Below are 72089 nucleotides of genomic sequence, written 5' to 3'. Positions count from 1 at the left end.
TATTTGCAAACACAGGATATTAAAATAAACTTTACTAAAATATGTATTTTATTATTCTGAATTCAGGCATATTACACTTGACTTTCTACCATGCTCTCTGAGTCTGTTAGGATTACAGGGTGTAATAATTCCAGCAGCCCATTCTGGCCTGTGGAGAGCAGGTAGCCTTACAATAGTGAAAAACGAAAATGGCTGTAATTCACTATTAGGACAGGCCACACACATCAGGGCTTGTCCTACCTTATGCTTGCAATACCCCCTGCCCTTGGGCCTACCATAGGGGTGACTAATATGACGTTAAGGGAAGGTTTAGGGACTGGTAAGTGGGTGCACTTGCACAGTCAGCATGACAGTACCAGACTGCACGCAGGTTCTGCAATGGCAAACCTTAGACACATTTTACTAGGCCGCTTCTGTGGGTGGCACAACCAGTTCTGCAGGCCCACCAGCAGCATTTGTATTTACAAGCCCTGGCACTCCTGGTGCACTTTACTGGGGTCTGACTGTAAACCAAATAAGCCAAACATGGAATCCAATCACATATAACAATGTACACATAGGGAGCACTTGCACTGTGGCACTTGTTGGCAGTGGCACAGTGCTCTGACCAGCTAACACTAGCAAAAACATATGAGGCACATCAGCAAAAAAGTGGAAGGGAGACTCACGCCAAGGTGCCAGGTCTAACACACGTTTATTGCATACTCACAATTTTTCCTACACCGTAAGGCACCTGCTAAAAAGCTTTCCATCCCAAAACATATCAGAGGTGAAGACAGCATTTGCAGGTATAGCAAAGCAGGCCTCACGTAAAAAGGCAGTGTTTAAAAAGTGGTAAAATATATCTACTCCAAAAATCATTATAAAATCCACAAAAACCATAAAATGTAAAAGGTCTTGATCTGAAAAATCATCACAGGTACAGGGCTTAGGGACCCTAGATTAGAAAAGTCCTTTGGAAACGTAAGACACCAGTAGATACAAATAATCCTGAATCTTATTAAAAGAAAGCAATGGTATGGGTTATTAACATAGGATGAGAAAGGTTGCTTTAGGGGCCCAGAGTTTAATAATATGTATTGCCTTATTGTTGTTATTTTAAGTTTCATATTTTCCCTTTCCAACACCCTCCTTTCTAGGAATTGATTTTTAATAGCTTTCAACTCTCCGGGCTACATCTTTCTTTGATGTGTAAAGAGATCAGGAGATCCTAAATTAGAAAATTGCCTAGAAATTGCAGGGAAATGTTGCCAACTCATCTGAAATCCCCTTTTCAGTCCAAATACTTACTTACAAACCAATGCAGGAAAAATTTGAAAACTGTATCCACATCCCACAGTACTTCGTGGCGTGCTCCGGGAGGTCTTCGCAACCTCATACTTTTCAAAATCCTGCAAACTGAAAGAACTCTAACAACGGATCCATCCACCTGTGAATGATTCGCAGAAACTGCTGATCTGTAACAATTTAAAGTCCTGTAACTTAATCCTTCCTCAAACTCTTCTACTAAACAATTTACCACCTCAACAACAGGAGCCTCCACAGGATCCAAACCCCTTTCCATGCACCAACTAGCCCATATTCTCCTAATACCTTTATACCTACTTCTGGTTCCTGGAGCCCACGATTCCTCCATTAATTCTGAAGCCCTCCTCAAAAGTCCCTGCAGACTTCTGTTTTTCCTAATACCTTCCAAAGAAGTAGGTCCAACACACACTCATGTACCAATGGATGCTCTAATCCATCTCCATTCTTCAAAAGTCCATCTCCTGCATGAATCAAAAATTATACCACACACACCATCTCCAGCACCACTGGAAACAATTTCTATGAAACCCAAAACAGAGTCACCAACACTATTTGACATTTCTCCTCCCTCACTTTCAAAAGTACTCTCTGCAACATAGCAAACGGGGAAAACCATACGCCCTCTTCTCTTTCCAGACCTGGATGAATGCATCTACTGCACTCACCTCTGGATCTGGCATCCAACCGTAATGAGTTGCTAACTGACAGGTCAATCTGCTTGCAAATAAATCCACATCTAAAGGTCCCCAAAACTCACAAATCCTGCAAAAAACTATGCGATCCAACTGACAGTCGCTGTAATTGCTCAGATGACGTGAATTCCAGTCCGATTATATATTTGTCTCTCCTGCCAAATATTCTGCTCTCACTGTTATCTTGTGTTCCAAGCATAAATCCCCAAATTCCTTTGCCAATTCTGCTAAACCACGAGATCTGCTTCCTCCTAACCTGTTGATGTATGCAACTGCAGACATATTGTCCATTTTCATCAATACCGTCTGTCCCTTAAATCGGTTTTGAAACTCTTCAGCGCATACAACCCTGCAACTTCTCACAAAATATTTAATCCTTACTCTATAGAACACAAATGACAGTGTTTCTACTAGTAGTATAACAAAGATCTACAATCTATAAGCTGAAGTATATTGCCTCTGTAAATTAGAAGAATATTGTTTAAAAAAAATTACAATACTTCGCAATAACAACCTATAATGTGCACAATATAAAATACTTAAACAAACCTTTAAAAGCAATACAATTTGTATAAACCGTCACTCTACAAAACATACAGATATTAAAGGTACTTATCTTTGTCAGAGCAACACTTAAATGAGGCAGAGTGTTCTAAGCAAAGAATATTTATGGCCTGTGAAGTCTAGATTGTTCATGATGAACTTTTTTTAAAGGTGCTGCAGTTGAGCGGCATTAAAAGATTAATGCATAATCGTAGCTTTCGGTCTAGAAATGAAATCAGTAGAGCTAGAAAAGTGAAGATTGCATATTCGAGCCTTATGCATGAGCCTCGATTCTGGATTGGATAAAATATTTCATGAGTGCATCTGCTGTTGAGATCATAGTGAGGGGTCGAAGCTGGACTTGATCCATTCTGCAGGGTCACCCCAAACCTTTTGCCTTCATCTTTCCTGCTTTCTGAACATGTTTGTATTGGCTTGTAGGACTCTGTGCACTTTACCACTGCTAACTATTGCTAAAATGCTTGTGCTCACCCCATCAAACATGGTAAAATTAGCTTACACTGAATTGGCATATTTATTTTCCTTGGAATTCCCCATTAAATTGGTACTACTTGTATGTAGGGCCTCTAAATTAAATGGTACCCGCGGGATTGTAGTACTTATTGTGCCAGTCACCTAAAAATCCCTTGAAATCCCTTGAAAATATGTCTCAGGCCTGTCATTGCAGCTGTGTGCCGTTTTAGACTGCCATTTTGACCAGGCAAAATTAACCTTTAGCCAGGTCTAAACCTCCCTTTCTAATACACATAAGTCATCTCTAAGGTAGGCTCTAAACAGCCGATATGGCAGGATGCATTATAATGGGTGCATTGTATTTAGAAATTTGGACATATACTTTTACATTTTACATGTCCTGGTAGTGGAAATTATAAATTGTTTCTAACTACTGTGAGGCCTATCTCTGCTATAGAATAACATTGGGTTATCTTATTACATTTAATAAACCTAACTTTTGATTTGGAACAGGTAGAAATGTCCCGTTTACACTCCATTTAATAGTAATTGAAAATCTCTTTAATGTTAAAGTCAGGTTTTAGATTATATTTTTTTTAAATGCCACTTTTAGATAGACGCAAGAAGAACAATTGATAGACAGAATTCAGAACAATGTCATACATTGCCAGTACAAAGATCTGGGCCTAAATCCATCATTTTTTTGCTCATTATACCATTCCAGTTTGGACCCAGCCACATGCAAATCAGTCTTGACCCTGTGCCCAATGAATGGGAACAGTCCAGCCCGAACTGCCAAGCCAGGTCCTCCTTGGACTGGAAACAAGCATCCTAGGACCGGTTTTGGGGTTTCACCCCTCATCAGCCAGGATAGCTTGACTCCAGCGGCATGGAGAGCAATTGTGTGTTTTTTACTTTTAGATAGATTGCTTTTTCCTGCCCTATACTTCCTGAGGTTTCTAGCAGTTTCCAGCTCCCTGGGCCTGTTAATTGCTCTCACATCAGGAGTGAGTATAGGGCAGACAGTGAACAATAAGACCTGGGTGTAACTGGGTGAGTATCATTCTGTCAGAATGGGATGGGCGGAGCTGTCCCCTGTCCCATTTACATTTCAAAAGAGCTGCCTCAGCACACTTGGAAAGAACTTGACACCAGGCTTTTCTCATACCAGGCATCTCAGTACCTGGGCAGGGAGGAAGAAAATTCAAGAAACATCTGTGGGGGGAAAACATCAGATGTTTCTTCTACTTCAAATCTGGCACTGGGTATAAATAGTTGCCCCCAGATCCACTCTTCAGTACACTCCAGGACCTACAGAAGACTACCGAAGGACTGCTTTCTACTTTATAGTACTGCCTGCTTCCTAAGGCCTGCTTTGTTTCTCACACAACAATCCTGCTGCTTGAGGCCTGCCTTGTTTATCAGAGGACTGACCTGCTACTTGAGGTCTGCCTTGTTCTTTAGAGGACAGCCCTGCTGCTTGAGGCCTGCCTTGCAGCTTGAAGGAGAGATGACAATTTCCTTGAACCCAGGACTACCAGAGTGATTCCCAGAGTAAGTTGGCTGACCTGTTCTGAGCAACAGGGACGCAGCAAGCTCCAAAGGCCTCCCTGCCCTGACATGCTCCAACTGGCTGTGCCTGGACTTGAAAGTGGACCTGCCTGAACCTGCAATTTGACCTGCCTGATCCCAGCTGGCCTCTGCTGGAGTGAATTTCTTATGCCCAAAAGGTGTTCCCCCCAGGTCCTGGAGCCTTGGCTGGCATTAGTTGAGCTCCTCATGTGAAACTCTGAAGTTTTCAACTCTGTGCACCAGAATTTGAGAGGGTAACATTTTCAGCAGGACTCATCTGATCCCTGTATCCAGCCGGAACTCCATTGGTTTTCAGTTCAAACTTGTGACTTTGTCCAGGTCTAGCGCAACAAGATACCTACAGTGCCTTCTGCTTTTGGTGCTATTTTTACTTAAAGCTTTAAAATTGCATATCTCTGGTTCTATGATTGAAGTTTTGTCATTTTGGTCTCATTTTATTTATTACATTTTACTCTATTATTTTTAATTTATTTGGAATTTTTCTTTTGCTGTGTTGTCACTTGATTATTGTTTGTGTAAAGCATAAATGCTTAACACAGGGCCTCTTAGTTAAGCCTGACTGCGTTTGTGCCAAGTTACCACAGAGTTAGGCACTGATTAATTTAATGACTTTTGTGGATGACTCTGACATGGATTGTGGTTGTTGCTTGAGAAGGGTTAACACCCCCTCAACCAATAACCCAATTGCTCAAAGTCAATCATACTAAAATTTTGGTATGTGCGACCTCAGCAGTTCCATTGGATGCCAGCTCTCATATATAGATTGGGAACCACAAGGCACTAAAGAAGTCTGCTACTCATTGAAGTCTTTGACTAGAGACTTCCTATATCTCAAAAGGAAACACTTATGTTAAAGTAAGGCTGTATTTTAACTGTAAAGTATTCTGAAGTTTCTTTGATTAACTGATTGATTTAAACAGTTTTTTGAGAAGGTGCAACCCCTCAATTTTCTATTCCGCTTGGGTTGTGTGGTGACAATCCTGTATGACGGGTGTGTCGCTGCTGTGCAGATTATCCAACACATTGTTTATTTTTACTGCATATCATCATGATGAAATGACTGTCAGAGCAGGGTGTTGCTCAACACCTATTTGTTACACCTAAGAGAAGGATTACATGGCTCAATTACTTGTGAAGGCTAGCTATCCATATCAAGCATGCATGTCACAAAATTGTCATTCTGGGCCTGTTTACGATCTGCCAATAATTTGGCAAAGGAACTAACATTGTTGATATCTGGGGCCGTTTTACACAAAGTGACCTAGGAGTGCAAGGGTTGTGTGTGCCCGCTTTGTGCACCACCTTGTCACTTTGTATTATAGAAGGAGCTGCAGTTGCTTGTGCGTCCTCTTCCTGTATAATGTTAGTGCTGGAACAAAAGTAGCACAAGCACTATCTTCAGAGGGCAGTCCCTCAATTGCATGGGGCGTGGCCCCACACAAATGTGGGAATCTATTTGCCTCTGTGCTCGTACTGTATTATGGGCATGGGTGCAAAGGTAAAGAAGCTGTCAGGAGGCGCACTGACAGTGCACAACAAAAAGGGGGTGCCCTGTGAGGCCGCCCCTGAAGGCAGTCTTCTGGAAGGGACAAAAATCTCCATGGACCCCCAGACAACCCCTGCAGGTTAATGCAATCATTAACTGTACCCTCCTACAGGATATTCAGCCCTCTCTAATGGGCAGCAGGGTGCCGCCTGCATGGTCAAACATGGAGGGGCTGATTAAAGAAGCTGCTCCATATTTCACTGAATGCATTACCCTAAAGGCAGCCCCAAGTTTGAGGCTGCCCTTGAGGCAGTGCATTCATTGTAATTGGGTGCGCTTCTCATGTTTTGCACGTAGAGCTACTGTTTAAAGGTGCATTGTTGTGAAAACAAGAACAGTGCGCCAATACATAATAATGCCCCTGATGTGCTTACAAAGAAAGCTCAGGGTGAAGAATGTGAAGCTGTCCTGTTGTTGTCAGGGCACTTGATTTATTTATGTAACTACTATCATTTGATGAGCTCTGGTAAAATATTTTATATTGTTTTCATTTATATAATGAAAACTGGTAAATATGGGTATTTGAAGTCAACTGAATAAGCAGCTTGCATACGATGTTGTCCTCTTTACTGCTTATGTGTACATTTTCCTTACAAGCTGGTAACATTGCCTATCAACATTTCAACTTCAGCTTGTGAACAAGTAAAATAGCTTCGACTTAAATCTGTCTGATGTCTCAACCTACAGAAACCTTTGGATAGCTATCAATGGTGGAGGTCTTCAAACTGTGTGGTGTGTCAGCCGCCCAAATATCCCCTTCCACACCTTGAGAGATTTAAGGCACGCCTTGTTGGGACTCAGCACAAGATCCACAGTATATAAGTATGATGTGCACACTTCTGCACTTTATCCTTTTTCTGATGTAGTGTATTTTGTAAATGTAGTGTATTTTGTAAAGCGCACAGCGGCCCCAACGGGGCGTCCCAGCGCTGTATAAAGCTGTGGAACCGTTCCTGGCTCTCCCTATGAGATGCCCCTCCTGGGCACCCCCAAGGTGAAGCGAGGCATCCCAGTGTTGTAGGGGACGTTGTGGAGATTAAGCAAGCGATTGCCCGGAGTTGCAGCGTGGGACCCATGATTAGAGTAGGCGCCGAGGCGAGAATTATCGAGTCCGCGGACATTGAGCCCAAGACCCTGCCGCGTCGGGACTTGAACCCTGGTCACGGGCCTGATCTCTGCTTCAGAGTCTGCCGCTCTAACCAGTGAGCCACACTTCTCCACTGATGCACAGTGTTATATGCTGTAAATAGTGAGCCAGAACCCACTAGCTCTCTCTTTATTTGCAGTGACAGATGCCTTTGTTGGAGTCCACCTGTGAAACTGATACCTAGACACCACACTCAGCAGACCACCATGGAACACAAATGTACACCCTATGTGTCTTCACAAACTGACCTGGAGGTAAACGTAAATGGTCTACTTTGGTTCCCTTAAAAAGACAAATGATGTGTGCATGATAACATGACAACAACAGAGATACCGTATCATGTCACAATTATATGTTTTATAAATAACATGTACAAAAACAATGGAGAGAGCAAGGGTTATGTTCACCGAAGTGAACTGGGAGTACTCCTGTACCCCTGGATACAACTGTAGAAAAAAACAAATGAAGGAGTACCACCAGTGAAAGTTCACCAGTCGCTGTAAGGGTGGATGGTTTCTTCCAATTGGGGGAAATCTCCTTTTATTAGAAACCCCTCCCTCATCACCTAGTGATGACATGCTTCATCATCGGGGTCCACCCTAATGACCTAGCGTCATCAGGGTGTGCTTCAACACCTGATTACAGTGGAGCAGGTTGTGAGTGATGGTGCGTGAAAGAAGAAAAAGTAAGTGTGTTAAATATTGTCCTGGTTTGAACTTGAAAAAATAAAGAATTTTTATTGGCAAGCAACTGGACAATGTTAAAATTGTGGCGAGATAGAGTGAGGGCAGTAATGAGCCCGTGTATCTCTTTATGTGTTTGGTCTACATGTTTCAACCTTGAAGGTTATGTTGAACCAGGTTTTCTTCAGGACCTTAAAACCAAGATGGTGGATGGTCTGCGTCCCCTAAAAGACGCACCCAATCCTACCACATGGGACCACCGGATGGCAAAAATGTGCCCGTGGTGTATGCTCGCTCCACAGTGGGTGAGCTCTAAAAATCAAAACACCTGTAAAAGAAAAATACGGACATTTGTCACATATTAAGCGTATTTTACAAGCCTGTAACGTAGTGCTGTGCTTCAACGTAGTGTCAGCATGCTGTCTCACCCTGTTACATGGTGAATTCAATGGTAGCATCATACTTTTAGCGTTACCGGTGTCACGCTCTACTCCAACATACTTCTAGTGGGAGGAGGGAAGTGGTAGTGCACAATGTGGGGCGGTGAAAATTAACCGCAACTTGCACACTGAAGAAGTGCTGTGATTGTTTTCTTATTCACAACTTTCACGCAGTACAATAATTCATCACCGCGTGATTCTGACTCGCATACTGACTAGTTTGTGCGAGGCTATATCGGTTTTAGATAGTGCATGCATTGTCATAGTAAATTGTACAACACAAGACAAAACAAACATGACACAGACGTATGACAGACACAGAATATAAAACCAAGGCTCACTCTCAGTGGAGTGTTCGAGGACTTCATAGGGCAGGGGAGGTTACCCTTGTGAATAAACGTATTCTGTAAGGGAATGGTTTTAAAAGGAGGGCGTTATTGCAAGCGAGGATGGCTTCTGAGTATACAAGCCGAGTCCTGTGTGCGCTCGTGGCGGCGCTCGTTGTAAAGAGAAATGCCCTGAGGGAAGGTCTCTACTTACAGTTTGTCGCCGAGGACTGCTTCTTGCAACCTACTGCCTGCACCGCCCCGTTAGTATTGGGCTGAGTGAAGGCGGGAGTAAATAAACTGAGGACGCTTCCGTGAAGGGCGTGGTTAAGCCGCGATCACGTGCGCGGTAGCCTGGCAACCCGAGACATTAGGACGGTGGCTGCACAGGGTAATGGAGGTGCAATACTAACGAGTGTTCGAATCTCGAGCATGGACGGGCATAGATTTTTCTAAAAATAACAGAACAGAAAACGGACTGATATTAATGTCCAAAAAATAATAGACTGAAGTGGCTACCTTATAATCAATCCTGAATGGAAAGTGTTCCAGGATCATATGGAGTATAAGGGACATGGTGAAGTCTAAATTGAGAGGCACCTAAGTGGGAACTAAGGCATAGTGTAGCTTAGGGCTATGCTCAAGAGGAGTTGAAATAAATGCCAAGGTAGATCCTCATTGGAGGGGTGCCTGGCTATGGGAATTTGTTCATTTTGGACGAATGGTAGACAGCTCGTAGGGGGGTCATAAGTGGGCAATTTGCCGCTAAGAGAAAGATGGCTAGAATTCAAGTACTTAGAATTAAAGTACTGAGGCCCAAGGGATATTATCATTAAGGCCAGTGATGTGAGTGGAAAGTCTATAGACCCAACGTTGTTCTTTTTCGTGTAGAATTTTTTGTGAGTTGGGTCCACTCGGAATCTGTTCGATGACGGTCCATCTCATATCGTTTGGGGTGTGGTTCGCATCCAGGAAATGGTCTGTCAACTTGGTGGCGTTTTTTCTGCAGCGTATTGTGCTGCGATGCTCGCAGATGCGTTGTTTGACCTTCCTGGTCGTCATTCCAATGTAGTTCTTACCGCATGTGCAAGTAATCATGTACACAACGTTAGTACTGTTGCAATTAGTGTGTTTGCGCTGTTCCCACACTCTACCTTCTTCGAGATTCAGTGTTTTCGTGTTTTCAGTCAGATGACAGACACTACAATCACCGCATTTGAAGTGCCCAGTGATCGGTGGCAAGTTCCACAGTTCGGTGATGCTGGGGTTGAGGTTGTTGGTTGCAGTTTTAGGTCTTGTATTCACAAGGCTGTCTTTTAAGCTTGGTGCTTTTTTGTAGGAGAAGAGTGGTTTGTCCCATTTGAGCATGCCTGTATTGAGAATTTTCCAATGTTTGTTAATGCTCTTACTCACTTTATTTGATAGGGTGTTATATGTTGTAACACAGGTGAGGGGAACTGAATCATCTTGGCCAGTATTTTCTTCAAGGAGGGCATCCCGAGGTATATTCCTCGCTCTTTTTTGGCACTTTTCGATTACTCTGTTGGGATAACCTCGTTGTTTCAATTTACAGGTGAGGTCTTGTGCTTGAAGTTTGTAATCTGATAGTTTGCTGCAATTGCGCCGTAATCTCAGGTATTGGCCATAAGGTAAGTTTTCTCTGAGTGGAGGGGGTGGAAACTCTCATACCTTAGTAAATTGTTCTTAGCCGTGGGTTTGAAATGTGTTTTGGTTATCAATTCTTGCCCATCTTTTTTGATTTCTATGTCCAGGAAGATCATATGTTGTTTATCAAAGGTGTGGGTGAATCTGAGGTGCGGATCTCGAGTGTTGATCCAGGTGGTGAAGTCTCTAAGTGTTTCTTCAGGCCCTTGCCAAATTGCTATGATGTCGTCAATATAACGACGCCAAAATTTGATATGATCTCTGTAGGGGTTCCCTTCTGTCAGAATGTGCCTTTCTTCAAAATCATGGACATATAGTCCCGCTATGCTAGGAGCAAAAACACTGCCCATTGATGTGCCACCGATTTGGAGGTACAGGGAACCCTCATATTCAAAATAGTTTCTTTTGAGTGCGAGCGCGGCACACTGTAAGATGAAAGTTTTGGGTGTTTGGTGTTCCCAATTGATGTTTTCCAAGATGGTTTGAAGGACATTCAGGGTGGCATCTTGAGGTATACTCGTATAGAGGCTCTCAATGTCAAAGCTGAGTAGGATGGTTTCATCATCTACTCGTACGTTGTTCAGGAGTGTTAACAGATTTTTCGTATCTTTAAGGTATGTTGGTGTTGATTGCACGATTGGTTTCAAGAAGAAATCACAGAACCTAGAAAGAGGTTCCAAAAGGGAACCAATTCCGGACACGATCGGTCTTCCTGGGGGGGGGATTTTCCCTTTGTGCATCTTGGGCACTGTGTAGAAATACGGGATTTTCCCTTCCGTTTTGCAGTTGTCATTCTGGGCCTGTTTACGATCTGCCAATAATTTGGCAAAGGAACTAACATTGTTGATATCTGGGGCCGTTTTACACAAAGTGACCTAGGAGTGCAAGGGTTGTGTGTGCCCGCTTTGTGCACCACCTTGTCACTTTGTATTATAGAAGGAGCTGCAGTTGCTTGTGCGTCCTCTTCCTGTATAATGTTAGTGCTGGAACAAAAGTAGCACAAGCACTATCTTCAGAGGGCAGTCCCTCAATTGCATGGGGCGTGGCCCCACACAAATGTGGGAATCTATTTGCCTCTGTGCTCGTACTGTATTATGGGCATGGGTGCAAAGGTAAAGAAGCTGTCAGGAGGCGCACTGACAGTGCACAACAAAAAGGGGGTGCCCTGTGAGGCCGCCCCCTGAAGGCAGTCTTCTGGAAGGGACAAAAATCTCCATGGACCCCCAGACAACCCCTGCAGGTTAATGCAATCATTAACTGTACCCTCCTACAGGATATTCAGCCCTCTCTAATGGGCAGCAGGGTGCCGCCTGCATGGTCAAACATGGAGGGGCTGATTAAAGAAGCTGCTCCATATTTCACTGAATGCATTACCCTAAAGGCAGCCCCAAGTTTGAGGCTGCCCTTGAGGCAGTGCATTCATTGTAATTGGGTGCGCTTCTCATGTTTTGCACGTAGAGCTACTGTTTAAAGGTGCATTGTTGTGAAAACAAGAACAGTGCGCCAATACATAATAATGCCCCTGATGTGCTTACAAAGAAAGCTCAGGGTGAAGAATGTGAAGCTGTCCTGTTGTTGTCAGGGCACTTGATTTATTTATGTAACTACTATCATTTGATGAGCTCTGGTAAAATATTTTATATTGTTTTAATTTATATAATGAAAACTGGTAAATATGGGTATTTGAAGTCAACTGAATAAGCAGCTTGCATACGATGTTGTCCTCTTTACTGCTTATGTGTACATTTTCCTTACAAGCTGGTAACATTGCCTATCAACATTTCAACTTCAGCTTGTGAACAAGTAAAATAGCTTCGACTTAAATCTGTCTGATGTCTCAACCTACAGAAACCTTTGGATAGCTATCAATGGTGGAGGTCTTCAAACTGTGTGGTGTGTCAGCCGCCCAAATATCCCCTTCCACACCTTGAGAGAATTAAGGCACGCCTTGTTGGGACTCAGCACAAGATCCACAGTATATAAGTATGATGTGCACACTTCTGCACTTTATCCTTTTTCTGATGTAGTGTATTTTGTAAATGTAGTGTATTTTGTAAAGCGCACAGCGGCCCCAACGGGGCGTCCCAGCGCTGTATAAAGCTGTGGAACCGTTCCTGGCTCTCCCTATGAGATGCCCCTCCTGGGCACCCCCAAGGTGAAGCGAGGCATCCCAGTGTTGTAGGGGACGTTGTGGAGATTAAGCAAGCGATTGCCCGGAGTTGCAGCGTGGGACCCATGATTAGAGTAGGCGCCGAGGCGAGAATTATCGAGTCCGCGGACATTGAGCCCAAGACCCTGCCGCGTCAGGACTTGAACCCTGGTCACGGGCCTGATCTCTGCTTCAGAGTCTGCCGCTCTAACCAGTGAGCCACACTTCTCCACTGATGCACAGTGTTATATGCTGTAAATAGTGAGCCAGAACCCACTAGCTCTCTCTTTATTTGCAGTGACAGATGCCTTTGTTGGAGTCCACCTGTGAAACTGATACCTAGACACCACACTCAGCAGACCACCATGGAACACAAATGTACACCCTATGTGTCTTCACAAACTGACCTGGAGGTAAACGTAAATGGTCTACTTTGGTTCCCTTAAAAAGACAAATGATGTGTGCATGATAACATGACAACAACAGAGATACCGTATCATGTCACAATTATATGTTTTATAAATAACATGTACAAAAACAATGGAGAGAGCAAGGGTTATGTTCACCGAAGTGAACTGGGAGTACTCCTGTACCCCTGGATACAACTGTAGAAAAAAACAAATGAAGGAGTACCACCAGTGAAAATTCACCAGTCGCTGTAAGGGTGGATGGTTTCTTCCAATTGGGGGAAATCTCCTTTTATTAGAAACCCCTCACTCATCACCTAGTGATGACATGCTTCATCATCGGGGTCCACCCTAATGACCTAGCGTCATCGGGGTGTGCTTCAACACCTGATTACAGTGGAGCAGGTTGTGAGTGATGGTGCGTGAAAGAAGAAAAAGTAAGTGTGTTAAATATTGTCCTGGTTTGAACTTGAAAAAATAAAGAATTTTTATTGGCAAGCAACTGGACAATGTTAAAATTGTGGCGAGATAGAGTGAGGGCAGTAATGAGCCCGTGTATCTCTTTATGTGTTTGGTCTACATGTTTCAACCTTGAAGGTTATGTTGAACCAGGTTTTCGTCAGGACCTTAAAACCAAGATGGTGGATGGTCTGCGTCCCTTAAAAGACGCACCCAATCCTACCACATGGGACCACCGGATGGCAAAAATGTGCCCGTGGTGTATGCTCGCTCCACAGTGGGTGAGCTCTAAAAATCAAAACACCTGTAAAAGAAAAATACGGACATTTGTCACATATTAAGCGTATTTTACAAGCCTGTAACGTAGTGCTGTGCTTCAACGTAGTGTCAGCATGCTGTCTCACCCTGTTACATGGTGAATTCAATGGTAGCATCATACTTTTAGCGTTACCGGTGTCACGCTCTACTCCAACATACTTCTAGTGGGAGGAGGGAAGTGGTAGTGCACAATGTGGGGCGGTGAAAATTAACCGCAACTTGCACACTGAAGAAGTGCTGTGATTGTTTTCTTATTCACAACTTTCACGCAGTACAATAATTCATCACCGCGTGATTCTGACTTGCATACTGACTAGTTTGTGCGAGGCTATATCCGTTTTAGATAGTGCATGCATTGTCATAGTAAATTGTACAACACAAGACAAAACAAACATGACACAGACGTATGACAGACACAGAATATAAAACCAAGGCTCACTCTCAGTGGAGTGTTCGAGGACTTCATAGGGCAGGGGAGGTTACCCTCGTGAATAAACGTATTCTGTAAGGGAATGGTTTTAAAAGGAGGGCGTTATTGCAAGCGAGGATGGCTTCTGAGTATACAAGCCGAGTCCTGTGTGCGCTCGTGGCGGCGCTCGTTGTAAAGAGAAATGCCCTGAGGGAAGGTCTCTACTTACAGTTTGTCGCCGAGGACTGCTTCTTGCAACCTACTGCCTGCACCGCCCCGTTAGTATTGGGCTGAGTGAAGGCGGGAGTAAATAAACTGAGGACGCTTCCGTGAAGGGCGTGGTTAAGCCGCGATCACGTGCGCGGTAGCCTGGCAACCCGAGACATTAGGACGGTGGCTGCACAGGGTAATGGAGGTGCAATACTAACGAGTGTTCGAATCTCGAGCATGGACGGGCATAGATTTTTCTAAAAATAACAGAACAGAAAACGGACTGATATTAATGTCCAAAAAATAATAGACTGAAGTGGCTACCTTATAATCAATCCTGAATGGAAAGTGTTCCAGGATCATATGGAGTATAAGGGACATGGTGAAGTCAAAATTGAGAAGCACCTAAGTGGGAACTAAGGCATAGTGTAGCTTAGGGCTATGCTCAAGAGGAGTTGAAATAAATGCCAAGGTAGATCCTCATTGGAGGGGTGCCTGGCTATGGGAATTTGTTCATTTTGGACGAATGGTAGACAGCTCGTAGGGGGGTCATAAGTGGGCAATTTGCCGCTAGGAGAAAGATGGCTAGAATTCAAGTACTTAGAATTAAAGTACTGAGGCCCAAGGGATATTATCATTAAGGCCAGTGATGTGAGTGGAAAGTCTATAGTTCCAACGTTGTTCTTTTTCGTGTAGAATTTTTTGTGAGTTGGGTCCACTCGGAATCTGTTCGATGACGGTCCATCTCATATCGTTTGGGGTGTGGTTCGCATCCAGGAAATGGTCTGTCAACTTGGTGGCGTTTTTTCTGCAGCGTATTGTGCTGCGATGCTCGCAGATGCGTTGTTTGACCTTCCTGGTCGTCATTCCAATGTAGTTCTTACCGCATGTGCAAGTAATCATGTACACAACGTTAGTACTGTTGCAATTAGTGTGTTTGCGCTGTTCCCACACTCTACCTTCTTCGAGATTCAGTGTTTTCGTGTTTTCAGTCAGATGACAGACACTACAATCACCGCATTTGAAGTGCCCAGTGATCGGTGGCAAGTTCCACAGTTCGGTGATGCTGGGGTTGAGGTTGTTGGTTGCAGTTTTAGGTCTTGTATTCACAAGGCTGTCTTTTAAGCTTGGTGCTTTTTTGTAGGAGAAGAGTGGTTTGTCCCATTTGAGCATGCCTGTATTGAGAATTTTCCAATGTTTGTTAATGCTCTTACTCACTTTATTTGATAGGGTGTTATATGTTGTAACACAGGTGAGGGGAACTGAATCATCTTGGCCAGTATTTTCTTCAAGGAGGGCATCCCGAGGTATATTCCTCGCTCTTTTTTGGCACTTTTCGATTACTCTGTTGGGATAACCTCGTTGTTTCAATTTACAGGTGAGGTCTTGTGCTTGAAGTTTGTAATCTGATAGTTTGCTGCAATTGCGCCGTAATCTCAGGTATTGGCCATAAGGTAAGTTTTCTCTGAGTGGAGGGGGTGGAAACTCTCATACCTTAGTAAATTGTTCTTAGCCGTGGGTTTGAAATGTGTTTTGGTTGTCAATTCTTGCCCATCTTTTTTGATTTCTATGTCCAGGAAGATCATATGTTGTTTATCAAAGGTGTGGGTGAATCTGAGGTGTGGATCTCGAGTGTTGATCCAGGTGGTGAAGTCTCTAAGTGTTTCTTCAGGCCCTTGCCAAATTGCTATGATGTCGTCAATATAACGACGCCAAAATTTGATATGATCTCTGTAGGGGTTCCCTTCTGTCAGAATGTGCCTTTCTTCAAAATCATGGACATATAGTCCCGCTATGCTAGGAGCAAAAACACTGCCCATTGATGTGCCACCGATTTGGAGGTACAGGGAACCCTCATATTCAAAATAGTTTCTTTTGAGTGCGAGCGCGGCACACTGTAAGATGAAAGTTTTGGGTGTTTGGTGTTCCCAATTGATGGTTTCCAAGATGGTTTGAAGGACATTCAGGGTGGCATCTTGAGGTATACTCGTATAGAGGCTCTCAATGTCAAAGCTGAGTAGGATGGTTTCATCATCTACTCGTACGTTGTTCAGGAGTGTTAACAGATTTTTCGTATCTTTAAGGTATGTTGGTGTTGATTGCACGATTGGTTTCAAGAAGAAATCACAGAACCTAGAAAGAGGTTCCAAAAGGGAACCAATTCCGGACACGATCGGTCTTCCTGGGGGGGGGATTTTCCCTTTGTGCATCTTGGGCACTGTGTAGAAATACGGGATTTTCCCTTCCGTTTTGCAGTTGTCATTCTGGGCCTGTTTACGATCTGCCAATAATTTGGCAAAGGAACTAACATTGTTGATATCTGGGGCCGTTTTACACAAAGTGACCTAGGAGTGCAAGGGTTGTGTGTGCCCGCTTTGTGCACCACCTTGTCACTTTGTATTATAGAAGGAGCTGCAGTTGCTTGTGCGTCCTCTTCCTGTATAATGTTAGTGCTGGAACAAAAGTAGCACAAGCACTATCTTCAGAGGGCAGTCCCTCAATTGCATGGGGCGTGGCCCCACACAAATGTGGGAATCTATTTGCCTCTGTGCTCGTACTGTATTATGGGCATGGGTGCAAAGGTAAAGAAGCTGTCAGGAGGCGCACTGACAGTGCACAACAAAAAGGGGGTGCCCTGTGAGGCCGCCCCCTGAAGGCAGTCTTCTGGAAGGGACAAAAATCTCCATGGACCCCCAGACAACCCCTGCAGGTTAATGCAATCATTAACTGTACCCTCCTACAGGATATTCAGCCCTCTCTAATGGGCAGCAGGGTGCCGCCTGCATGGTCAAACATGGAGGGGCTGATTAAAGAAGCTGCTCCATATTTCACTGAATGCATTACCCTAAAGGCAGCCCCAAGTTTGAGGCTGCCCTTGAGGCAGTGCATTCATTGTAATTGGGTGCGCTTCTCATGTTTTGCACGTAGAGCTACTGTTTAAAGGTGCATTGTTGTGAAAACAAGAACAGTGCGCCAATACATAATAATGCCCCTGATGTGCTTACAAAGAAAGCTCAGGGTGAAGAATGTGAAGCTGTCCTGTTGTTGTCAGGGCACTTGATTTATTTATGTAACTACTATCATTTGATGAGCTCTGGTAAAATATTTTATATTGTTTTAATTTATATAATGAAAACTGGTAAATATGGGTATTTGAAGTCAACTGAATAAGCAGCTTGCATACGATGTTGTCCTCTTTACTGCTTATGTGTACATTTTCCTTACAAGCTGGTAACATTGCCTATCAACATTTCAACTTCAGCTTGTGAACAAGTAAAATAGCTTCGACTTAAATCCGTCTGATGTCTCAACCTACAGAAACCTTTGGATAGCTATCAATGGTGGAGGTCTTCAAACTGTGTGGTGTGTCAGCCGCCCAAATATCCCCTTCCACACCTTGAGAGAATTAAGGCACGCCTTGTTGGGACTCAGCACAAGATCCACAGTATATAAGTATGATGTGCACACTTCTGCACTTTATCCTTTTTCTGATGTAGTGTATTTTGTAAATGTAGTGTATTTTGTAAATCGCACAGCGGCCCCAACGGGGCGTCCCAGCGCTGTATAAAGCTGTGGAACCGTTCCTGGCTCTCCCTATGAGATGCCCCTCCTGGGCACCCCCAAGGTGAAGCGAGGCATCCCAGTGTTGTAGGGGACGTTGTGGAGATTAAGCAAGCGATTGCCCGGAGTTGCAGCGTGGGACCCATGATTAGAGTAGGCGCCGAGGCGAGAATTATCGAGTCCGCGGACATTGAGCCCAAGACCCTGCCGCGTCGGGACTTGAACCCTGGTCACGGGCCTGATCTCTGCTTCAGAGTCTGCCGCTCTAACCAGTGAGCCACACTTCTCCACTGATGCACAGTGTTATATGCTGTAAATAGTGAGCCAGAACCCACTAGCTCTCTCTTTATTTGCAGTGACAGATGCCTTTGTTGGAGTCCACCTGTGAAAACGATACCTAGACACCACACTCAGCAGACCACCATGGAACACAAATGTACACCCTATGTGTCTTCACAAACTGACCTGGAGGTAAACGTAAATGGTCTACTTTGGTTCCCTTAAAAAGACAAATGATGTGTGCATGATAACATGACAACAACAGAGATACCGTATCATGTCACAATTATATGTTTTATAAATAACATGACCATTTAATAATATGTATTGTCTCAGTAATACACAGGTTTATGTACAACCGAATCAATAGTTTTGTTTTCATTGCACACAAGCTAAATTGTATTGTGACACCTAATAACATTACCTGATGCAATTGTATTTATTTTACCAACGACCTAAGAATTGAAGTGTGTTTTAGCTATGCATTGATTCAAGGCTATGCCAAGTATTTCATATGCAAACTTTTGCAGCATGTACATTACTCACACAACTATTTCTGAGTACATAATGTGCTACCTAACCTCACAAACCCACTGAGCTATCTTACTAAGATTTGAACTTGAAATACAATTATAGTATCAAACCAGTGAAAAAGACACATTATTATTACAGTTAAAATGCATGACTGTGGCAGCAGGTTGTGTCTAAAACAAGTCTTTTAACACCACTCGAAGGGTAGAACCTGAAATGTATGCTCTTTAATAATAATTTTTGAGGTTTTGCAGGGCATATGAAAATATTGTGTTGACTCTAACAACAGATAGTCTTATCTTACTTTTATTGTTGCTTCTGTCAGAGGTTTTCCCAAGGCCTGCAAAGGAGTCACAATGACCACCACAAGGGGAGTTGGAGAGTTGAACCTCTAAGTCGAGTTGCACTCTCACACAACCTCACCTGCCCCATAGCCTATCCAGGGTCTGACTGTTTGACTCAGTCAGAGAGTGTCAATCAAGTGAAGGAAGTCACTCACGGCCTGGTCCCAAACTTGCGTTCATTCTAGTCAGTCACTCTAGAGTCCTGATACCCAACACCTACGCAGAAGACACACATCCGACTCAACTCCTACTCTGAGGCCACACCGCGTAAGCACAGCTTTTACTGCCATGTGGGGGCTGGCCAATAATATTTGCCGGGCCATCATCATTGCTAGTGCATTTGCACTACCAGTGGAAGTCCCAAACAAAATGGTAATGCACATACTGCACCACGTCCTCAGATAGTTTAGGGTGCAGTACACACACCTGCTTCTAGCTGCAGCATGTGTAATTAGTCACTGTTCAATCATGCCCAGCCATGCTGCTCGCACTTCATGCTCATTCACCCAGATTCCTGGACCAGGCCACCAGCAGATACAATGTATCAAATAAAAGACTGCACGGGTCAGTCCGGCCCAGGGTCACCACAGCATTTCCCCACCCAGGCCCACCTTGCAGGTCATTGTGATTGTAATGTTGTAGGAAGTGCTGGGCACTAGGACCGGCACAGGAGGTTCAGAAGTGGGAGAAGAATGGGAGGCGGAACAGAAGGAGTCAGGAGGGCAGAAAGGAGCAGAAGAGGATAGAAGGAAGACGTATTAAGAAGAAAGCCCCCACTGAATAATCATGTCAGTATTGTCTGGTCATGAATCGCAACACTACAGCTGGTGATGAAGAAATCATGCAACACGAAGAACCCAAAGATCTGCTGACCTGTGTCACAACGTATAACACATCATTAAACACAGTGAAAAAGATCATTAATAAAAACTGAAGGATCCTCACTTCGAATACACTGAAATGGCCCAGACCTAGATTTGCCAACAGAAGGACTAGGAACATTATAGATATCCTAGTACACATAAGACCAGGAATTACTACTAAAAAGGACACCATAACGTCAGCATGATACTTAAATCCCATAACAGGACATTACCCATGCGGTTTCTGCTCCGTGTGCAAACTGACCAAAGTGACCAAGAGCCTACAACTTCTCCCAAACCTAAATTGGGAGTTACGTAACCACACAAACTGCAACATGGTACACGTAGTGTACATCATTATTTGCCCTTGTGGACTGAAAGATATAGGAATGACTTGCCGCAAGATCAAGCAAGAAGCAACGTCACATGCAGAAAGGCAACCACGAAGATAAGCAAACATTTCCTAGAAACAAATCATCTTCCAGAAGACATAAATTGGGTAGTTCTGAAGACCCTTTTGGTCAAGAATAACAACGCTGATTGAGTTCTGTATGAGAAGGAGCAACGTTAGGTCCATTGCCTTAAAACTGACAAAGAAGGACTGAATGATAATATCCCCTGGCATTCGCTGGCTTTGGTACATGATGCCAATACTGGTTCAATATCCCTTTTTCAAAGAAGGCCTTCTAAAGAACAACACCCACACAAAGCTACTTGCCCAGTGACTTTTCTATCTAGAAAGGATCAGTTGGACACATGCCACACACCTCGTGACAAGTGCGCAACACAGAACAGAATGGCACATGTGGCAGACTTTTAGTTTGTCATAGACTATTACTATCCAATGTATTTTGATGAGCGCAATATTCACTCAGTCTCCACTTAAGACCCTATAACTATAATGTCACCATTCCTCTCCTGTGCAGGAGTCTAATGGTATTTTTTACACGCAAAAACTATTGTAACTTTCTTTAGTTTAACTTTACCCATAATATTTTTACTACCACTGGTTTGTATGCCAACCAACATTGCCAATCACTACCAAGCAGAAGTCCTTCATTTATGTCTACTCACCCAGATGATGTAAAGCGACCCTGAACGGGCCCGCATCATCCAGGGAACCACTTTCAGAGCTAGAACAAGCAATGACTAAGGAGTAGCCGGTAAGCCTCGCTAAGGTGTATTCCACGATACTAGAAACAGTGAGTAAATGACCACTAACCGACTCCTCTCCCCACAACAATAGGTATTCCTAGCTTGCTGGTGTCCCGAGGGAGCAACATCCAACTACTTCGGAGGTAAAAGAACTTGTGCCATACTTTTGGTTAAATATCAGCGGGGGCATCTTTTTTTGTGTTACTGCACGGATGAACCATAGCTCTATTTCACCAGATGCTAACTTCGTAAACACGCATATGACTTGCTTTGGTTTTTATCAGCGCGACATATACGGTGTGAGAAACACCAGCTTATAACCGCCACTACGGCCTTACGGAGAAATAGCTACCCCGTACCTTGGCCTAGCAGACACCTGGAGTACTCTTGTAAAGATAGAATTGCACTCGCAACGAAAAACAATTGTATCTGTCTGTGGCTTTATGAAGAAATGTTTGACTTCTTTAATGGGAGCAATGCAAGGCCTAACCTAGGAACAGTTACCTCTTTACTTAGCCTGACTAATATACAGCGCACTCCTTCATAGAGAAAACTGCACACACGATGTTTGCGACCCCATTTTGGTTTCCAATGAATGAAAGGTTGACATTTACAATGGAAGCAGCGCACGATACCACAGACCTACACTGACTACTCAACACAAATGATAGTTTTAAGAAAATCTTAACCTGATGCTACTGCGCATTATATACTGAACATACACTACCTACATGTCTGTCTGACATGTCATTGGAGAGCTTGCCATTTTATTCCCTATGTACTCTTTCTAGTCCTGCACCAGCTAATGCGCCTAAAATATGCTAATCTGTCCCTACCCTAATATGGATTCACGGGGATAGCCAGAACTTACTACCGTTATAGCATAGAATTACTGAATTTCTAACAATTATGTTACCAGTATGTGATTCTGTTCATACTTTTCCTTTTAGGTACAGCTACTACAGATCTGACCTCAGAAAACAAGGTTGGTGAGTACACCCCCCTCCTACACTGAGAGCCAGAATGTGCTCTTAGATTTTTCAGTCCTGACGAAAGCCTCTAGAGGTCCCATGAAGCTGAAACATGTTGACTACCACCAGTGCGATAGACCAGTAACTGGGTCTATACAATCACAACTGTGTTTTTAGTTTCCCACATCACAAATCTCAGGAATAAAAAATATACGAGATATGACGTAGGGAATTTTATTTCACACATCTGAGCACAAGCAAGCCCTCTTTTTATTCCTGGCCACTACTGTCAAACCAGTTGGTTTTCCTCCTTGCGGAGGTCAGCATAGTGACAAAGGAAAAGACCTGATGATACACTGAGGCGGAGAACCAACATATACCGCCCATCGCCTGTGTACGTATATGAGGGTTTTTTACAACAATGGTCTCCCATGTTAACTAAGACCCTGGTTACAGAGGAAAAGTGGTCCATTTTCCCCCCATTTTGATTTTTGTACTAACCATTTGAAGCATAATGGATCACAGCTTCTTTTTTCCCTCTTCATTGATGTTTTGAGCTTCCTGTGTTTAGACACTTCCATAAAAATCAGTTGCTCAACTATACTTTGCACATCGATACACTATGTCTGAGTCCCCAACGTCAAGACAGCGTCATGTTTCCGCTCGCGCCAGTACCAGGCCGGAGTCCCCTACATCCACGTCCCAGACTGAAGGCCACAGACGTGGCATGCTCGGAGTCCCTTTTCTAAGCCCACCAGAACCCCTGGTCCTCATATCTGGGGAGGCATGGGCCTTTGCTGGCAGGAATGACTAGAAAATTTTGAAGACTTCATGAAAGGTTCACATGTGACTGATGAGGATCTGCAACTGATTGCACTACGCAACCTAATTGGGTAAGAGGTTGGTCAGATTATAAAGGAACTTCCGGCTCATGCAGCGTCATCCTACGCAAATGTGCATGACGCTCTAAACAGAAAATGTCTTCACAAAAGGAACATAGATTATGAAAGGTACACATTCAATATGGCATCTCAAGAAAAAGATGAGTCGAAGGGGCCATTCATCACGCGCCTCAGACGTTTGGCCCGCTACTGTGAATTTGACTCTTTCACGATGGAAGACGCCCTTCGCCTGCGAATCATAGAAGGATGCCATTCTGAGTCGTTACGTAGATGTTTATTAAAGAAAAATTACTACCATGATGAGATTGAAGAAATGACGCAAGTACATGATCAGGGGGAAGAACATGCAAAGCGAATGGAAGCTGGAAGAGGTGAAAAACAAGAACAGGCATTCCGGCTCCAATCTCGCAGCACTGACAGGTCTTCCCCTGCAAAGCAACGATCATCAAGACCCAAAGTTCAGTATCACCATACAAATCGTCGTCGCCACAGTCCCAGTCGGACTGACAAACAGCAGGAGCGCCAACTTAAATGTTATTGCTTTGGATATGACTTCCCTCACACTGAGACTTGCCCTGCACTAGGCCAAAGATGTAGGAGGTGTGGCAGGGACAATCACTTTGAGAACGTCTGCAGAGCACCTCGCAAAGACACCCACAGAGACACTTACAGACAATCAAGACAATCCAACACTCACCATCAATCCAAAGCAGTGTGGGACCGCAGAGATTCTTCCACTGGCTCTTCAAGGTCCAGCCATCAGTCTCATGGCACATACAAATCACGTTGATCACAATCTTGTGAGTCAAGGTCCCTGTCACCAGTATCGCAAGACAGTGATGAATATGTCTGCATGGTCGCGGATCCTGCAGGCTGAAGAAATACCTGCTACTACATCTTCAAATGGACACACACAGGCAAGTTTATAGTTGTCAGTGGAGCATCTCTAAACTACATTTCAGTTGCAGAATACAATAAAATGTATTCACAACCACCCCTGCATAAAGCTGCCATGCAGGTATACACATGAATGTCAAAGGAACCTCTTCCGTGTCTAGGACAATTTCAGACTAATCTCACATACAAAGACATGACTATTCCAGCCCGCATTCATGTCATTGACGGTCCTGAAGCAGATTGTCTTCTTAGCCTGCCCACAGCAGAACGACTTCGACTAGTAGAAAAACTGTATTGAGTTGATGACGAACCTAATATAGTTCACAAGTTTCCAAAACTATTCACCTGTCTCAGAAAAATGGCTCATTTTCAAGTTCGATTGCATATAAATGAACGTGGGACACCCATAGCACAACACCACAGGAAAATTCCATTTCACCTTCAACAGTCTGTGTAAGAGGAGCTTCAGGATCTTATCTGGGCTGACATCATTGAGAGAACATCAGGACCCACTCCTTGGGCCTCTCCAGTGGTCGAAGTACCGAAAAAGGGCTCGCCTGGCAAAGTGCGTCTCTGTGTAGATATGAGAGCACCCAATACCACCACTGAAAGGGAGAGACAACCGGGACCTTCTCTCAGTGAGATGATTGCATCACTCAATAGGGCGCAAATATTCTCCAAACTAAACCTCAACAAGGGCTATCACCAGCTGGAACTCCACAAAAAATCGAGATATATCACCACATTCTCAACTCACCAAGGCCTGTTCAGATACAAAAGGCCCAGCTTTGGGGTCTCATCTGCCGCTGAGATCTTTCAAGAGGCCATCAGTGAAGTACTCCATCACATTCCCAATGGTTTAAACTACAGTGATGATATTATCGTATATGGAGCAACGATGCAAGAACATGGCACGGCGCTGAACCGAGTTTGTCATGCTCTGTTGGATGCCAACCTCACATTAAATAAAGACAAATATAAATTCCACAAATCCACATTAAAGTACTTTGGACACATTTTTTTCAGGCGCAGGCATGAGACCTGATCCTGAAAAGATTGCAGCTTTAAACGTTACCCCTAGGCCGGGAGATGCTGGGGATGTGTGTTCATTTCTAGGCATGGCAAGCTACTGTGCACGTTATATCAAGGATTATGCCACTATCAGTTATCCTCTGAGAAAGCTGACCAAACAAGGCCACCCATTCCTATGCACTACAAGATGTGATCAAGCTTTCCACGCGATGAAAACTTATTTTGAGTCTGCCAACAACCTTGCTTGTTTCAATCCTCGGCGGAAAACTGAAATCATTGTAGATGCGAGTCCCGTGAGACTTGGAGCTATATTAGCTCAATATGACAAGGAGTGTGATCAACGGTACATCGTAGCATATGCCAGTCGGAGTCTCACAGACACAGAGAGAGCGTACTCTCAGCCCGAAAAGGAAAGCTTGGTGGTAGTCTAGGCCTGTGAACATTTTCACATCTTCAACTGTGGAAAACACTTCACGCTTATCACGGACCACTAGGCCTGTTAACTATTTATGGAAATCCCCGAGCCAAAATGCCACCCAGAATAGAGCGTTGGGGCATCCGCATTCAAGAGTAGACTATCGTCTACAAACCTAGAAAATCTGCAAATCCAGCTGACTATATGTTGAGACATCCTAAGGCAATGTCCAAATAAAATCCATCATTAGCGGAAAAATACATCCCTTTTGTAGTGGCTGCGGCCAAACCACCAGCAGTCCCATTGGAGGCCATCCTTGAAGCCACCAATGAGGATGTCACCCTACAAAATGTAAAAGATAGCATCCAGACAAACAGCTGGAGACATCTGGAAGAATCTGGACAGAGTGAACAAATTGACAGTCAGAAACGGTCCTCCTTTAGGCATGTGAAGGATGAACTGTCCATCACCTCAGATGGTCTTTTACATAGTAATATTTTGAGAAAATTGACTGTGTTAATACCTGTAAACTGTAAGAACTCATAGGGCCCCTGTAGCCCCGGTCCTCCGCAAGCGCTAGGCTTGATTGTGGGGAGGGTGCAGGGAGGTACCTTGTTCTGGCTTCCTGGCTGGGGCAGGCACCGATTGGGCAAACGGAGTTTGAGAGGCGGAGCTGAACAAAATCCCGACCTCTTCAAAACCCAGGAGACGCGCAGCGAAGACGCGCAGCAGCCGCGCCAAAGCTGCGCCAAAGACTAGCCTAAGACATGCCCGTCTGGGCCCGTCCGGGACAGAACGGAGCATGGGGCACATAATGCTCCACAGACAAGCTTCCAGGTATGAGCTCTTCGCAACTCACAGCCTTGCGCCCCGCCCCACACCACAATTGTATAGTACTGTTTCCCCTGGGTGCTACACACTGCCCAAATTGTAATGTCCAACTTACTAACATCCAACCCTACCCAGACTCTGAGAGCCATACCCTTAATCTACCCAAATGCCCCAAACACTCGAGAGGTGACTACTCTTTTTTCTCGGTAAACTGCAGAAACTTGCACCAGCACATACTGGATATTTTCACCCTTCTAACAGAAGAAGCACCTAGTGCTCTTTTCCTCACGGAAACTTGGCTACATGACAGCTCCGGTCCGGATGTAGCAACAGCTCTCCCAGCCAACTATGCCATAGCTAGGCACGACCGTCAAGGCCAAGTGGGCGGGGGTATTGCGATCATATATTGCAAAGATCTTATTTGCAACATGCTCCCAGTGAACATCCCAGACTGTGAAGCTGCCTCCTTCCAAATTACTCTGAACACTAACTTCACGCTTTCCGGCCTCTTAATATACAGACCTCCTGGGAACGCTACTACCTGGACAGCCAGCCTAGCAAACTATATCTCACAATTCCTATTAGACTACAAAAACTTTACACTCCTAGGGGACCTAAATTTGCACCTTGAGGAACCCTCTAACTTGGCGTGTTGCATTCAATTAGATGACTTAAATGCCTTAAATCTATCACTCCTCAACCCCGGTCCCACGCACAAGGCAGGACACTTACTAGACCCCATAATTTCAAATCTCCCAGAATTAAAATGGACTCTAACCAGCCCTATATGCTGGTCAGATCATTACCTTATCAGCTTTCGCCTACTCTGTACTCCCTCCCCCAGTAATACCACCCGGTCCTTAAAACCCATGAGAAACTAGAAACGATTAGACATCAATAAACTGAACCAAGCGCTAACTACTAGCACACCTCACCAGGACCAAAATGTGGAAAATTTCGCTGTAGCCACAAATCAGTGGCTGGCTTCCGCTGTCAATCAATGCCTTCCCTTACAAAAGGCAAATACAAACTTCCACCACCCCCCAGCCCCATGGTTCAACGAACTTCTCAAAGAAGAAAAATCCAAGTGTAAAGCACTTGAAAGAAAATGGCGCAAGGATTACGACCCGGAAAAAAAGATCTCATACAACAAGGCGAGAAATGCCTATCACTCCTCTTGCACCAAAGCACGTGCCCTATATGTGGCAAACTCCATCAACAATGCTTCAAACAAAGCCAGGACTCTATTTAACACAGTAAAGGACCTAGCTGGGGCCCAAGCAGATGCTACTGTCCACCCCCTAACTAAAAAACAATGTCAGGACCTTGCGACATTTTTCAATGACAAAATTGAAAATATAATCACAAATATCGCGTCCAGGCCCCTTTGCAATTGCTCACGCCAGGACCTTCCCATGGCCCTTGACAAAATAAACACCTTGGACAACAGGCCCCTGATAACTAGGGACTCCCTACAAACCTCCCTAAAATCCATCACATCAGGCTTCCCCAGCGACCCTCTCCCTGTGAGTGTTTTAAAACAGCTCGAACCCACCCCCCTGACTGTCATAACAGACATGCTAAATGCTTCCCTTCAAACCTCCACCGTCCCATCTAGCTGGAAGCATGCAGTGGTGACCCCACTACTGAAAAAACCGTCATCCGACCCCACAGTTCTCTCTAATTACCGACCTATCTCTCTGCTCCCTGGCTTTTCCAAACTCATGGAAAGGCACATACACTCCGCCCTCACCTCTTTCTCTGAAGACAACAATCTCCTTCACCCCTCACAGTCAGGCTTCAGAGCAGGTTACTCCACGGAAACTGCCCTATTGGGTGTGACAGAAAAAATTTGACAACTCCTGGACAAAGGTCAAACGGTCGCACTCATTCTTTTAGATCTGAGTGCGGCGTTTGACACCATATCACACAAAACTCTTCTGGCTACCCTAGAGAAAAACGGCATTCGCAACGACGCCTTACAATGGATCAAGTCCTTTCTTTCCGAAAGAACTTTCCAGATCAAATCCAACATCGCAAGCTCAGACATCTTCCCCGTGCCACATGGAGTTCCACAAGGCTCCATCCTGAGCCCACTGTTTTTTAATCTTTACCTCAGACCACTGGCAGACCTGGCCGATTGCGTAGGCCTGACTTTAATGACCTACGCCGACGACTCCCAAATTATCTTTTCCCTATCCGAATCAAACCCGTTAGCCCCCTCCCTACTGAAATACGGACTCCAAGAGATTTTCAACTGGATGACCACCAACCAGTTGAAACTAAATGGGGACAAAACGGAGGTTCTTCTACTGGGAAGAAACAAGGAACTGTGGACCCCCTTCCACTGGCCGCCTGAGCTGGGTAACATTCCCCCGCCAGCTTCTCAGGTAAGAAACCTAGGGGTTATTTTAGACAATACCCTTTCAATGAAACAGCAGGCAAATAAAGTCGCGGGACTCGGTTTCACCATAATAAAATGGTTAAAAAAAATCATTTGGATGCTGCCCCTAGATATGCAAAAAACCGTAGTCAACGCTTTATTAACTTCACGTATTGACTACGGAAATGCTCTCTACCTTGGATCCAACTTAGAAGTAATCAAGCGACTCCAACTGATTCAAAACTCTGCTGCAAGACTCTTGTGTAGGATTAAAAAGTCCGAAAGCGTTTCAAAACACCTGAACGAATTACACTGGCTCAGGGTTGAACATCGGATCAGCTTTAAAATACTGAGCTACATGTTTAAGATTAAAAACAAAACGGCACCCTCCTACCTACAATCCTTAGCCTTTCCCTAACTGCCAACAAGAAGTCTTCGCTCTCAATCGGCCTCGAACTTTGCCATCCCCAGATTCAAACTACAAAGATCTGGAGGGAAATCCTTTTCTGTCAGAGGACCAATACTATGGAACTCACTCCCCCTTCATATCCGGAAAGAGGACAGCTACATTAAATTCCGGAAACACGTAAAAACCTGGCTGTTTCAGAAACAATTGTGCTAAACTATTTACTCAGCATTTTCCTTTAACCATCGATATGTCATAGGCGCCGGGAAACCCTTGTTGGGTAGCTGAGCGCCATACAAATGCATAAAATAAATAAATAAATAAGATACAAACAGATCATCATTCCGAAAAAACTGTACCAAAGTGTTATAAACCTAGCGCATGAAAGGCACAGAGGTATTGTAGCCACAAAGAGAGAGCACTGTGGGGGCGGGTATGGTTCCCTACAATTGATCAGATGGTTGAACTCACACTGAAAGACTGCCCGCAGTGTCAGCTAGTAAGCCGAGAGGATCCACCTGCGCCTCTACAAATGTCAGGATTGCAGGACAGCGTCTGGTAACATGTCGCAGTAGACGCCTTTGGCCAGTTGCAATCTGGCAAGTATATCCTGGTCATAATGGACGAGTACTCACGTTTCCCAATTGCACACCTCATAGCATCAACCAAAGCTGCCACCACTATACATGTGTTGGATGAGGTTTTAGCAGCATGGGGCATACCGAAGGTAGTGAAAACAGACAATGGCCCACAATTCAATGGGCAAGACTTTGCAGCATTTGCCAACCACTTAAATTTCAGACACAGGAAGATCACCCCCCTGTGGCCACAGGCCAATGGGATGGTAGAAAGATTTATGGCCACTCTAAAAAAAAACATCCAGCAGGCAGAACTTTCAAAGTGTGATGTTCAAGTGGCTTTAAATGAGGTGTTACGAGCCTATCGAACCACACCACATAATACCACAGAGAGATGTCCTGCAACCTTAATGTTGGGTCGCATAGTGCGCACAAGAATACCGGCCTGGGAAGACTTAGCTAGTGGTATTCATCAAGACTCTGATCACGAAGAATTAGTAGCAAGAGACAGAATGAAAAAGGAGAAGAGGAAGGAATACGCAGATACTCAGAGAAAAGCTGCACCGTCATCCAGCCAGGAAGGAGACTGGGGGCTGGTGCGGCAAGAACAACAGAGAAAAGCAGACTGTTGATATCATGAGTGCCCACTGTTAGTGACAAAACAAAAAGGGACCATGATCACAGACGGGTCAGAGGACAAGAGGATCACAAGTCTTGTGACACATTTCCAGAAATACACGCCCACTGTCAGGGAAGCGTTGACTGTGCCTAGCAGTGCAATGAAAGGGGACGCACCTGCGTTAGTAAGTGATCATCGGACTTCCACTTCTCCTGGTGAAGGGGAGCAGGTGACTCAGGAGGCAGCTCCCTGGCTGCAGTGAATTCATCGAAGACCTGTTCACCTCATTGAAGAACTGTAACTATGTTGTTTTCTTTTATTGTTTACTCCGATATGCACTGACACATCTGAGGTGTTTCAAGCTGTTTAAGAAGGGGGAGATGTAATGTTGTAGGACATGCTGGGCACTAGGACTGGCACAGGAGTTCCAGAAGTGGGAGGAGAATGGGAGGCGGAACAGGAGGAGTCATGAGGGCAGAAAGGAGCAGGAGAGGATAGAAGGAAGACGTATTAAGAATACAGCTCCCAGCACATAATCGTGTCAGTGTCGTTGTTCATGAATCGCGACACTATAGTGATGTCTCTGCAGTCAGAGCTTTAGCACAGGAGTGAAATCAAGCACTGCTCACACTGATTTTATGCTATCAAGCAAGGTGGCAGGGGTTGCAGCTGGTGGCTTAGGGGTTGCAGTTGTAACCCCTGATGAGTCCTAATAGATGCCCATGCCTTGCATCCAAAATGGGGCAAAGGATGCATTTTTTGCTAAGAAAATAGCACTAAGCGCTACAGGACACAAACAGCAGAAGCCAACCGCCTCTTAACCTCTCTTAGTTCATTGTTCCTGCTCTCCTGCAGTAGGAGTTTTGCCTGGAATTACTCTTAATTACTAAAGCTGGTGTACTTACATAGCTATGGTTATTTCACATCACAAGTGTAATGCGTAATTACGGAAATTACTCTGATCACTCTGGCAAACGTGAAATTTGACCCAAGCATGAGGTATGCATATGCACTAATCTTTCCTACATGTCCAGACCTGCCCCATCATTTAGCAAACATTAGTGCACCTTCAAAGTTTCTACATACCTCATTAATCTTTCCTAAAATCAGGGAAGCACTACTATCTTCACTTCTGTTACCAGCAGGGATATCCATGAACAACTATTGGAGAGGAAAAGACTCTTAAGCGTTGGAGGCTGTGCTGTGCTGCTTGGTCTGTGTCAGATGCTGGGTGCTAAAACAAGACCTGGAGCTATGCTGCATAATGGACTATAACTGTAAATCTTAGTTTTTTATTAATGCCCTGAGTGGCCTCTAATCAGTGGTACAAATTCTCCTGCAGAGAAACCTTACAGAAATTAAAATGTAAAATAAGGTTTATTTTTTAAAAAAATGAAATCTTACAGATTTACTGCGGGATGAGCAGGTACTGGGAGGCAGAGGTGCTCCTTAGGAGAGTGCAAAGTCACATTGTTTAACTCCTGTTGCTCCGGGCTAGCTTTTACTCTATATCTGCATAAGTAAATTGCTGCGTTGGGAAGTGGCTTTGGTGTGAACTGCAAGGTGTAATGGAGAGTTCAGAAAATTGCTCAGTGTTCTGCATGTAAAATGAGCAGCCTGGGGACCAGTTGAAAGGATGCTGTTTTCTCTAATTGGAGGGGGAGGTGGTCCCTGAGTGAGATAAGATAAATTAGATTTAAAAAATACCACATGTCATTGAACGAATGGCAATGTGTATGCTGTTGTACAAGGATCATCTCATCTAAGACTACTAAGTCACTTTTGAGAAGTGACCATCTTAGAAAATCCAATGATAGCACCAGATGTCTATTCAATAATGAGTGATGAAATAATATTTTCCCAACCCTGACTGAGAGAAGTTGTAAAGGATGTGATTTCCAATTCTGAAAATAGTATTGCACTTTCAAAAATATATCATGCTAATAAGATTGAAAGCAGGACATGTACAGAGTATTATAAAAAACAACAGTTTGCAAATAGAAAATGTAGAAAAGTCAACTTTATTGCCCTGATCACCCCCATTTTTTGACTGATAATGGTGGTTACTGACTCTGAAAGCCCCCTGGGCTCTGTTAACAAGACCCAGGGCTTTGTCCTTAAAATGTTATATGGTAATTGGCTTAATTATTATTGGATAAGACAACCTACCTCTAAGTCCCTAGTATATGGTAGGGCATGTAGGTTTAGAGACCCCAGTGGACTTAGTGTGCTTAAGTATACACAGCTGTGTTTTTGGTGTCAATTTAAAGCCATCCCTGTAGGCTGGTTTGTAAATAAACTGTGTCTAAATTCGACTTTGGAATTAAATGTATGTCCAAAGTACAAAACTACGTTTATACTACATATACGTCACCCCTAATGTCTGCCCTAGGGAACCCCATGGGAAGGGTGCCTTGTTATAAAAATCATGGGCATTGTAAAATATGTTTATATGCCTTGGTGAAGGAAAAAACAGTCAAAGCCGTTGTCCCCCATTGTAGTGTTGCTAGCTTCATGGCTAACATGGGATGGCTTTATTAAAATTTAATAAAGTCTAACTTTTGATTGAAAGTGCCTAGCAACAACATTTAGAGTATCAAAATAATAGTTACAATAAATCCAACAACTTTCCAAGGTCAGATTTATAATAACAATCTCAGGAAAGTAGTTTTAGAATGCACTATCCTGAAGTTACTTAAAACACCCCTGTAGCAGCCAAGCTGTTCCCTGACTAGGTGTTAAGAGGCCTGGGGCTAAAGAAATACAGCCATTAGGTGGGAGGAGATTTACTTCCTGGAGAAGACAAGGGCAGGAAGTGTGCTGGGGAGATAAAATAAACTTTAAGGTAGAAGCACAGATGTCACAGGGCCCAGGCTAGCCACCATTTCCTTGATCCCAAGCCAGTTGGAAGCCCCCCTAATTAGATTAAGAGAGGGGCTGAAAAGGGAGCGTAGGAACAAGTCAGCCACACCGGTAGGTTGGGTTTGCCAGAACTGCACTCCAATTTTATTCTGGGACAAATACATGGCACACTTCCCAGGAAGTTGTCATTAGGCGTGGGTGGAATTTGTGGAGTACTGCTATGCCCGAAAACCCCATGTGATTCAGTGGAGTTCTGTCAGACACTGCAAGACCCTCCCCTACCCCCGGGAGATGCCTCAGTCTTAGAAGTGAGAGCCTCTCCTATGTGAGCACCTCTCCCCTTTGTCAGGCCCATGCCTCAGGGCACTAAGCTGATCTTGTCGCTTTACCGACCAAGCATTGCTACTGCCCCTATACATATGTACCTACCAACAACAAGTAGCAACGGGTCACACAGAAACGACAAACTGACTAAGTATCTGTAAGGACGTGACCTCAGCTGTAAATGTAAAACAGCGAAATCGAACCTGGGGTACTTTCTCATTAAGAATAATTCCCATCAGATTACCGACCTGTACCACCCTGCATCATATGGGATCCTTCACCATGAAGGTAGATAGTTGTACCCTCGGTAAATTTGGCAAACCTCAAGAGATGCCTTCTCTGACAAAGTCATCACTAAAGGGCACTTTCAATATATATTCTTCTTCAGACTGTTCAATAGATCTATGTATTAATGCATACTCTGCAGAGATCTATTAATATCAATACCTAAAGGGGATTCAGTGTGCTATATAAAACTGAAGAAGGTAATTGCACTCTCTGCTTAATGGGAAATGCAAGTGTTCAGTCATAGTTACTTAAGGTACAACCCTTTATGTGAACTTTTCCCCCAACCCTCCCTCCCCCATGCTGTCAATCTGCACAGATCCTGGCCTGGCTGCAGCAACAGAGACATGGGGTGACACTTGGAAACTGAAGTGGCTTTTCATAAAAAATCAGTCAGGTACATACAAAGTTTCCATCTGCATTAATGTGTAATAATAAGTAAAATTGAAAACTCCAAGTCTTAATTAACTGAGAAAGAATCCTTACTGCGTGCTAGCAGAGGATGTGCTGCTGCTCCTCAGCAGGGAGGGAGGCCAACAGCTGCATTGATAGCATTCTCACTCAGCCACTGCGTTCATTCCAGGCGGGAGCCCTCCTGCTCCACTTCCCTTCCCCTTGAAGGGCCAGACATAAAGAGAGCTATGCTTCCATGTGCTCTCAGTGAGTACATGCGGGCCCCTGGGGTGTCGCACTATCCTACTAACCTCTGAGCTCAGGGGGCCTGGTCGACATCCTCCGATGGCTCCGTGCACATGGACTGTCCTATACCTCCCACAGATTCCACTGCACTAGATCTGCTTGGGACCCTTTAGCCCAGGATCCCCGCTGCCTCTGAGGCTCTAATCGTGACTGCTCTGCTGATGGGTGCTATGCTTCTGATCCACCATTCGCAGCCACCAGTCCTTATAAAAACCATGGTGAGATTTTGAACAGGGTCAAGTGATTCCCCCTCGATTACCAAGAAATGCACCACCAGCGACACTGTGATGTTGGCAGCAGCAAAGTCGCCATGTGACACTTTAGCTGGGCTTGTGTTCTGTTCACTTTGGAAATAATGAATGACTGATGGGGTGGGTGCTGGTACACTCCATCACGAGGCAAAGTTGGAGTTTTTGGTAAACTCTGTGCTCCAGGCGGAGCGCGGAGTGCCTAAAACTCCCCTAACCTCCACCAGTGAAGCGGAATTCACCGCCCAACCCTAGTTGTCATGGCAGAGGGTGGTAACTTGAACCCCATTGTTTGGGGTGTCCCCCCTCTTGCCAGCCCAGAATGGGGAATAAATATGGGTGATCTGCAGGAGCCACTCAGATCCCTGCCTGAAACACCAGGAGAAGGACTGCCCTGCTGGACCCTTGGATTGCACCACAGAGGACTACACTCAGGTGTACTGCACCTGCTGCACTCTAAAAGCTCTACACAAGAACGACTGTGCCTGTCTTAAAGCATAAAGAGTGGACTCCCTGAGCAGCAACAGGCAGAAACATGTTGGAAGATGTCATCTGCAACTTCCACTGAAAGGACAACTCCCTCTGACCAGCTTCACCTAGATTTTCCTGGAGTGACGAAGTGCATTGTGAGAGTTGGAGTCCAGACCTCAAGAGACAAACCAGAGCTTCTGAACCATTGGTTGGTGCGGTTGAACCCTTCCTGATCCTCAAGTAGCCTTTTAGATGATCTGAAAAATTGTGAACTTTTTGGCAACTTTTGTGAAAAATCTCCAGAAAAAGGCTGGCATTGATGACGAGAGTCAAGCCGGTAACATCGAACTGCAACTTGGCCAGAGCACACTGGTTTGTTCCACTGAAAGCTCTTGAGCTCCTCCCCATCGATGCCGAAGACAAAAACTTCCAGGGCTCACTGAGGCATTGCACTGCAGCAGGACACTGTCATCAACGCAAATTCCTGATCCAAAGCCACGCTCTCTCTACGTATAGAAAAAAAACTCCAAAAAAGTGATTACGTTAGAAGATAAAAACTTGACCAGGCCAATCCCTTCATCGTATCTAAACCACCCTCAATCGCAGTTGGCCTAAAACTTTGATTTTGTCTAACCAAATAGCTGTGTTGGACCCTTTACATTTTTTTGGAGCCAGAAAGCACATTTTTTTATTTAAACTTTAAAAATTCTTATCTCCAGTTTCTCATATTGGATTTTTGTCATTTCAGTTTCATTTTAAGGAAAGAAATATCCTCTATTTTTATAAATTGGTGTTGGATTTTTTTATTGTGTTGTGTCTTTTACTTATTAACTGTTGTGGTAATATTAAATGCGTTACACACCTCTCTCCTAGCTACCAAGGGTTGAGCAAGGATTTATTTATTGAGACTCGACTGGACCTTATTTGTGATTGGGGTATGATTACTAGCTGATAGTACCGACCCGCACCTACTAACATTGCTACAGAAAACATTTAAAAACTCATTCTCCCAAAAAGAAAAGCAAGGACTACTTTTTACCTTATGACTAATTTAAGCTAGAATGAACTGCAGAAAATGTACGCACAAATAAAGTAATGCGAGCTGATGGTGAATCATAACAGACCGCCAGGAAGTCATTGCCTAAATGTGGATCAACCAAACCAAACAATGGGTGAAGGCTGATAGCCCAAATACCCCTTCAGTGTCTGGTGTGTGCTTGTGATGTGCTTGGGTATTGTGCTGACTTGAGTGCTTCCAGATGTTAAAAACAAGACCTAACATTTTACAAATGTGTGTAATACAAATGTATTTGTATGTTCTATCTATACTACTATTATAAAGCGAGAACTGGGAACCTTTGAGGCGGGTAAGTACACCACCAATCACAACACCCAATACAGCGTTGGAAAGGGGAGGTCCAGGAGATGGACATAGGCTACACAGCACCACACCATATACATTAGGGGGGAAAGAATGATAGGGGAAAACTGATATGAACGCCGCGTTCGGCGTCATGGGCGCATAACGGGCGTTCGGCATCATGGGCGCATACAACGCAATGGCGTGTGGGCGTGGCGCGGGGAGGAGCGCGGAACCGACACCCGGTTCAGTGCAATGTGTGCCACTATCATGGTGAAGAGAGCGGCGGCAAAAGTTGAGCCGTGGGGAGGAAAAGTAACATGGCGTTCGGCGTACACCAGGAGCGCGGGGAGGAGTGCGGAACCGACACCCAGTTCAGTGCAATGTCGGCCACCATCATGGTAAAGAGAGCGGCGGCGACAGTGGGGCCGTGGGGCTGAGACGGCCCCCGAGGATGACGCGGGCTATCATGGTGAGAGGGTACGGAGTGAACGGAGGGGTGAAGGGGACTGAAGAGAGGTAAGGGATTTCCTGGTAGGGTGAGGAAAGGTACGCTTTTAGTAGGTTGAAGAAGTGAGACTGAAAGCAAGGACATGGGTGGGATGAGGTGGGGGGTCTGACTGAGGTGTAAAGTGTAACTGACGGGTTGGGAGGGTGTAGAGATTAAAAGGTGACGTGGGTTAATGTAATAGGCTGAGGAGGTGATGGGGTACACATGGGAGTGGGCTGAGATGAGGGAAGTCTGAGGTGAGTGTACTCGAGTGATAGTGTGAGGATGAGGTGACTGGGCTCAGGAGATTTGGGGGGTAGGTGCGCAGATGGATGGCCGGGACAGGTGAAGCTGAGGCTCTCAGAACAGAAGGCCAGGTAGTTTGAGGGGAAGTGGGCAAAAAGGGGTAATTGGTAAGAGAGAGGAAGGAGCTGCCCGTGTCCGGGGTGCGTAATGCTGGTGAGTACCTTTCACCTCGCAAAGCCTACCCGGACAACGTCGGGACGGGCTGCTAGTATTAGATAAAGGAACGTACAAAGGGGCGTTTCACTTTCTCGTATGCAGGGCTTAAATTCCAGATTTTGTTTAGAGAAAGGAGCCAGCCTGGGAGTGCTAATCAGTTGAGTCCATACACACCCAATTTTCGTTTATTCTCAAAAATGTCTCCTTAATGTGTGCTCTAAAATTGCAAAATAATATAATTCATTAATTTATTAATTACTCAATTAATAGCTGTAAAGTGAATGTAGATCTGTGAGGAAATTATTAACTGAGGAGCAGAGGGCAGATTGCAGGGAATCTTCTGGGTAGTGAAGGCTAGGAACAGAGCGAGGAAACGGTCTCTACGGCTGTCTGAGGGCCAAAGAGGAAGAAATTGCATTAACTTAAGAATGTCTCAGGTGTTTTGAGAAGTAAATGACAATGTGGATCTGAGGGTCAATGAGATACCGCTAAGTATCTCTGATTGTTGGCTTAGAGAATGTGAGGGCCCGCAAAGAGCTTCTAGGAGATGTGCAATGTTACTTGAGGCTCTCCAAAAGACCTTTTAGTTGGTCCATAGCAGTGGCATATAGTGGCATAAAGTTTCTTTTTCTGGGGGCATTGGGGTGACTGAAGGATAGTGTGGAATCACTTAGGTTGGCTGGGTGTCAAAGAGGGCCAGGCGAGTTCCTGTGAGGTCTCGCTGAGCTACTTTGGGGGTCAGCTAAGTATTTTCAAGAGCCAGCATATAATCTGTGGTGGTGAACTGAGAGCCCACTTCTTGGGTAGCTGAAGAAGGCAGATGAACTACTAATGGGTGATTAGCTCTAAGGGTCAATTGAAAAGGTCTTTGAAATCACTGATGCCTCAGCAGAAACCCCTTCCTCAAGACCCTGAGCATGCTCCTTCTCCCACCCTCTATACCACATAAGCATTCGGAAATAGTGGAACCCAATGTTAGGCCCTGCAATCACCCTTGTTTTTAGGTCGAGCAGACCTACTCTCAATGCGTGAGCATTGAGAGTGTCTGCTTCAGACCTTTTGTAGCCCGTTATTGGGAATGTGGACACCAATCTGACACGATCGTCTTCCTTCGCAGTTTTCACAGCGGGAGCGCGCGTCTGACCCGCGCCTGCGCAGAGTACCCGCGCATGCGCAGAGTAACTCACAGCCCTTGCTCACACAGACGCAGGCAGGCAGCCCCCACCCCTCTGCATGCACGCACGCACACACAGGCGAGCGCATGCACACGCAGGCACACACATACAGGCACACAGACACTCGCTCACACACACACACCCCCCTCCCCCACAGTCACACACACGCACGCACACATACATACAAAGTCCGCCCGCCCCCGCCCGCACTCGCGCGCGCACATGCTTCCTCCCCGCACTCGCGCGCGCACATGCTTCCTCCCCCCCCTCCCTCCCTCCCCCCTGCTCAGCAACCCACTCACCTGCTTCCTTCGTGCGGCGGCTCTCCTCAGCTGCAGGGCCCGGCAGCAGGACTCTTCTTCCCTCCTTCGGCACCGGGGCGCAGGGTAGGCTCCTACCTGCTCCGGTGCTCCAAACACGGCTCCGTCCAATCGCGGCTCTTCCATGGGAGGCGGGGTAGGCTCCCGCCCTCCTACTTCCTGTTTCCTGTTGTCGCGCCGGCCTGCCTGACTTCCTGGTCGCAGGCCGGCAGAGTGACGGCGGTGATTTGCGGTATTTATTTATTTAGTTATTTATGCATTTTTATATAGCGCGGACTTTACCCGAAGGCGGTATTTATTTATTTATGTATTTATGCATTTTTATATAGCGCGGACTTTACCCGAAGGCGGTATTCATTTATTCATGTATTTATGCATTTTTATATAGCGCGGACTTTACCCGAAGGCGTCAGAGGGCTTCACATTAGGAACAGAAACGAAACATAATGAGAAACATTACAAAAGAACAGGTTGCAAAAACATACGTTACTTACATAAGGTAATAGTGACAATTGTGAGCAAACAAAATACATGAGGTAGTAAAAACTATGAGCAACCCAAAATACATGAGGTAGTAAAGGTAATAGTGACAATGGTGAGCAAACAAAATACTTGAGTAAAAATTGTGAGCAACAAAAATACATGAGGTAGTCAAAAGTGCACAAGAGGAAAAATTGTGAGCAACTACAATACATGAGGTAGTAAAGGTAATAGTGACAATCGTGAGCAAACAAAATACTTGAGTAAAAATTGTGAGCAACCAAAATACATGAGGTAGTCAAAAGTGCACAAGAGGAAAAATTGTGAGCAACCACAATACATGAGGTAGTAAAGGAAGTCTTACTCACAAATAGCGCGAGGACGTGAATTACTTTTGGAGGTGTCTCTGGAGGAGGAGAACTTTGAGGTCCCTTTTGAAGGCCTAGGAGGAGGCAGTGGTCTGGAGCTTTTTTTTGTCCTCTCGCGGTTTATAAATACAAAACATATTGCATTACAAATGCTATAGGTATCAAATTTGCGAAAGTTATAACTATTGGCATTGTAAATGACGAAGCTATTAATTTAGCTATTTAAAAAAAAAGAAACATAATTAAAAACTTTGCCATTTACAATACCAATAACTCAAACTTTCCTAATGCGAGACCTATTGCATTGCAAATGCTTGTTCTAATGTGTGAGAGAACTTTCGAGTACTACTAACTCTGCTGTACCTGCTTTGCAATCCAATAGAAATATGCACTGTGGTTACTATGCTATTCATATGCTTTGTGTGTTAAGGAGGCTTTTCGATGTTTCCCAGTAAAATGGCAGATTATGACACTTTGAGGTGGGGCAGACAAAGTATTTTTGACTAAAGGTGGTCCAGCATCAAAGAGTTTGAATGCCGCTGGTTTAGTAGGTGGTGCTTATGTCAAGCTTGTGGACAAGCATCATCATTATTCAGCATTACCCATGCAGCCCTGAGATGGCATGGCTATTGAGTACATCCCTGAATGATGTAAAAGTGAGGGCTTTAGTAGGGGGATACTGAAGGGCCCAGACACTTTGTATATACGCAACTTGTGACAAGGAGAAATTTCTAACAAGCAGGCATGTTGAGTGAATCCACTAGCTTTTTCACTTTCATGCTAACCCTTCATGCATTGGGCTTTTTCATGACCCAGACAGCACCAACATGGAAATTTATTTTGTAAAAATGAATTGTTGTTCTGCAAGCATTACAAAATGAGTGGCACATTTAATTCTCTATATTTACATAAGCACAATGGATATCTGGAGTGATTTTAAATATTTCTGGGACATTTGAATCTGGAGAACGTTTAAAACAATCCATGCAATTGTATTCGTTTCTACAGAGATGTACAGTAAAGTGCATTTTGTTATCACCAGCTTATCTGCTTTGAGGGATATCTTCTTATTGCTCATGTCAGATTGAAGTTGGAAATTTGCTCAAGACTTTGGAGGTATTTTATTTAATTTTTTTAAATTGTTATTGGCATTGGTGTGGATAGCTACAAACAGTACATTGCCGTAATAGTAAATGGTGCATACATGACGGTTCAAGATATTGTACAATCAATGTCCATCCTCTATCGTGATCAACAATATTTTCTCTTTTATATTAATCATACATTTATACAGGGTTACATTACATAGCATTATAACAATGCCTTGTTCCACTATTCACTTACATCCGATATTAACTCCTGTTGTGGTGGTTCACAAATATTACCTCGGAATGTATTCCATCTACCCCATATCCTAGACCATTTTTTGGGGCATCCCCTATGGACATGGATTGTTTTTTCAATTACCATAACAGTGTCCATGTCACAACATCATTGGTGGTGGCTGGGAGTTTGTCTTGACCCCCAGTGCTGCGCTATATTACGCTTTGCCAGTATCATCTCTAGTGTCGCCCAGTCTTGAGCCGCATGATTGAGGTCTGTAGGCTCTCAGTTGAAGGTATTTTTATGATCTGAAGTGTTCTTTATTGAAGGATCCGGTAGTAGTCATATGTTGTCTGTGGTGCAAGCTGGGATAACCGGGCTTTTGACTTTGGATCTCTCCAATTTGGGTACGCTTCTTTCCTATATGAGTTAGTGATTGACTTGGCAGCGTGATAATGTATGCAGCTGCTTCTTCTTGGGGACAGATATGTCATCTAGTGGTTAACACCTTGGGTGCTAAGGGGTTTTCCCGTCCGGTGCTGAAGTATGACAATTCCCATTGTTCATGACAAGGTCAACTCGTCATAAGCACAGCCCAGGTAAAACCCATGACGAGTTGACCTTGTCATGAGCACTGAAGAGGTTGCTGACTTAAACACCTCAGCATCGCATTCAATCAAAGCGGCAACACTTGACCAAATATTTGTGAGGTTCTGTGTAAATTCAATACCTTAATTTCCATGGGAGTAAAATTGCAAATATAGAAAAGCAAAATGTTCAGTATGATGTCAAAGTATTGCCCCCCTCCCACCGCCATCACATTTGGAAACTGTAAGTTGGTATCCACCTGGCACCACCCAGCATACTGCTCTGTATACAACTAAAGTGCGCAAATCATACGAAAAGAAAATTTGAGGGCGCTTGAAAATTACACAAGGCGTTTTTATTTATCATGTTGTTATGATATGACTGCAGAATTATTTTGCTAGATTAACATGATTTTGCATGTACCTGCCATTGAAAGTTTTTATTAGACAATATTGCCAAGAAAGAGCAATGCATTTTTCTTCGATGTCTAGCGAACACACAAGCCATGTTAGCTCGAGATCGAATGGCCTTCTGAAATTGAACAGCACTGCGCTGCGTCATCTAAATATCGGCTTTTTAAAGACTTGAAATGTGCCGTTGGAATTGCTGCGTTGTCTGTAAAAGAGGGTTCTGTGGATTTGAAACCTTGAGCTGAAACTGTTCAGACCTTGTATGTTTTGCCAGAAAAAAGCCAACAAACCACAGCCAGCGCTGTGGGAAGGCACTTCAGTTACAGCCACATCTGTGAATGGCGCATTTCATACGCCAGCGAGGTAGACTTTGATTCACGCCCGACCTTGACACGAGCAAACTGCAACAAATTACTTGCACTGCGAGAAATGTAAATGAACGTTGCTCCTGTAAACATACAAAACCCAAGGCAAGCTGTGGGCATTTAGGGCTGTCAGAATTAAACCTAAATGAGTTTCTCAAAAAACTAATCACAGTGCACAATTCCGGCTGAGAATGCTTTGGGTTAGTTTAGGAACACACCTCCCGCCTTCCACAGACAAGCACACAATTTCCAAATGATTTCCGTAAAGTAGCACCTTGTTAAGGTCGAGATGACTCTAGATAGCAATCCGTGTTTGCAAAAGTTTTCATTTCTTCTGGCTTTGCACTTAGATGCGAGTTTGCAGTGTTGGTTGTTTTTTTGCAGAGGTCCTGCAGTATTGTCTTTGCATAAGTAATGAATGCCTTGCAGAAGATTCATAGTACACAAACTAAGCTGAAAAACACAATGAAATTCTTAGGATGAAGTGCTATGGAAGTGGCAAGAAAACTTCGAGCAAAAGTCTTAATAGCCATGGCATGTAAGATGCTAAGTTAATTTCACCTGTAACCAATGACCAGGAGGGATTAGTTTACATTAACCCAAAAAATTACCAATATCAAAAACATCTTTTATCGTGGTTGGATGTGACAGGTACGAATTATCATAAACTGCATATTTGATACATCTGTAATGAAAATAGTGAGAAAATAGTAGTTAATGACTTCGCCAATCACATTAGACAGGCCATTAGTAATTGCGTCATCAATTGAATGATAGCACATAACACCTCTGCCACCAATTATGCGTTTCCGTAATTGTGGTGATGAAGCGGAAATCTCATGTCATTTTTTGGGGTGCATTATACTCACATGTAGAATGCATCCACATATGATCATGCAATTATTGTTAACATGAGGTGTTAGAATTGTGAAACATATGAACGCTATTATGTGACATGCTTTAGTTTATGGATAAATGTCATGGAGAATTAACGTAGGAAATAGATGTAACTAGCAGGATATGTTAAAAAGTGAAACTCGTGCTGTGAAATTGACATTTCTCACTTATTAATTATGCAAGACAAATAATGTTTTCTGATTAGTAGGTAAATGTATTAATTCAAATGCTAATAATGGTTATGCAAATTGTATGGTTGAAAGAGACGCGTCTTATGTTAACTGAAGTCCTAGCCCTGAAATGCAAATCCCTGTAACTCTAGACTCAATAGTTGAATATCATGTGCATTGCAGATTCTGTTCTTTCTCACTATTCCATTGCAGGTGGATAATACATTCTTTACGAAAAGTAATGTCCTTGTTTTAGTAAGTTAAGCAAGGAGAGAAGTTACAAGCATGTGGTTTGAGTCCATATAGGAAGGTCAATGCGTTTCACACAGGAGAAGGTTTGGGAACCAAGGACTAATTGTTGCCTGAAAGGCGGACTGTTGACATTGGGGAAAAATACCTTCAGGACAGTCCCCAGGGTGGATGGCATGATCCGAACTGCACCATGGGAGTGCTACCCGTGAATAACTGGTTGTTGGAAGTAGGGATAGTGCACCACTCCTTACTTGCCTTCAGAGAGAGAGCATCCTAGAATGAGCTCTGTCTTTGGTGGCTTCATGCTACTTGACCTATTGACCGTGGACAGACTTCCACGTGCTGACACCTTTAACCCTTCTTTCCGAAAAGGCTTATCTAGGGATGTCACTTTAGTGATAGAGTAGGAAAAGATTTATGCTTTCCATTCACCAACCCTCAATGCAGGGAAACTTGGACTCATGCTTCCTGTTTTTCTGTATTCTACTTCTTGAATTAATTGTGTTGCTTATGCAGCATAATCTAAACTTGATGCACAGATTTGGCTTCATGCTAATTCCTATGTATTTCTATATCCTCCTGTTGAGGTGTCTTTATGTTCAGCTATTTTTGGCTTTGTAATAAACTAACTAAGCTTAAGTAGTAGTCCTTGTTTATTATGTTTCCAAAGGAATTACTGGTTAATTGATTGTTTTTCTAATGATGTTTCTCCCCTCTACACTTCTATGCTGCGAAAAAGGACCATCAGAGTGTGACTCTAGAACGGCCTAGAACCTATGGGCCTGGCCCTTTCAGCAGAAGCATGGAGAACAAAGCTCATGACCAGATTAGCAAGTGAAGCAGTTCAGACATAAAACCAGTTTAGACACAACACCTTTCCCTAGCAAATATTGTTTGTGGCTTTGTGGCAGAAGGGGGTAAGACTTAGAGCCTCATTATGATGCTGGTTGGACCGACCGTCCGACCGCTGAGGCAGCAATCCAATTCTGTCCACTGAGGCTGGGAAAGTGTGCCCCCTGCATTACAATGCAACCTTTCCTACCACAGCGGTCTCATCTACAGTGGTGCACATACCCCCAAATATGTTGCAGCAAGTGCATACAAGGTTGCAAGAAACATGTGGTATGTACACACATGCATGACATATTTGGGGATATGCCTTGTGCTGCATGTACCCCATTGCTAGAGTGCGGCGATATGTGCAAAGTCCAGTCAATGGGGATACGTGCCACCTACGGAATTACCTGCATTCCAGCGCCCTCAGGGTCGTGGTCTGCAGGGTTCATCTGCCGCGGTGTAGCGGGGACCTGGAGTAAAATGGCTCCGCAATGGAGACTGTCAGAGAGAAGCTAATTTGGGTAAATATGCTCTCCACATCCTTTGTTTACGATGAGTCGAGGCAGCCGGTCAGACCTCCATCGTCGGCTCATCGGAAATGCGCATTGTGATCCAGACGGCGGTCGGAACTCTTTGTACAGCTCTATGGGTGCTGCTTTTCTCCGACTGCCATCTCAACTGTCGGGGAAAGACTCTCGGTGGTCTGTCAGAGATCGATCGGAGTACACGATGCATGTGTCGTAATCCAGTAGTCAAACCAACCGATTCCGACAAGACCGCGGTGGTCCGACCACGGTGGTCCGACCGCTACGGGTATGTATGTTACCGTACCAACAATATTATTAGAATTTGTGCAAAAAGCATTTTTGTTGAAGAAATAAAGCTGGCTTTTTGTTGTAACACTTTCAGACATTTCATCAACAAATGGTTTTCAACTGTGACATTGCTTTTTGTTGTGTGAAAATAATTGTAATTCCAACATTCACATATATTTTCATATAAATTAAAAAAGTTACTCACATATATATTTATATTATATCAATTCACCATAAACACAAAATAGACAATACAACAGTTAGCACATTACCAGTGTAAAATAAAGGTTATTCATTACAATTTTGTTTTTTGCAAAACATCTACATACATATATTATACAATATTATGTTTATTAAAATGATTTTACGGCTTATATTTTTTAATCTATCTATCTATCTATCTATCTATCTATCTATCTATCTATCTATCTATCTATCTATCTATCTATCTTTGGCCAGGCCTTGTGCACAACCTCCGCAGGTACCCTACCCTTGCAGAACAAAGTCTTCAGTTGAGCGCAGCGTGGTGTTAGGCACAATGCCCAGGCTGTGGCTAGACCTTGCACTCACCCCTCTGCTGACCATCACACCCTCCGCTGGCACCCAACTTCCCACAAGGCCCTGTGTCACCCCTCTGCTGGTGGCCAATTCTCTTTTGTCACTCAATGCCCAGCAGCACATATGCATGGCCTGTGTTCAATCCCCTGAGGGCACTCTATTACAAGCAGCACATACGATGGGGTTGGGCGTAGAGCCAGGCATGCTTCTAAACCCCGCGCCCAACCCCTGAGTGTGTACACTGCTATGTGATGTGACAGTATGAAGAGAATTATTTTTTAGTAAGGCAGACCTACTGACTTTGTCAAAGGGTCAGAATATCAAAATACAAAAAGAGGGCTGATTAACTTTATCAAAGGGTCACCATATCACCATATATAAAGCAGATCTATTGTTTTTGTCAAAAAGCCACAAATAATTATAAATAAATATATATTTTATATATTCACACATTGTAATATTCAATAAAAGCGATTGTTATCCTTTTTTAGAAAAAGTTTTAAAAAAATAACATCAACATGTCTTTGAGTCTTTCTTTTACCATGTTCCGGGCCACAAAGTTCATCCAAAGAAGCCCCTGCACTCCAGCTAAAGTGAGTGAGCTCCAGCTGGGAGTGCTTTAAAAAATAGTGAAAGCTCTTCTAGCTTGGTGGTGACCCTCTTTACTCTAGGGACACCATCAAGCTGAAAAAATATAAACAAAATATTTTGTTGCAGAGCATTCTGAGGCACTACATCAAAGAGAAGTGAAAAGTAAAGGCGTGGCTCCAGCCTCTCATAATATTGTTTAGATTTTCGGTGCCCTGGTACCCACCCGGAGCACCCAAATGTTTTTTATAATTTAGTGGGCAGTGGGGGAGGACCCCCAGGTCCAAGGCCAGCTTCCCAGCCACCATTGTGGTGGGAGCTGGCCACTTAGTTGTTTTATACGTGTGCCCCGGTGCCCACCTGGGGCACCCACAACTAATCTATTGTTAAGGGACACTGGGGACCTCAGGGCCCTTGTGGCCTCTGCCTGCTCCCCTGCCAGCACCATACTGGGTGCTGTCAGGGGAGCTGTCACCTTTCCTTTTTACCCTCCCGGGTGGGAGCAGCATTTTTTGTACTGCTCCTGCTGGATGAAGGCAAAGTTCTGTTATCTGCATGGAAGAATGTGGGCAGGGTATGCTTGCATTCTTTAAGGCAGGGAACCTCAGTGTCCTGGGAGGGGACTCCCTAGGGCACTGTTAAGTATCAGACCCTTGAATGTTGCCTCCGGTGCCAATATTGGCTTGAGATGGGGTGCCTATGCATGCCCTCCTCCCCAATATGCCTTTTGACTGACCCCCTAGGCCTTAGCTCACCCCAGGTATCATTTTAACAAAGAAAAGAATGGTGGCCACCATTTTGTTATTTTTTTTTGCTGCAATTCTGTGAGAGTACCGCAAGATCATATGAAACTGTTTGTAATGTTGGCATCCCTCCCATGCCCCTTTATTATTTTTAAAAAAAACTTTTCCAGGACAGGGGACTAAGCCACCGAGTCCTGTAATGAACACAGCAGCATTTTTTTTCATGATGCAAACAGTCAGTCAGAGTGATCACTGCTGCAAGATCTTCACTCCAGCAGTAGCGAGATTATCAAGGGGAAAAAAGCCTCCAAGCCAATCAGAACACTCTCCTTTACTCAAGAGTTCCACAAACATAACCATCCAGTAATATCATATTTTTTAACCTTTATTTCTCAAAACCTACTGAATAGATTTACACCAAAACACAAAAATCATGCTTTCTGGACTAAGATCCAGATTCCTGCCAAATTTGATATAATTCCGTTCAGCAGTTTTTAGGCTATCGCGTTTCAAAACGTCTATGGAAAATGAATCCCCCTTTTTCTCAGCCACTGCTTGACAGACCACCATGAAACTTTCCAGAAAGTAGCTGAGCTAAAACGAGCACTTGCTTGGAAACTATTGTGAAGGTTCATCAAATGAGGACAAAGTTATTAGCAAACCAAAAAAGGAATTTCTATGTAAATGCAGGCCTAACTATTACTATCCAGTTGTCACCTCCACTAGTTAATACAAACACACACACACATATATACCCCCTCCATACACAGTATTCTCAACAATGGTGGTATTTCAGATGTGATTAGGGAATTTCTAAATATAGTCAATGAATATGTCATGAGTGATTTAATATGTGAGCATGAAAGCCAGTGGCTGCTTCCACTAACATAGAGTGGTGGGTGGGCGGGGTGAGCACGGGGGATATCACTAACCCTGGGCAAAGCACTATTCTACGCTTGCGTAGTTTGCGAAGTTTGCGCAACTTTGCACTATGCAGCGGTCATTTTTTGCTTGCTCGCGGTCCTCAACGTCAAATTGGCGACCGCGAGCAAGCAAAATGACATCCTCACAAGATTTTCTCCTTGTTCGAGATCGCGAGCATGGCGAATAAACCTCCCAGCGAGATTCTCAATGCGGGGAGGTCAGGTTTCTCATTGCGAGTGGTCACGCATGCTCGAGACCGCTCGCGATGAGAAACTACCAGCCCGCGTCGAGAAAGCTACAGCTCGAGTAAAAATCTAATCGAGCTACAGAAAAGTACAGCTCGCACTGTGAAAGATGCTGTTTTCAATGATTGCACAGTGCCGGATGCTTGTCCGAACTGTGCAATCATTGAAAACGACATCTTGCACAGTGCGAACATGCTATTACGCAGTTCGCGAAGTGCTATGCATAGCTCGCGAAGAGCACTTCGCGTGGCTACGCGTAGCACTACTTCGCGAACTACGCCCACCCCTAGCTATCACATGGTGGGATGGGGACATGTTAATAATAATAAAAAAATACTTACCTGACGCTGCCTCAAATGTCGCACGCTCTTGCTGGCCTCTTCCTGGTCCCAGCAGCCCCTGGGACTGACTCCCATTCAAACCTCATGCTGCAGAGCTGCGCGGGGATTGGCCTGAGTGGGCAGGAAAGATGCTCCACTCAGGTCATGGAGACTGTGGAGTTTCTCCAGTCAAGCTGCTGAACGCAGCCAGGCTGGAAAAAACTAAGTGCGCATGTATGTTTTGGTCGGCCTGAGATGCACAAGCTCTACTCCTCCCACCTCCATGCATATGTTGGCTCAGAGCCAGCAAAAGTGCCAGGCAGTTGGGCGACGCTCATCCACCATTGCGGAGGAGCTGCCACTGGTAAAAGCAGTGCATGGCGAGGGTGCAAGTTATAGGGCCTGATTTAGATCTTTGCAGATGGGTTACTTTGTCACAACAGTGACGGATATCCTGTCCGCAGAAATCTAAATCAGGCTCATAGTTACTTTAGGGTTCAAGTTATAGTTAGTTGAGGTAACTATAACTAGTAAATTTTAGTGGTTTTATAGGTTTCAAATGGTATGTTTTTTGTGCCAATTCACCTAACTATAACATCCCATTAGCCTTTGCTTTTTTCAGTAAAATCCTAAGGATTGTTTAATGTAGTTAGATATTCTTGCAATTACTAACTATAACATCAATTTAATCTTTGATTTTTCAGTGAATTTATAGGGGTATAAAGCAAGGCGGAGGAAGCTGGACTCAGGGTCTGCCTGGCATTGCCCGTAGTGCAGCCCTGTCCAAGTTTGCTGTCCCTACCCACCTCATAACTTGCCCTTTGTTGTCCAAGCCCATGCACCTGTCTCCTCCTTCATGCCCTGTATTGTCTGATGTGCTGCCCTACCTTTGGCTTGATCCCTGCACACTCATCCTGACCTCCTTTGTCCTACTCTATGCTCAAATTACTGCCCTCCTGCATAACTTCTGTGCTTAGCATGCTACCCCTACCCTTCTCCCCCCTACCCTTCAACATCTGTGTGCATGCCCCTGCTCCCTCCCTTTTGTCCGTTCTGTTCCATGGACCTACCACTGTCCCTCCAGTGTTCTATGAGTGCTCTGTTGAGCTGTCACTGCTCCTCCCACCTGCCCGGAAAGGTCAACTGGCTGTCAACTGTCCCTGTCCCCTGTACCCCACCTTCCATTGTCTGAGTTCCATCATGCCTCTATCCCATCCCTCTTGCCCTCCAAGGTCCATTTTGCTGCAACTCCCTTCTGCCCTTCATGCTCTATTGTGTTGGAATGCTCCTCCTGCTATTGTCCAGTTTGGTCTGTTCTGAACCCATGCCCCTTTCCACTGCCCTCCCTCTGCTGTGTCCAGCCCCTACCTCTCTATTCTGCCCTCATGGTCCTTTTTGCATGCCCCCTACCTCTTGCCCACCATGGCTGTTGTGCTGCCACCAATGCTCTTGCTTGCAATGCATGGTCTTTTGTGCTGCCATTGTCCCTCCCACCTGCCCTGTGTGTCCTGTTTGCTGCCCCTGACCCCTCCCTCCATCCCTCTGTTCTTCATGTGTGAGCCATTATAGACTCCCTGTTGCTCACCAAGGTGAGTTGTGATTCCAGTGCCCATCACGCTTGCTTTGCATGGTCAGCTTGCTGCTCCTTCTCTGCTCCCTTGACCCTGACCTCTGTTTTCCATATGTGCGCCATTCTCCCCCTGCATGCCTTACATGGTCTGTTGACATGCCTCTGCACCCTCGCTCCACCTCTTCATAGTCTGTTGCACTGTAACAGCCCCTCCTGCCTGTGCAGTATGATCAGCGTGCTGCCCTTGCCTCTTTCCCCTTTGCCCTCTGTTGTTCATGTGCATTGTCCTGATACCTCCTTATTGCTTCCCATGGTCTGTTGTGCTGCAATGCCTCCCGCTTGTCCTGTGTGGTGTATTGTGCGGTTCATTGACAAAATATCAAAACCACAAATATCGTGGCCCATAAATATTGAGTCAAAAATATGAATCACAGAAAATATTGTTATCCTATACTAACAATTTAAAAACAAAAAGATTGAAAACAACAATTGTTAAACACTAATATCGAAATCAAATATATATTTATTTAATATAAACATAGTTAAACATAATAAACATTTAGGCCCTAATTAGGACCTGGCCTGGCAGTTTGGTCTGGACTGTTCCCATGAGGCACAGGATCAAGACTGATTTGCATATGGCTGGGTCCAAACTGGGGTGGCGTAATCGGCAAAAGAACAATGGATTTAACCCAGATCTTTTGACTGGGAGAGAATGTTTGCATTGTCAGCATTCCGTCCATCATTTGTTTGCTGTAACACTTTTCGCCCTAAGTGAGATGGGTATGCCCAGAAGTGGGTCCCTTGCTCACTGTGCCACTGGATTCAAGCTAGCCTGGCTGACGAAGGGTGACATATCCTGAAACCGGTCCCAGGATGCTTGTTTCCTGTCAAGGGAGGACCTGGCCTGTCAGTTAGGTCTGGACTGTTCCCATGAGGTAAAGGGTCAAGAATGATTTGCATGTGGCTGGGTTCAAACTGGGGTGGAGTAGTGGGCAATAGAATGATGGATTTAACCCAGATCTTTTGACTGGGGGAGAATGTTTGCATTGTCAGCATTACATCCATCATTTGTTTGCTGTAACACTTTTCGCCCTAAGTGAGATGGGTATGCCCAGACGTGGGTCCCTTGCTCACTGTGCCACTGGATTCAAGCTAGCCTGGCTGAAGAAGGGTGACATACCCTGAAACCGGTCCCAGGATGCTTGTTTCCAGTCCAGGGAGGACCTGGTCGGGCAGTTTGGTCTGGACTGTTCCCATGAGGCACAGGGTCAAGACTGATTTGCATATGGCTGGGTCCAAACTGGGTGGCGTAATGGGCAAAAGAACGATGAATTTAACCCAGATCTTTTGACTGGGGGAGAATGTTTGCATTGTCAGCATTACGTCTATGATTTGTTTGCTGGAACACATAATTAAGATGTCAGTTCGAGTTGCCTCTGACTGACACCCTGGGGTTTCTGAACTGACCGACCTCGGGTCAGCGGTCCAAAACCACAATTATGATGCGACCACACATGGTGCGTTTGCAGACTCCCATTTCCCTAAGTGAGCCTGGACGGTGGTCGGAAACCGGCCTCAGCACAAGCCCCCGTAGAGAAATGAGAGTCACTGTAAATCCTTGCACTGTGTGGCAGGCACCTATTGGTGCCTGCCTCATGGTACAGGGATTTACAAGGGGGCACTATAGGTGCCCCTTCGGCCCTGCAAACGAAGGCTACGGAAAAAGAGGAGCCCTGCTAGGGGACACCAAAGTTGCTTTCCATATCAGAAAGCCTAACATGAAAAGCATGTCAGAAACCAACATCATAATCCCAACAGCGGTAATGTCCGTAATGGAGTATGTTTAGTTTCTCCATTGAGCCCATCGTAACCAGTCGAATTTACGGGCCAGTTTGAATTCCAACAGCTGTAATCGTAATATGGCAGTCGGAATTCAAACCAAGGATGTAGGTCAGTAAGGCTCTGATGAGCGGTCGGAGGCTTACCGACCGACATCCCAATTAGGGCATAACTATGTTATGATTAAACAGTCATATAACGTAAATTAAATATATTTAAATAATTTAAAATGATATGCCAATTTAAAAAACTATATTTAATAAACTCACATATGTGTATATTTATTTAAATAGATATAATTTTAAACTATTATGAAAATATGAGTTATAATGTATGTTACAATTTACATTTTTTTTGTAATTTAAAAAAATAACAAATGCATATATATGTATATACATATGCACAATGACTGGATTTTTTTTTAAACATACCAATTTAATTATACATACAAAAAGAAAGAAAAAATTAAATTTTACTAAAAATGTATTACATATTACAAATATTATTACTATTGTTTTTTTCTTGTGCGGAAAACACGGATGATACAGAGAAAGAAGAAATGCAAAACGATTTAGACAATAACCTACTGATAAATTATCGTTCATAACAAGAATAGACAAGTATAAAGTGCAATGTGTCTTATCTGTCCCGGATATATTGTTCTTAATAGAGTTAACATTAAACAGTTTCTTACCAGTTACAGCACAATTTCAGTGCAATATGCAGTTTAACATCCAAAAATAAGAAATCACAATTGATCTTTGTAGAATAATTGCCTAGAGTGAATTGGAATACAATACATATGTGAAGCGTAAAATGCGGGATTTCACAGATATATACTATTCCTACAAATTGGGACTAATGCTTTATTGGTAAATTTCCTTCTAATGTGCAAAGTGCTGGTTGCCATCAATCAAAATAGTGATATTAAAAAATGTTTTCTTCAGAGTCTGACTCCCTTTAAAATGCAATATAATAATTTGCCATCTAAGCAAACAAGAAGCATTCATCTACGTCTTCCAAACATACCTCGAAGTAACGTCAAACACAATATTTTCCAAGCTTGAATTTTAGAAAAAGTGCAGTGCTTAAAATGCAAAAGTGCTAAAGTGCAGAAAAGAGAAGAAAAAAAAATCTCTTTTTTCTTTTTTTCTCCTTCCTTTCCTCTCTTTTCCCCTTTTCTCCTATCTCTCCCAGATTTTTGTTTTAATCCGGCCCTACATCTCAGAAAGGATCTTCAGCCTCTCCATAAATTGCCATAGGTTATTGAATCTTTTATTGGCACCTATTCTCTTAGTGGGACCTTCAATTCTGCAATATCAGTGAACGTGCCACAAGGGAAGTAATTGCTATAAATGTCTCCTCCCCTCTCGACAATCCGAGATTTCGTCTCTGGCTTGCCCAACCAAAAAGTGCAATCTCAGCGTCAGAATGCAAGCTTTTCTTGACTCCCCAGCCTAAAGCCTGGAAGAACTTTTTCCAGAATTGTCCTAGCTTCGGGCAGGTAACAAAGGTATGGAGCCAGCCTCCCTTGCTTGGAATCAGGCAATGAAAACATTTGTTTTCTAATTCAGGATATATCTTACGGAGAGCACGGGGAGTATAGTACGCCATCCAGCGTGACAGAAACTCCATTCTTTTAAAATTAGCCGCTCATAAGGCCTTACTGCCTAGCTGTGAGATGGCTTTCCACTCCTGATTTGAGAACCTACATTGGGTCTCCAGTGCCACTTTTTCTAAAGGATTATTAACCATAGTAGGTTCCCCTGGAGACCATATGCAACAATGCCAGTTGCCTACCCCTCTCAGTTTTGCGCTAAAAAGAGTAGTCACAAGTGGAGTTGGGCCGGGGCCAGATAAAAGACTATACCTTTTTTAGTAATTGTGAGATCTGAATATATTCAAAAAAAGGAGGCTTACTGGAGGCGCCACACCTCATTTAAACTTCCTACCAAGTACTGCCTCTGCCAGCCACTAGAAAGTGCAAAAGCTCTTTGAATCCCCAATTAGTCCAGGACATTAAATGGCTGGCCTGTATTTGAAGGCACAACCTCTTGCATTCGGTTAATTTTAAAAAATAAGATCCTGTGGAGCAGGCGTGTTTCGAATAACAAATCTGGAGTCTGTAGATATACTCTTGCAAAATCTTATATCTTGTTTTCTTTTACAAATATTAATACATTTAAAAAAGATATAATATTAAACACACTAATACATCATATTATAATTTTAAACAACATAAACAAAACTATACAATTATACAAATAATACATTTACTATTCCCATTCCAATTTCTGCAACAGTAGGGAAATCATTGGACTCAGGAAGGTTACAATTTACTACTCCCACTCCAGTCTGTGCAAAAGTAAGGAATGCTTTGGGCTCAGGAAGTGTACAAATTAATATTCCTACTCCAATCACGACAACAGTAGGGAAAGTGTTGGATTGCAGAGAGATAAAAATTATTATTCCCACTTCAGTCAGTGCAGTATTATCGAAAACAGATATAATGTTATTTACAATTAAAAAGCATAACGCAATTAACACATAACATAATAAATAGCAATTATTTTAACCAATACATAGGTATTTTTACATTTATTATTACTTAAATAACTTCCTACTCTGTACCTCTACAAAGTAAATAAATCACACCTAAAATATGCCTCACACTTATAATAATTACACATTTTACATAATTAACAATTAATATTAATTAAGTAATGAAACATAATTGTATTCATTCAACTTCCCACCCTTTATCCTTACAAACGCAAAAATGTGCGCCTACTGTAGATTCAAAAATAATCTTAATTACATAATTTACATAATTAATTATCAATTTAGCAATTTATAACAATGAACTAATAATAAATAAATTATATATATCTAACTTCCACCCTATAGCCCTACAAACACAGCAACCCATTTAAAAAATAAGATCCTGTGGAGCAGGCGTGTTTCGAATAACAAATCTGGAGTCTGTAGATATACTCTTGCAAAATCTTATATCTTGTTTTCTTTTACAAATATTAATACATTTAAAAAAGATATAATATTAAACACACTAATACATCATATTATAATTTTAAACAACATAAACAAAACTATACAATCATACAAATAATACATTTACTATTCCCATTCCAATTTCTGCAACAGTAGGGAAATCATTGGACTCAGGAAGGTTACAATTTACTACTCCCACTCCAGTCTGTGCAAAAGTAAGGAATGCTTTGGGCTCAGGAAGTGTACAAATTAATATTCCCACTCCAATCACGACAACAGTAGGGAAAGTGTTGAATTGCAGAGAGATAAAATTATTATTCCCACTTCAGTCAGTGCAGTGTTATCAAAAACAGATATAATTTTATTTACAATTAAAAAGCATAACACAATTAACACATAACATAATAAATAGCAATTATTTTAACCAATACATAGCTATTTTTACATTTATTATTACTTAAATAACTTCCTACTCTGTACCTCTGCAAAGTAAACAAATCACACCTAAAGTATGCCTCACACTTATAATAATTACACATTTTACATAATTAACAATTAATATTAATTAAGTAATGAAACATAATTGTATTCATTCAACTTCCCACCCTTTATCCTTACAAACGCAAAAATGTGCGCCTACTGTAGATTCAAAAATAATCTTAATTACATAATTTACATAATTAATTATCAATTTAGCAATTTATAACAATGAACTAATAATAAATAAATTATATATATCTAACTTCCACCCTATAGCCCTACAAACACAGCAACCCAAGCCTCATATATAACCTAAAAAGTCTTAATTGCACAATTTACCTAATTAATTATCGATGCAATAATAATGAATCATTGACATTAATTATTGACTAATAGAGTTAATTTCCTTCACACCATTTAATCATACAAACCCAAAACCCACGTTAAAAATATTAATAAAAACATCAAGGTGATTATACAGTTTAAATAATTAATTTTCACTTAAATAGTTAATAATTCCAAATTATTTATTAAATCATTATAATTAATAAATTACTTCCCACTCCATACCCCTACAAATACTACAACTCACACATAAAACTTAACATCATTAAAAAAATGCACAATTAACATAATTAATTATCAATTAAAGAATTAATATTAGTTATTAATTAATTATTAATTGTAGTTAAATTACTTCCCTCCTTATACCCCTACAAACTCCACAACCCACACATAAATCTTAATACAATTAAATAAAATACACATGTGACATCATTAATTATCCAGTAAATAATTAATATTAATATTAATGATTTATTATGATTAATTATAAATAAATTACTTTACACACTGTACCCCTATAAACTCCACAACCCACTACAACACTAACAATACAATTAGAATAGTACATTTAATTTACAATCGGCTAAGAATGTTTGAACTATAATAAAAAAACTTTAACAATAATTATACAAACAATTTATTTCAAAAATGTAATAAAGAATTAGGTTAATTATACAATTGACATATACAAGTGACATAATATTTATGAAATAAATAAGTAATAATAATTTTAAATTACTTATTAAATCATTATAATTAAATTACTTCCCACCCTATACCCTACAAACCCCATAGCCCGCACTTAAAACTTAATGCAATTAAAAAAGGAACTATTATCATTAATTAGCCAATAAAACATTATTAATAATTATTGAATATTTAATAATTATAAATAAATATACAAACAATGTTTAACCTATACAAATAAAATATATGCTAGAACACATAAAATAATGAAAAACAATAGTAATAACAACACTATTTTTGTCAACGATATTAACAAGATAGATATTTTTAGCATCTATATTAACAACATGGATATTTTTAACATTGATATTATAAATATAGATATTTTCAACAGCAATATTTCTTACCTCAAAATCACTATTCTTATCAACTATGTTTTTGCACACAATATATGTCTGCATCATGGTGTTTCAAACTCGATATTTATTCTCCTAAATAATTATTTTTCAGCTATTTTGTCTGAATACCACATTGTGCTGTTACAACCCCTAGTGCCTGTCATGTAAGGTCAGTTTGGTGCCCCTGCCCACCTCCCTCCTGCCACCTATTGTTTGAGTCCATGTACCCACCCCATTACTCCTACCCTCCTTGGTACAATGTACCATACATGCCATCATTTTGTACTTGGTAACAGAGAGATTTTGAAAAAACAGATCTGGGGAATTAATTTTTCACATTGATGTACATTGAAAAAGAAGAGATTTTAGGTGGAATATTGCTAAAATAAAGCCTTTTTGGGTTCAAAACATCTTTAGTCTCCTGCCTGAATGGCATGTCTCCTGTCTGTTGGCATGGATGGTTGTACTGCCAGTGCCTCTCCCTTCGACCCTCAATTGTATGTTGTATTGCCACAGTCTCTTTTCCCTGTCCTGCAAGGTTGGTTTGTTGCCCCAGCCCACCTTTCCCCGCCCTCCATGGTCCGTTGTGATACCACTGTCCCTCCCGCCTGCCCAGCATGGTCAATTTGCTGCCTCTGCCCCTTTCTCCCTGCCCTCAATAGTCCAAGTCAGTGTCCCTGACCTCTGCCTCTCCACAGTGTTCTAATGAACAACAAGATTGCTAACATTCTATATTTATTGCAAATGTGTGGCGCGCCTGAAGTCATCTTGATGTAATCAAAACTGTAAAACATAAGCATTTCTTTAAGAAATTTTAATGAGAAACCACTTTATAATTTTATAGAAAGGCACAGAGGTCAATATTATACATTTACCTCTTTATTGCCACACACACAGGGGCAACAACTAGTAGAAGAACCTTTAATATTTAGAACTTTATCAACATTCTGATTATATAGCCACCATCTTCCTTCGTTGTTGCTGCTCACACATCAGATATGTCCCACATGGGTTTACATAAGCTTTGACGCATGTGGAATAATTTAATTGGTAGATGGTTTTAAAAAACTATAATGGGCAAAGTCATTAGAATATCTTTCATAAAGACATTGATATATGTTTGTGCGCATGGAGAGAATTTTTATTATATTTATATGTAAGTATGTTTTGTTTATGATGGGAAAATCCTGTTTATAAGGGTTTAATACGTCAGAAAGTTTTTCACTGAACCTCAAGGTCATTGTTTATGATAGATAACGCTTTAATGAGATAGTGGTAAATAGGGTTGTGTGAGTAATAGAATTTAAGAGATCTGTTTTTGAGTCATTTTTGGTTTTATAGTGGTTGCTATGCAGAGTTTTGACTTATGTGATAATTCATATGCGAATAGTGCAAAGAGCAGTTTGCCTTTTGGGCAATGCAAACGCAGCTCTGTGTATTTAGAGGCGGAAGAGGATCCTCATGAAGATTGAGCCTAAACATATAGAGATGGTAAATGAAAAGGCTTGTCAAGGGTCTTTTATTTAGAGAGGATTTTGTGAAGGACACAGCCAAGTATATTGGTGCTTTTAATTTTATACAAAAAGTGCCGAGAGATATGTGCAAGATTTTTGGCAAGGCGGGGTGAGCACTGGGTCGGCTTCCCAGCCAAGAATATGGAATCACTATAGCTTCATTCTCACGAGGTTTCAGACCCTTTAGTGGGTTTTACATCCAGGGGTTTTATCCCCGGAGACAAAGAGGAAGATCCACCAGGGGTGAAAGATGGGCGAGAGGTTTGCAAGGTATGTTTGCAAAAATGCCCTTAATGTACCCCATTAATGTTGGGCTGTAGACTCATACACTTTGTTGCACATCAGAGGGAAATAATGTTAGATCAATGGGTGATTCAGACAGTGCAGGGTTACGAAATAGAGTTTGTAGAAGACACTGTGCAGGAGAGTTTCCCAAGACTAATAAGATTTTCAGAGTGGACAAAACATGTAGATCAGGAGGTGGGAGCAGTATAAAAATGCTTGAAATTTTCAAAGGGGTTTGTAAGCAATATATTTTTGGTAAAAAATAAGGCGAAAGGGATGAGACTTGTAATAAATTAAATAGAACTGAACAATTTTGTTCTACACAATCATTTCAAGATGGAGTGTATTCATCCACAAAGAGATCTTTTTAGAAAGGGAGACTGTTTGACACATCTGTATCGCAAGGATGCTGATTTAACACTTTGTATTTCTCAGAAAGACAAGGATTATCTAAAGCTCAGTGGAAATGAAAGATGTGGAAGTTCACTTGTCTACTATTCGAGTTGACATCAGCACCATGGTGCTTCACCAAGATGATGAAACCAGTAATGGCGTGGTTGAGATCAAGAGGTGCGCGCCTGATTATTTACTTGGATGATGTTTTAATAATGGCAGAGTCAAGAGTTAGCTTTAGATCAGACTGAGTTGGCAGACGATTCGATTTGAAAGCTTTATTTGACATGTATAAAACAACCATAAAAGTATACATAAACATTGAGACTAAAAACAGATAACATCTGATGTGCAACATGGGGCAAAAATTGATCACATACATGAAAAATAAATGCATTACATATGGAAAAATCAAGTAATGGAAAACGGAGCAGATGGCGCATAGTCTACAACATGGGCCAGAATTAATCACATTTAAAACACATAAAATGTCATTAAAAATGGAACACAAATTTATAAAAGACTTCAGGGGGTCATTACTATATCAATACAATAATACTTTTGCGTGCATTAAAAGCATTTACAATAAAAAGAGCCATGTTAAGACAAACCCTGGCATTCTTGAGTTCGGACATATATTTTATTGCAGCAAGGTGTGAACCACTACCATACGCAAGCAAAAGTGGTTGTAAATAATAATTTCTAAAACCTGAAAGAAACCCGCAAAACAGCATAAAGTGTACGGTGCTCTGTCTGTTCTATCCATCACATGGGCAGGGAGTCGTGGCTGAAGGATACATTTTCATGTTGGGGTAAGCCACTAAATGATGGACAATTCCCCATCTAAATCTAACTAATATAAAAAGATGCATAAGATTGGGAATATGTGTTAAAGAATCTTGACAGCCCACATTAGAGTTGGCAGTCCGATTCTAGAGGATTTGAGTTTTGTGGTGAACAGAGAAAAGTGTTGTCTGGTACTGAGTACAGAAATTATATTTTTAGGATTTCAGATACAGACATTGGATTGTGTGTTGAGGTTACCAGCAGAGAAGGTGAAGAGTATTCACAGGGAAAAAAAGAAAGTTCATTAAAAAGCAGTTTCATATCTCTAGAGCAGTTGGTTAGAGTGTTGGGTTTACGCTCTGGCTCAGTTCTGGCAATTTATCCGGCTCTACTACATTATCATGCTCTGCAGAGATTAAAGGCTCAACAGCTCGGGAGGGGACTGAAGTACTCGCAAACAATTCAGTTGAGTTTGGATGCAAGAGAAGAGTTGGAATGGTAGATGGAAAATATGGATGCATGGAACAGGAGAGCTATTTTTGGTGAAGTGTCAGATTTTTTAAAAGAAACAGATGCCAGTCTTCAAAGGCTGGGGAGCGAGTTGTGATCTGAAACAACAGGAGGGAAATGGCCACTTCAGGAGAAGGAGAAGCCTATTGATTATCCAGAGTTGTAGGCAGTGTCTTTCGCAGTGATAATTTTTGTAAAGAACAGTGTAAAGTGTTGTGTGCTGTTAGGAATGGACAATGTGTCAGCTGTAAGGTATGTGTATCAATTGGGAGGTCCTCGTCGAAGGCACTGGCAGATTTGGTAAAGAATTTTTGGCATTTTTGCCTCGATAAGAACATCATGGTTCACGGTCAGCAAATTCCTAGGCTCAACAATTACATGGCAGATTGATCCTGTGGGATTCGAGCGATTGGATGTTGAACAGGGAGGTGTTCGGGCATTAGACATGAAATGGGAACCTTTTCAGATGGATCTTTATGCAAGCAGATTAAATGCTCAACTGCCAATTATTTGCAGTAGGAAACCGGAGATGACTGCAGTGGATGCATTTCTACAGGTTTGGGGCCAGAGGTGCAATTATGTGTTTCCCCTTTCCTTTTTCATTTAGAGTATTAATGAATGTGAGAAATTAGATGGCAGGTCTGTTGCTAGTATTTCAATTTTGGCCCACTCAGGCGTGGTTTCCTGATGTGATGAGCTTGTTGATGGACAGTCCAGTGCTTCTAATAGGTGGTGTGTGATAGTTGGTGAATCCAGCACAAGAATGTCATGAATTAATTCAGAAAGGTCAGAGGCAGTTGATGGATTAGATAATTTCAGGCATCCATGGCAAGTGACAGGATTTTTGTGAGAAGCTTCTAAACTCATCAAAGGTTCTTGGGCTCTAGGTACAATAAAAGCATATAGACTGGCATAGAAAAGATGGGGCTGTTGCTGTACTGAAAGGGGGTTGGATCCCATATCAGTACCTGTGGTGAATGTGGTAAACTATTTAGTGGAAGTTTTTTTAGGAGGAAGATTACATAGTTCGGTGACCTTGAATAGATCGGCTATTTCTGCGGGACATACATTTCTGAATGGGATTCCATTGGGTCAGGTGGATGTTGTAAAAAGATTGATTAGAAGTGTGTGGTTGGAAGTTCTGCCATGGCAGGAAAATACCGTTTTATGGGATTTTGATAAGGTACTGAATGAGATATCTGCATGGAATGAGAATGAATTATTGAACTTAAAGGATTTCACAGTGAAGATTTCCTTGCTTCTTTGTGTAGTCTCATTTGGAGGAGTATCATATGTTAGGGCTTTAGAGGTCTCCACTAGGTGTTCTGTGCCAGATGTTGTTTGGTTTAATATTAATAAAAGAATAAAATGCATGTTGCATAATTTTTGTGATCCAGATATGGAGGAGAATCATAAGTGGTATGTTGTAAAATGTTTGAAGGAGTATGGGAAAAAAACTGAGGGTTTAAGCAATGAGAGAAAATCTCAGTTATTCATTTCATTTAGATATCCCCATAAATAGGTGTAATTCGTAAGCTTGGCAAGGTGGGGCAAAATAGTTATGGTACAATGAGGAATAGATATTTCAATGTTTGGGGGGCATTTGGCAAGAGGTCAATGGTTTTTAAAGTTTAGACGGTGGTTGGGAGTCTTCAGAGTTAGGGCCCAATTACGGCTTTTAGCAGTATGGGATTGGGCTGGCCAAAACCCTGGCCATGCCCCTGCGCCGCCAAGAGTCACTGCCGCCCACCTGCCAGATTACAATTTTTTTGTAGTCTGGAGGGCGGGCAGCATGGCGGTTCCCCCTGCTGTGCCCTTTCAAAGAAGGTGGTGTCTTTGAAAAAGTCACCGCAATGGGAACCCCTGATAAGGTTCCTGCACAGCATGGACTGTAACGCCCATGCCATGCAGGAACTGGTGCGCATGCACACTGGAGGGCACATGTTGTGCGCCCATGTGTGCATACACAGGGTGCAGAGGCACACGGGGATCTTGCAGGGCTCCCTTTGTTTCCTCTTCACCCACCAGGGTTTTCATGGCGGTAGAACTGCCTTGAAAACCCTGGCAGACAGGAAACTTGTAATATGCTTGGTGAAGCCACAGCAGTCCTGCCAAGCATATTGTCACCTTTTGTCAGTGGTCCCAGGACGGTCAGACTAGCCCACTTGTAATGGGGTGGTTGGTCCAACACCAAGCACTGCTGAAGGCTGGGGTCACTTGCTCTCTTTTACTTCCCCTGACTCTCTATCTACCCCCTACCTCTCTCTCCCCTTCCCTATCTTGCTCCCCCACTCCTGTTACCTCTCTCCAACTGCCCAAAGGCTCTCCAGCTATTGACTTTGCCAATGCAGGATTCTATTTAAACTGTTCAGACACTGGATGTCTCAGCAGTTGTGAGCAGCTATCTTAGAAGTGGATTTTTATATCTCCATGGTTGTTCCACTTTGCATGAGTTAACATAATGCATGGTGATGTGATGCAAATCGGTGGCCATCTTGGAAGTGCTTTCCTTATATATTGAAAATATGACTGTCACATTGCATAATGCAACAGGGCGTGACACAACATGGTGGCGAACATGGAAGTATGAAAAACACACTTCGATGTTATCAACCACTGCTATTGATTTTGACAAATGCCAGACCAATTAAACAAGCATTGACATAGTCGATAGTGACAAACAACAAGCAATGACAAAGCGAGAGTCTAACTGGCTTTTCCAATGGTTGTACTGTCACTGAAATATTTCCATTTATTATCTGCATAATGGTGTCATATATGTCCAGAGGAGTGAAAGATGAAGATTTTTTAAATCACATGCTTTCGAAAACAAATCCAAACAACCTCAACATGGATCCATCTCACCCCAGTGGTGCTACTGTATCCGTTCATTATGGATATACACCTGTTGACTGCCATAATAGAACCCTAATAGGCCAGGCCTGCTGATAAGTGTATAAGTAGTGCAGCTTGAAAGCTGCAAAAGGGGTCTCAGTACTTGTTATTGAGAATGGCTGTGGGATTATTCTGTATATATGTGGGTATGGGCTGGGGATGCCCTACGAAACTATTTTGGGAACTGTGATTGCATATGTGGCTTGGATTTTCGTACATATGATAGACATAGAGGATGGGGCGTGGCCAACAAGATGTCCGAGTAGGACGTGCTTCGAAGAGCTCTGTCCTACCGCAGCGATATCCTACAGATTTCTGAGGTAGCAGATGGGCACCAACCTCACCCAGCATCGGACACCGGTCGGTCCGCCACCTGAGCTGGGCTAGTCGCGGGAGAAGCAACAGAGGCGAGAGAGTGATGCCACAGATCGGGGTGACTTTGGACGGGCTGCCATCTTGAAGTGCACGGTGGCCGGGACAGAATGCAGTGAAGGCCTGAGCCGGGAGCCCTCCTCGGCCTGTTGCTGCACGTCTGTAGAGGGCGTAGTGGTGACGGACCGCTAGCAATCGGACCACAGAGGGGCAAGCTGGTGAGCGGCCTGAAGGCTGTGCGGGAAGTGGAGTGTTACGCACTTGCATTTGTGCAGCCCACAAGCACAGCCCCAGAGACTCTGCGATAGGCCTGACTCTCCATAGTAGAGATACACAGATAGGAGAATTCCAGTCCTGATTGGAATTATGCTCACTGGGGACAGTTAAAAAAGACAGTGACCTGTAGGCACCTGGCAGCAGCACGGGGACTCAGAGTCCGAGCCATAGACACTGGAGGACGCTCCGGGTGCCCATAAAGTGATTGGTGAAGTCCCCCAACCGGATGTAAGCGAGGAGGGGGCCTGCAGCAATTAGACGCCGGCCTCACCTGTCTACCTGCTTTGCGGCGCGGCCTCAGTTGGGAGACTGGTATCCCATATATGCTACTAGACATGCACGCTGTGGGGCTACATATGGAGGGGCCGCTATTCCCACATTGAAGGAGGAATAAAGGGGCGTCTGCCTGTAATTCCAGGGTGGACAGCCGGTTGAGCCTGGTGACGCTAGAGGAAGAGGTGCTGAGCAAGTGAGGCCTGCTACTACGTGCTGGGGGGTTGGGGACAGCATCTGTGCCTGGTGAGAGAGGTTGCTCTCCGCCGCTTTGCTGAAGTAATTACTCCCGATTTTATATAACTTTTAAAGCTATTTAAATCGCACTGTTGCTGTTTTTTAAAATAACTTCTGAGGTGCTTGTTTCCTACCTAGGGGGTGGAGCTCTGTTTTTCCTGCCTTCCCGTCCCGGTTCGACGCGGCAGTTAGTGCCGTTGTGCGGAGGATGGGGAAGGCTTGAGCCACACTTCCGGTTCGGTGCGAGGCAGGTCAGCGGGCTAGTCGCAGGGGAGGCAGAGCCATAAAGGGCGCATGCCTGAGCAGGTAGCTGCGGCATGGGTAACTGGTGAGAGAGATTGCTCTCCCCCGCTTTGCTGAAGTAATTACTCCTGATTTTATATTGCTTTTAAAGCTGTTTAAATTGCACTGTTGCTGTTTTTTAAAATAACTTCTGAGGGGCCTGTTTCCTACCTGGGGTGTGGAGCACAGTTCTTCCTGCCTTCCCGTCCTGGTCTGACGCGGCAGTTAGTGCCATTGCGCAGAGGACTGGGAAGGCTTGAGCCACACTTCCGGTTCGGTGCAGGGCAGGTCAGTGGGCTAGTCGCAGGGGAGACAGGGCCATAAAGGGTACATGCCAGAGCGAGCGTGCAGCGCATGCGCGCAGCGGGCGCCGAAGGTGCGCCAAAGGCAAGACCGTCTGCGCCCGTCCGCTGCCGGACGGGGTCTGGGGCCAGAACCCCTGGCCGGTTAGGGGGAGTCTATACATATTCCTCTGAATCCCTTATAGCCTTATGCCCCCCGATCATGGAGCAGTTCATACACAGTATACTGCTTGGAAATCAGTGTCAGAAGTGCAGTCACTGCCAGTATACATTAGTGCACCAACTGAACATCAATAAAAGAGGCAAATCCCTAGACTGTGCCCTTATAAACTTCCGGTCACTGCCGAAACATAAACTTGAAGTTTATGATTTTATAGAAGATGCCCATCCAGACGTCCTTTTTCTAACAGAAACATGGCTGAAAGAGGAGTCTGCTCTCGATATACTGGAAGCCCTCCCTCATTACTATGGCATCATCAGGGTTGACCGAATGAGGGCGGGGGAATAGCTATTATACACAAAAAGCCTATCCAGTGTACCTTAGAATCCACTGGAATTAAGGATTGCGAATCTGGGCTCTTCTCCATATCAGCCTCAGCAGACTGTTGTCTAAAGGGTTACCTCATTTATCGCCAACCGGGTCCCCAAGCTCATTTTGCCCTTAGTCTAATTGAGCATATGGTGCAACCGGCTCTGTGTTATCCTAAACTAATGTTGGTTGGAGACCTAAATTTACATTTAGAGGATCCAGCCGACAATGGAGCCCAGAAAGTCCAGCATGAGCTAGCTGATCTCCACCTTATGCTTAAATCTGACGCTCCTACCCATCAACACGGCCATTTATTGGACGTGATCTTTGCCAATTAGGAGGATTTATTTATTAAACCTCACATTCCGATTCCTTGGTCTGATCATTTCATTGTTCCTTTTGAGATCAGGCGGCCGTTGCTTTCTGGCCCACATAATGCGATGACCACCAAACGGAGATGGAAATGGGTGAACTTTTCCACAGCTAGTTTTAACAAGGCTCTTACTAAGGGGGGGGCCTCCAGGGGGTAGTGATATTGTCTCTAATAAAAGAGAGGGACCCAAACAACCCAAAGGAGTAGGGTACCAGAAGACAAACTGTCAATAAAGTTTTCCCATTTGGGTGAAATTATGAGTAAACCACAGTTTAACACTAAGCAAACATAAAATACATGCACATGTAGATTAAAAAGCAAAAATTAAAAACAGAACATTATGGCACATCAAAAGTTCATTGTACAAAACATGGGACAACACACTAGGAAAATAATTCCAATTAAAAAAGGGGGGAAGAAATCACTAGTATAAATTGATTGATGATTCCTACTCCAGATTATACATTCAGTTTCACAATTTTTGGAGTTTCTTTTCTCAAAGGCTTAGTGTTTCTCCACCCAAACAATTGCATCGACGCGTTTCGGTTAAGGCATGTAAATGTTCAAAGCCAAAAACCTTCTTCAGGATTAAAATAATAGTATCCTACAAATACAATATCTGAAATAAAAATACACAATATAAGATATACATAGCATGACTGAAAGGAATACCACCATAAAAACATGTTATACAACACTGCTCCTACAAACATACACCATTTACTACATTTTATCTGTGGATTTTACAAAGTTAGGATTTCATTGTTTACTAAAGAATGCAACAGTCACATAAGAAAAACCTTGTTGCAAAATAATCCACAAATTATTTGTAATACTAGAGTGGAATTGGACGGTTGGTCATACTTTCATGTACCAACTATAACTAACACAGGTCGTATCTAGTATCAGTTTATGACTAAAAAGGGGGGGCTGGCACAAGATTCGGAATTTAGCCTTTGCCACCTTAACACAAAGGTATACATACAGTGTGGTATTTACCTTATAGATCAGCAAATGGATATTTTCAGCGGTACTGCTGGGGTCATCTGCCTTCCACAAGTACCTACAATGGTAATTCGTAATACCCTAGTTGTTAGTATTGCCGTGGGAATTGTAATACAAACGCACCCACGCCCTGTGACTACCGGGCATTGTGTTGGGGTGCAGCAAAAATATCACCACTTAGATATTGCTGGTCATTATTACGTATTCACAACGAAAATTGTGACATGTGCAAAAGGGGTTTGAATTTTGAATACACCTGGAAATATTAGCGGGTATTGTATTGTTAAATAAGAAGCAGTACACTTTGAGTCGCGTTTCTGCTGCTTAAATATATAGAAATCGCCCCGGTGTGGCACTTCACCAAACACATATGCTCATAAACCTAAGTAGTTTAACATTGAGCCTACGCAGTTTAACATTATACCTGCACGGCGTGGCAGTAAGCCCATCATACAATAAGTCGATAGTAGTGTTTCATTAGCCAAATTGTTCAAACCGATTACTCTTATTAGTGATAACCATTGATTTATAAAACGATAAATGTACCTCACAATCCGTATCCGGTATGCGTATAAAAATATACTGCACTTTATCTTTAATAGCGGCTGAGTCGCGTCACTTTATAATAAGGGCAGAAGAATTCTTCTGTTCTCCTCTGAGCCACACCGCCCGCAGCCTAAAAGGATTTATTAAAACAGGGGATCAAAAAAGGCTAGTCAGCATTTGCCTTCGTATACCCAAACCCTCAGCCAGTGCGCATACCTGCTTGTTAAGGCTAATAGCCGCGACGTGGGTTTCTGTGTCCTGTTCACTCCCCTGTCATCAAAGCGAGCGAGGACCAATGCTTTTATTCCCCATTCGCGCGCGAAACCGATGCGTATAGGTAATCATACGGCCCGCTCGGCTTCCGGAAACAGAGGTGTTTCCGGGTCGTGGGGGATTGTAAACAAACGTTTCTAGACGACGGACTCACTGCAAATAGCAGTGCCCGCTGACGGACTAAATTCACCTAGCAATCATTTTATCGTTTTAGTGACATAAGGCAGATGCAGTGTAAACACACAATTTGTTACAGTAGTTGCACAGCCTACATTTTTTCTTTTTTTACAAGATATAATCATTCCTCACAATTTTTACAAGGGACATGTATCGAATTATGGGGAATTCCTTAGATTACGGTATCAATAGTTATTTCACATTCTGTGGCAGATGACTGTAATGTAGTCTGATTTAATTGGTAAATATGAACATGTGGCCCAACATATGGTATATTTCATGCGTGTGCTTTTGAAACATACATTTGGTGCAGTTATGCCGGCACGTGTACATACATATATACATATTTATGCGACTTCTAAATATATCCCCCTTATTTTTTGAGGAACTATAAATGCAAGAAAGCTTAAACAGCCATGATTATACATTCAATGTGAATTGGAATTATTTTCCTAGTGTGTTGTCCCATGTTTTGTACAATGAACTTTTGATGTGTCATAATGTTCTGTTTTTAATTTTTGCTTTTTAATCTACCAAAATAAAATGTACATTTTTGTTTGACTGTTTCATGTTGATCATTAGCTGCTCCTAGTCTATATGAGTGCAGGTAGTGATATTGTGTCAGCATGCACTGCCCTGGAAAATCGCATCCTAGAGGCATTGGATACTACTGCTCCTTGGTCCTCGAAAGCACCTGGCAGGCAGGGAAAGACTGCACCTTGGTTCAGCAATGATCTGAGAATGGCCAAATCGGCCTTTAAGCGCCTCGAGAGGATCTGGAGAAGAAACGTTGATGACTCTGCTAAACTTGCATATAGATCCAGTCTTAGAAAATACCATGATATGATAAGGCAGGCTCGGGCTACTTTCTATAATAATAGGATTATAACAGCTGAGAACTCCTCCAAAGAGCTTTCCTCTATCTAATAGAGATCACATCTTTAGCTAGAGTTACTGCACCCAACGTGAGCTCAGCTGAACCTTGCAATAAAATAGCTAACTTTTTTTCAGAAAAAGTGGGGAGGATTTATGCCACCTTCCCTATGTCAGCTCAACAGGATAGTGTTACTAACGAGGAGATCTCTGTGATCCCAGAGGCAGATTGTTTATGTGATTTTGTTGTACCCAGCGGAAATAGACTCATAGCAGTGGCAACCAGTATTAAGTCTGGCTCACCCAGTGACCCAGCGTCCTCAAGGATCTTGAGGGAGAGTCTCACTACTCTGGAACCATACTTAAGACATCTTTTGGAGCTTTCCTTTTCTTCTGGGATAGTCCCTAATACTTGGAAGGAGGCCATTGTTATTCCTCTGGGAAAAAAACGAACATTTGTATTAATCAGATGGAGAACCTCTGTCCCATTTCCCTTCTGCCATATTTTGCGAAAGTTGCAGAAAAGCTGGTTAATATGCAGTTAAGTGAGCATGCTAATAAGCGTAACCTACTACATTATACTCAATCTGGTTTTCGCGCCACTTACTCTTCGGAGTCTGCACCACTGCTTTTATCCACCGAGCTCATCCGTGGTTTAGTGGACGCAGGACAGACGGCAGCACTAGTTCTACTTGACCTGAGTGCCGCTTTTGACACCATTGCCCATCATACCCTTTTGCGGCGTCTTTATAAGGGCGGTGTTGGAGGTAGAGCTATGGCATGGTTGCGATCCTTTCTAACCAATCGTTGCTTCCAGGTGTCTCAAAGACCTTTTCCTTCTGAAAGTGTTAAGCTTGACCAGGGGGTTCCACAAGACTCCATTCTTAGTCCTACTGTCGTAATTTGACGGTGATCGGGTTAGCGTTAAGCTTTGCTACACGAATTTCCCCTTAACTTGTGAGCATGGGCGGAAAATCCGTTTCGCTCGCGGATTTTGCGGATTTTCGGTAAATTCGCAATCCGCGAGATTCGCGAATCTCCCGCAAAATCCGCAAATCCGCGAGCAGCGGATTTTATGGCTTGCTCGCACTGTTCGCGTGAGTTCGCGGTTCCCAGTACAACTTCGCGCCCCGCGAATAAGCGCAAAATTGCAGAAATACGATCTTAGCAAAACTGAAACTACTTACCAGGTTCAAAAGTTCAGGCTCATCATTAGTAGCCATTTCCTGTAGTGCTTCCTGAGGGGCCCTCCAGAGTTCAGTTGCCAGTTGCAACTATTATGTGACCCTGCTCTGAACCTCAGAATAGTTACACATATGCCACAAAGGTCCTGAATTACAGCTAAGGGAGACAAGCAGGAGCCAGGCTGGAAGTTCAAATCCATTAATCAGCCCCTAATTCATTATTGTCAGTTGGGGCAGGGCAGGTGTTGTAACTAATTTTGCAACAATGAAAGCACTTAGCAAGTGCAAAAGATCACTAATCAGGAAGCACTAAGGAAGCAGGTGCCAGCTAAAAAAATATTCTGTGACACATTAATCAGCCCCAAATTAATTCAGGTCACTTGAGGCAGGGAAGGTGTGCTTGCTTTGCCACAATAATGTACACTGACTGGACAACCAGAGGGTGCTGTGATGAAACAGAGGGTGGCATGGGTGGGCCAGAGGGTGGCATGAGTAGTCGGAGAGTGGCAGTGGTGACAGAGAGTGGCAGTGATGAAGAAGAGTGTCCCAAACAGGCTGGACACGTAGAAACAACAAGTTCGCGAAACTTGCGACCCGACAGGTAAGTTCGCGTTTGCGAAATTGTACAAAACCCTCGCGAACTGGCAGAAACCCGCGCGAACACACAAAAAAAAATCCGCAAATTCGCGAGAATTCGTGGATTTTGCGAATTGCGAGTTCGCAAATCCGCAAAATTCGCGAACGCGAGATTCGCAAAATTTGCCCATGCTTATTAACTTGACTATGGTGTTCGGAAGCCTTTTTGAAAACACTGGCGTCCATTTTATATGAAAGTGCTGCCTCGTGGTCAGCATGCCCTTTGGTCCTTTTCTGTACCACTGACCACTTAAACTTGCCCAGCAACAGGCTATTTTTAGTATTGCAAGTCAACAAAAAGAGAGGTATGGAGAGGAGTGAACACTCTTAGTCCCCACTATAACTAGAAAAACAACAAAAGAGTGTTCCTTGGTTTTGAGACACAAAAGTGAAGGAGCACAAGAGACCAACAAAGCCCATTAGGTTTGTTTAGAAAGCCCTCACTCACCGACCTGGTCGGTGGCATGCTTCATCATCAGGCCCCACTGGGTGTGACCGAATGTCACCCCAGTGTGCTACAACGCCAGATTTACTGCGGAGCGGGTAATGTGAAGATGTGAGGGCTATGTGGTGAATTAAGTGAACAGAGTGAGGTGGTGAGTTAAAATTGCCTTGTATGTATCAAAAATTGATTTAATGGATGATCATCAAGGGCAAGATTAAAAAATGTGTTGGTAAACAAGGCCAACTAAATTGGATGGTCTGTTTCCAATAACATTAAGAGTGATTGGTCAACATGTTTTTGCCGATGTTGGTATAATTAACCTGGCATTCGTCAGGACCTAAGGTGAGTAAACCCCGGCGGTATGGGCACGCTAAGGCCCACCCTACCAAGGGACGTGAAAGTGAAAAAGTGTCTGTAACAGTGCAACAAAAAAAGGGGGGCTTCACCGAACCAAAAGGCGAGAGGCATACACCCTCCTTGTCTCAGGGTCAGAGACAATAAAAAATTGCGCGCACTTTAAAAGAGATGAACTTTCACCCCATAGACCGCGGGAGGGGGGTGATGGCGTATTTGGCACATCGCCCACAACGCCAGGCACCCGAATGTCCACCTGATCAAACCTCTGAACCGGTGAAGCCCCCCTTTTTTTGTTGCACTTTTACAGACACTTTTTCACTTTCACGTCCCTTGGTAGGGTGGGCCTTAGCGTGCCCATACCGCCGGGGTTTACTCACCTTAGGTCCTGACGAACGCCAGGTTAATTATACCAACATCGGCAGAAACATGTTGACCAATCACTCTTAATGCTATTGGAAACAGACCATCCAATTTAGTTGACCTTGTTTACCAACACATTTTTTAATCTTGCCCTTGATGA

Source organism: Lissotriton vulgaris, chromosome 7, assembly GCF_964263255.1.
Source record: "Lissotriton vulgaris chromosome 7, aLisVul1.2, whole genome shotgun sequence".
Classification (NCBI taxonomy): Eukaryota; Metazoa; Chordata; class Amphibia; order Caudata; family Salamandridae; genus Lissotriton; species Lissotriton vulgaris.
The sequence above is the reverse complement of the archived record's forward strand: the minus strand, read 5'-3'. Positions refer to the sequence as shown.